The sequence below is a fragment of the Xenopus laevis genome, chromosome 3L, assembly GCF_017654675.1.
Source record: "Xenopus laevis strain J_2021 chromosome 3L, Xenopus_laevis_v10.1, whole genome shotgun sequence".
Taxonomy (NCBI): Eukaryota; Metazoa; Chordata; class Amphibia; order Anura; family Pipidae; genus Xenopus; species Xenopus laevis.
Window position 1 is genome coordinate 156,418,539 of NC_054375.1, and position 60,948 is coordinate 156,479,486.

General features: G+C 41.3%; 40 non-coding genes across 40 annotated transcripts; all 40 read right to left on the bottom strand.

Moving 5' to 3' along the window:
• Nucleotides 1-22,462: 22,462 nt before the first annotated feature.
• On the bottom strand, nt 22,463-22,535 carry trnat-ugu. Its single transcript has one exon. It is a non-coding gene; the product is annotated as a tRNA-Thr (tRNA).
• A 212-nt stretch (nt 22,536-22,747) lies between these two features.
• Nucleotides 22,748-22,821, bottom strand: trnat-agu. Its single transcript has one exon. It is a non-coding gene; the product is annotated as a tRNA-Thr (tRNA).
• A 742-nt stretch (nt 22,822-23,563) lies between these two features.
• Nucleotides 23,564-23,637, bottom strand: trnat-ugu. The gene has a single exon. It is a non-coding gene; the product is annotated as a tRNA-Thr (tRNA).
• A 228-nt stretch (nt 23,638-23,865) lies between these two features.
• trnat-agu lies at nt 23,866-23,939 on the bottom strand. Its single transcript has one exon. It is a non-coding gene; the product is annotated as a tRNA-Thr (tRNA).
• A 739-nt stretch (nt 23,940-24,678) lies between these two features.
• trnat-ugu lies at nt 24,679-24,752 on the bottom strand. The gene has a single exon. It is a non-coding gene; the product is annotated as a tRNA-Thr (tRNA).
• Nucleotides 24,753-24,980: 228 nt separating this feature from the next.
• Nucleotides 24,981-25,054, bottom strand: trnat-agu. Its single transcript has one exon. It is a non-coding gene; the product is annotated as a tRNA-Thr (tRNA).
• Nucleotides 25,055-25,796: 742 nt separating this feature from the next.
• Nucleotides 25,797-25,870, bottom strand: trnat-ugu. Its single transcript has one exon. It is a non-coding gene; the product is annotated as a tRNA-Thr (tRNA).
• Nucleotides 25,871-26,098: 228 nt separating this feature from the next.
• On the bottom strand, nt 26,099-26,172 carry trnat-agu. Its single transcript has one exon. It is a non-coding gene; the product is annotated as a tRNA-Thr (tRNA).
• A 740-nt stretch (nt 26,173-26,912) lies between these two features.
• trnat-ugu lies at nt 26,913-26,986 on the bottom strand. The gene has a single exon. It is a non-coding gene; the product is annotated as a tRNA-Thr (tRNA).
• Nucleotides 26,987-27,214: 228 nt separating this feature from the next.
• Nucleotides 27,215-27,288, bottom strand: trnat-agu. The gene has a single exon. It is a non-coding gene; the product is annotated as a tRNA-Thr (tRNA).
• A 742-nt stretch (nt 27,289-28,030) lies between these two features.
• On the bottom strand, nt 28,031-28,104 carry trnat-ugu. Its single transcript has one exon. It is a non-coding gene; the product is annotated as a tRNA-Thr (tRNA).
• Nucleotides 28,105-28,374: 270 nt separating this feature from the next.
• trnat-agu lies at nt 28,375-28,448 on the bottom strand. Its single transcript has one exon. It is a non-coding gene; the product is annotated as a tRNA-Thr (tRNA).
• A 734-nt stretch (nt 28,449-29,182) lies between these two features.
• On the bottom strand, nt 29,183-29,256 carry trnat-ugu. The gene has a single exon. It is a non-coding gene; the product is annotated as a tRNA-Thr (tRNA).
• A 228-nt stretch (nt 29,257-29,484) lies between these two features.
• trnat-agu lies at nt 29,485-29,558 on the bottom strand. Its single transcript has one exon. It is a non-coding gene; the product is annotated as a tRNA-Thr (tRNA).
• A 739-nt stretch (nt 29,559-30,297) lies between these two features.
• Nucleotides 30,298-30,371, bottom strand: trnat-ugu. The gene has a single exon. It is a non-coding gene; the product is annotated as a tRNA-Thr (tRNA).
• Nucleotides 30,372-30,599: 228 nt separating this feature from the next.
• Nucleotides 30,600-30,673, bottom strand: trnat-agu. The gene has a single exon. It is a non-coding gene; the product is annotated as a tRNA-Thr (tRNA).
• A 733-nt stretch (nt 30,674-31,406) lies between these two features.
• Nucleotides 31,407-31,480, bottom strand: trnat-ugu. Its single transcript has one exon. It is a non-coding gene; the product is annotated as a tRNA-Thr (tRNA).
• A 228-nt stretch (nt 31,481-31,708) lies between these two features.
• Nucleotides 31,709-31,782, bottom strand: trnat-agu. Its single transcript has one exon. It is a non-coding gene; the product is annotated as a tRNA-Thr (tRNA).
• A 742-nt stretch (nt 31,783-32,524) lies between these two features.
• On the bottom strand, nt 32,525-32,598 carry trnat-ugu. Its single transcript has one exon. It is a non-coding gene; the product is annotated as a tRNA-Thr (tRNA).
• A 228-nt stretch (nt 32,599-32,826) lies between these two features.
• On the bottom strand, nt 32,827-32,900 carry trnat-agu. Its single transcript has one exon. It is a non-coding gene; the product is annotated as a tRNA-Thr (tRNA).
• Nucleotides 32,901-33,642: 742 nt separating this feature from the next.
• trnat-ugu lies at nt 33,643-33,716 on the bottom strand. Its single transcript has one exon. It is a non-coding gene; the product is annotated as a tRNA-Thr (tRNA).
• A 228-nt stretch (nt 33,717-33,944) lies between these two features.
• Nucleotides 33,945-34,018, bottom strand: trnat-agu. Its single transcript has one exon. It is a non-coding gene; the product is annotated as a tRNA-Thr (tRNA).
• Nucleotides 34,019-34,751: 733 nt separating this feature from the next.
• trnat-ugu lies at nt 34,752-34,825 on the bottom strand. Its single transcript has one exon. It is a non-coding gene; the product is annotated as a tRNA-Thr (tRNA).
• A 228-nt stretch (nt 34,826-35,053) lies between these two features.
• Nucleotides 35,054-35,127, bottom strand: trnat-agu. Its single transcript has one exon. It is a non-coding gene; the product is annotated as a tRNA-Thr (tRNA).
• Nucleotides 35,128-35,869: 742 nt separating this feature from the next.
• Nucleotides 35,870-35,943, bottom strand: trnat-ugu. The gene has a single exon. It is a non-coding gene; the product is annotated as a tRNA-Thr (tRNA).
• Nucleotides 35,944-36,171: 228 nt separating this feature from the next.
• Nucleotides 36,172-36,245, bottom strand: trnat-agu. The gene has a single exon. It is a non-coding gene; the product is annotated as a tRNA-Thr (tRNA).
• A 742-nt stretch (nt 36,246-36,987) lies between these two features.
• trnat-ugu lies at nt 36,988-37,061 on the bottom strand. Its single transcript has one exon. It is a non-coding gene; the product is annotated as a tRNA-Thr (tRNA).
• A 228-nt stretch (nt 37,062-37,289) lies between these two features.
• trnat-agu lies at nt 37,290-37,363 on the bottom strand. Its single transcript has one exon. It is a non-coding gene; the product is annotated as a tRNA-Thr (tRNA).
• A 733-nt stretch (nt 37,364-38,096) lies between these two features.
• trnat-ugu lies at nt 38,097-38,170 on the bottom strand. Its single transcript has one exon. It is a non-coding gene; the product is annotated as a tRNA-Thr (tRNA).
• Nucleotides 38,171-38,398: 228 nt separating this feature from the next.
• Nucleotides 38,399-38,472, bottom strand: trnat-agu. The gene has a single exon. It is a non-coding gene; the product is annotated as a tRNA-Thr (tRNA).
• A 741-nt stretch (nt 38,473-39,213) lies between these two features.
• trnat-ugu lies at nt 39,214-39,287 on the bottom strand. Its single transcript has one exon. It is a non-coding gene; the product is annotated as a tRNA-Thr (tRNA).
• A 228-nt stretch (nt 39,288-39,515) lies between these two features.
• Nucleotides 39,516-39,589, bottom strand: trnat-agu. The gene has a single exon. It is a non-coding gene; the product is annotated as a tRNA-Thr (tRNA).
• Nucleotides 39,590-40,331: 742 nt separating this feature from the next.
• trnat-ugu lies at nt 40,332-40,405 on the bottom strand. The gene has a single exon. It is a non-coding gene; the product is annotated as a tRNA-Thr (tRNA).
• A 342-nt stretch (nt 40,406-40,747) lies between these two features.
• trnat-ugu lies at nt 40,748-40,821 on the bottom strand. Its single transcript has one exon. It is a non-coding gene; the product is annotated as a tRNA-Thr (tRNA).
• Nucleotides 40,822-41,155: 334 nt separating this feature from the next.
• trnat-ugu lies at nt 41,156-41,229 on the bottom strand. Its single transcript has one exon. It is a non-coding gene; the product is annotated as a tRNA-Thr (tRNA).
• A 228-nt stretch (nt 41,230-41,457) lies between these two features.
• Nucleotides 41,458-41,531, bottom strand: trnat-agu. Its single transcript has one exon. It is a non-coding gene; the product is annotated as a tRNA-Thr (tRNA).
• Nucleotides 41,532-42,273: 742 nt separating this feature from the next.
• Nucleotides 42,274-42,347, bottom strand: trnat-ugu. Its single transcript has one exon. It is a non-coding gene; the product is annotated as a tRNA-Thr (tRNA).
• Nucleotides 42,348-42,549: 202 nt separating this feature from the next.
• trnat-agu lies at nt 42,550-42,623 on the bottom strand. The gene has a single exon. It is a non-coding gene; the product is annotated as a tRNA-Thr (tRNA).
• A 736-nt stretch (nt 42,624-43,359) lies between these two features.
• On the bottom strand, nt 43,360-43,433 carry trnat-cgu. The gene has a single exon. It is a non-coding gene; the product is annotated as a tRNA-Thr (tRNA).
• Nucleotides 43,434-44,068: 635 nt separating this feature from the next.
• trnat-ugu lies at nt 44,069-44,142 on the bottom strand. Its single transcript has one exon. It is a non-coding gene; the product is annotated as a tRNA-Thr (tRNA).
• Nucleotides 44,143-60,948: the final 16,806 nt, after the last annotated feature.

The window sequence follows — 60,948 nt, forward strand, 5'->3', positions numbered from 1 at the left end:
CTTGGAGTCCTTGTAGATAATTAACTTGTCTGTAGCAAGCAACGCCAGTCAGCAGCATCAAGGGCAAATAAGGTCTTGAGTTGTATTAAAAGAGGCAGAGATTTGAGAGAGGAGGGGGTTATTCTTACACTGTACAGAGTTCTGGTAATGCCCATTGCACCGTGAATGGAAAGAGGATGGAAATGCAGTAATCAGTTATGGTTTTGTTCACGCTGGAGAAGAGGCGCTTGAGGGCCTCAGGGCACGCTCGGCAGCTTACGCGACACTGATTACGGCTGGAAAATTGCTTAAGGAGGGGTGGGTAGGCCTGGCTGCACATCCCACACCAGGGCCTGCCCCCTCTAGTTATGTTACTGTGCTTCTCCAACTCCTCTTTCCAGTTCTGTTCCTTATTCCCAGTCTAACCCCTTGTCTGGTTCTTTGTTGCACCCAAACAGCTCCTTGTCTGAAGGCTCACCATTAAGTCGTTGTATTTCAATATTCACATATAAAACCCATATAAATGGGATAACACTGGCCTTACAAATGACTGGATTTAAGTACAATATTTGTTATTTTACAGGCAATGGTGATTAAGCACATTCCTCCAGACAAAAGAGAGGGGTATCATGAACAGTTGGTATTACAGATGGAGTGGTACATTGCACACTATGGCCCCTATGAGAGTGAACACTTCTTATACATTGTCATGTTTATGGACAGGCAAAAGTAAAGGTTAATAACAGGGTTGATGGGGTTGGAGTAGGGGAAGGTCTTTGTAGATTTATATGTTTGTGTATTTAAAGGGACAAATTTATTAAGGGTAGAATTGAAAATTCAAATTTGAATTTTTCACATTTTTGTATGGTCAAAACTCTCAAATTCGAATTGTGAATAATCCAAACTACATTAAAATTTGAATTCAAATTTGAATTCAAATTTCGAGATTTATCAAACCATGCCCCTTTAAAAATTCAAATTTGACTATTCCCCATCTAAAACCTGACGAGTTTATATGTAAGTCAATGGGAGAGGTCCAGTGACCAATTTGAAGTTGTAACTAGCCTTCCTGACATTTGAGTTTTTTTCTGAAGAAAAAACTCAATTTGAGTTTAGTCAAATATGATTCAAGTTTTCAGGCTGGTAATATTCGTTTGCGTTTTAGATATTTAGTTTTTTATTAAATAACCCCCGGATCAAACTTTGAGTATATTCAAATGCATTAGAGTTAAAAAAAAGTTCACAAGAATTTGAAATTCGACCTTTGATAAATGTACTTCAAAATGTAAGGATTTGGGTAATTTGTACCCGGACAAGAGAATGCAGGGTACATGCAGCTTTATGCTTGATGAGCTTATGACTATTTTAACAAAAGAAAATATCTGCATACCTGGGACGTATAAATGAAATGTCATTATTAAATATGGAGAGAACACAGTTTAGCAACTCAAAATCTAGAATTGGTTTCACATTTATTAACCAAACTAATCCATATTGTCCATGGATGAGATTTAAGTTCTTGATAAAAATACTTTTCTTATTATTCACATGTACATAGAATGGGTACAGTATTAGATTATGTGCTAACATCAATCAATCTCAATAAAATTATATATAAAGTCACTGAGGAAACTTTTCATATTCAGACCACAGACGCTGATTTTACATATGGGCCCAGAACTTTCAATGTATGGTTTTGATTGAATATATTCTTCTTGTTTTTGGCCATTATTTTCCTCCTTGCCCTTCTTCCAATCAGAGTATAATTTCCTTTTCCTGTCAACTGGATTTTATTATAATGTCACCAAATTAAGAGAAGGCTGATGTAAGCCTTTGTGCATCAAGTGGAAGGTCAGACCTGGTCAATGATGTTTTTGTTAATTTCCTTTTCATCCACAGTATTCTCAAAGGTCTTCATCAACACCAAACCTGAAATGCTTCAATACTCCTCAAAAGTATCAAAAAAAGGGAAAATTTGGAAAAAGGAGTGATAGTGTCTCATTATCCCTTTGCCCGAGTTGCCGGACAACTAGTGACCCTGCATTAAATATACAGGAGAACAGAAATAAACAATTAATGACCTTGAAACTTTATCCTGAGTAACAATGTCATAGATGCTATGATCTGTGACATATACAGTATACAGTTAAGGGTTGTGAAATGAACAAACATAGAAATCCTACAGTCAGATGCTCTATGTTATTTATTTTACCTTCATTTACACTGTATTTTACTTTATTATTATTATAACTTTTCTATTTTATTTTTATTCTAATTGGCCAATAAGGGAGTTTCTGGAACTCCACAAGGAATTCCACAAGGAACCATCTCAGTGCTATAAAGCTACTGTATAAATGCTATAAAACTCAGATATCAGATGTGTTGCATTATACAGGGCAGCAACTTTGTCAGCAGTGAGACCTTTCATAGCTATCACTCATGCTCTTTATGGACTGTAGAACTGACACCAACCTGCTGATGGTTCGATGATGTTCCTGAGTGTGACAGCAGTAGAACAAACTGTGAAGGTCATCAGTGCAAAACAATAATTTGGCCTCCACCTCTGCAGTTCTTCAGGAGACACAATAAACTTCCCCAGTCAAAGATAATGCAGCACTAGATGCTATGTGAATACTTACATTTTCCTGCTAGAGAGTACAGAAATCCCAGGGAAACTATTAAAGATGGGGTGAGATGATTCCTTCTTAGAATTTTTGGAATGCAAAAAGATGAAACCACCAACACAAAAGGAAGTACATACACAACACCCAAACTACCCTTGGAAGTTTGTGCTTCTATTCCATCCTGAATTTACAGATAATCAAAAAAGTTAAGCAACCTCAAGTGTAGGGTAGTAGTACCACACAGTGTAAGACCAGCTCATTTCCAGACCTTAAAGGGATACTGTCATGGGAAAAAACATTTTTTTCAAAATGAATCAGTTAATAGTGCTGCTCCAGCAGAATTCTGCACTGAAATCCATTTCTCAAAAGAGCAAACAGATTTTTTTATATTCAATTTTGAAATCTGACATGGGGCTAGACATTTTGTCAATTTCCCAGCTGCCCCCAGTCATGTGACTTGTGCTCTGATAAACTTCAATCACTCTTTACTGCTGTACTGCAAGTTGGAGTGATATCACCCCCCTCCCTTCCCCCCCAGCAGCTAAACAAAAGAACAATGGGAAGGTAACCAGATAACAGCTCCCTAACACAAGATAACAGCTGCCTGGTAGATCTGAGAACAGCACTTAATAGTAAAAACCCATGTCCCACTGAGACACATTCAGTTACATTGAGAAGGAAAAACAGCAGCCTGCCAGAAAGCATTTCTCTCCTAAAGTGCAGGCACATGTCACATGACCAGGGGCAGCTGGGAAATTGACAAAATGTCTAGCCCCATGTCAGATTTCAAAATTGAATATAAAAAAATCTGTTTGCTCTTTTGAGAAATGGATTTCAGTGCAGAATTCTGCTGGAGCAGCACTATTAACTGATTTACTTTGAAAAAAATGTTTTTTCCCATGACAGTATCCCTTTAAGACAGTGTCAAACACTGAAAAACAACACTGTTAGGCAGACCTTTCTAGTTCCAGTGTTGTGCTACTGGAACATCAGCCTAAGGCAAAGGTGTAGTCAGGAATGTGAGGCTGTTGTGAGCAGTGTTACAGTGGGTAGCAATATCAGCAATGTCAGGGTTGAGAAGTAAAAATGCGTGCACCAAAGATTCAAACTTTTTCTTGAACATTTGCTTATTAACAAAAAATGTGACAAAATCCCAAGCTCTTTTTTTCATCATTGAAATCATTGTCCCATTCATTTTTTAAGGGGGCTGAAAATCGCGAATGTTTTAATAAATTGGGGAAATTAATAGATGTCAAAAAATATTCCCATTGACTTCGATTCAACCTCATAAACATTAACCTGAAAAGTTTTTTTTTAAAAAAAATTGTTAATAAATTCTGACTTTTCCGCGTCTTTTTCACCTTATTTTACTCAAATCGAGAAAAAAGTAAACTCAGACCTTTGTTGTATAGGGTTGGCCAGCCTATTAGGGTATGAATGTTGTTACCTTGAAATGCTACAATAAACCTCCTCATATTCATCCAGACTGCCGCCTGCATTGCTCATTTGGATCCATATTACAGCCGGAACGCTGGTGGCTGAGCACACGGAGCTGACTGAATGGACATGCCGTGGTCGGGGCAGTCATATTTCCAGAGCCTTTTAAAGTAGCTCTTTTTTACATACTTTAGGGAGGGTTTCTTATATATTTTATATTTTCAGGCCTATAGTGGTGTTTTTATTTTAATTTGCATGACCAGCTCTCTTAACAGGTGCTCTGCTAGATCTACTCACCATAAGTTTTCAATGAATACCATAAGGACTTGCAACCAAAGCAAAATAACAGAATTCCTTCTGGTGGGATTTTCTACTACTCATCCCCTCAAGGTGCTGCTCTTCTCTATATGTCTTGTGATATACATTATGATACTGAGCGTAAACTTCATATTTATTGCTTTGTATTTGAGAAGTCTCCACCTTAGGTCTCCCATGTATTTCTTCCTGAGTAATCTCTCTGCAACTGATATCTTACTCTCTACAAGTGTTGGGCCTAATTTACTTTGTACCTTATTAAAAGATGGGAACCCCATGTCTGTCTCTGCCTGTGTAACTCAGCATTTTGTATCTGGTTTCTTCACTGGAGTTGAATGTCTTCTACTCACAATAATGGCTTATGATCGATACCTGGCCATCTGTAAACCATTGCACTATGTCATCATAATGACCAATAAGCATTGTCTTCATCTGGTTATTTGGTGTTGCTTGGAAATTGTATTATGTATGCTTCCTGTCACTATTACAATCTCAAAGTCAGGGTTCTGTGGATGCAATACCCTGGACTACATTTACTGTGATATTGCTCCTCTTCTTAAAATGTTATGCTCAGATGTGTTTGTTTTGGAAAGACTAATAACATTCATCACTATACCTGTTGCTTTGATACCTTTTTTGTTCATTGTTACAACATACATCATCATCTCACTCTCCATCTTCAGGATCTCCTCCAACACTGGGAGAAAGAAAGCCTTCTCCACCTGTAGCTCACACCTCACAGTGGTCTCCATGTATTATGGAATAATCATCACTAAATATATAGTTCCATCCAAGGGACCTTCATTAAATATGAACAAAGTAATCTCTCTTATATACACTTCAGTTACACCATTATTCAACCCCATCATATACAGTTTTAGGAATGAAGAAATCTGGAAAGCTCTTAATAAATGGGTTTCTATTAGGGTTATCAAATAAATCCTTAGCAAATGTGTTCTTTTTTGACTGACGGCACATTTACAGGTTGTGTGCAAACTGGCTTTGAACACGAATAGCTAAAACTGTACAGATCCTGTTGTGGCTCATGAATTACAATAATTGTGTCTGACCTAAGGTGGTACAACCAGCGCCGTTTCTGGGGAAGGAGCCGCCTGAGGCGGCTCCTGCAATTCCGCCCCCGCACGACTTACCTGTCGGGAGGGGAGGCAGGAACACGATTGCGGAGAGCGCAATTGCGCTCTCTCGCAATAGCGCAGCCGAATTTCCGGTTTAAAAAACGGAAATTCGGCTCTTAAAGGTGCAGGAGCGGCTTTTTGCCGCCCCTGGAATCCTCTCTGGCGCTGCCGCCTGAAGCGAGCGGCTCAGCTCGCCTCATTGGCGGAGCGCCCCTGGGTACAACAGAATCTGTGCACATTTAGCTATTCGTGTACACCGCAAGTTTTACACACAATACCACTTACACTTGACTGGATATTCTATTATGAATTAACGGAGGAGTTTTTTTTATTTTTTATTATAATTGCTTCAGATGGTAAAACAGAAACCAAAGGTCATAATAGAAGACTTATTCTACAACCACATTGTTGTCATCTGATTGGAGTTTCAGGAATATTTAGGACAGGAAATAAACTATAAAGGAGAAGGGCAAGTAAAATTACTGGATGTGTCAAATTGTAAGGCGCTTCCATGTGCTCTTAGTTGCAACTATTACATTTAGATAATTCTTATGTGATATATTGTGGTTTAATATAAATGCCAATAAAATTATTTTATTATTTAAAATTGTAAGGCACTTCCATGTGTTCTTAGTTGCAACTATTACATTTTAGATAATTCTTTTGTGATATATTGTGGTTTAATATAAATGCCAATAAAATTATTTAAAAGAATACCCTGGTTAAGTGGCAAGGTGGCAGGAATCACTAGACAGCCCTTCGAGCATCTCAATAAACAGACTGCTCCATCTCTGTTTAGTACACTGAGCATACTACACTAGGAGTAAACCTAATGGGATGTTTCCTGCACTATCACCTCTATGTCTTAGGTTCCCCAAGGCCCCTGGCACCCTGCTTCATACCCTGTGGTCATGCCCTAGCATGCAACCATACTGACAAGGCATCCTGAGCCATCTGTCTTCAGAAGCAGACAGTAAATCCCAAGCCAATTCTCTCGCTCACCTGCCAGGAGTGGGAACTCACCATGTAGTGCCAAAAACACTAGTCCCTCTCGCCACTAAGGTACTACTTCATGCTAGATGGCTTATCACTATCCAATGGAAAGACCCCAATCCGCCTCTTCTCCTGAAAAAAAGTGGTCACAAGATGGGCACCATGGAGTAACTAGCCCTCAGTAGAAAAGGTCATAAACCTACACAATGGGAATCCTTGAAATGTAAAATGAGAACTGAACATTGAGATGGTTGTGTATTTTCCCCAAAGGACATTTGATGTTGTATAGTATTCATATAAACACTATATAAACCCCATTGTATATGTAAATTGCTTTTGTGTTTCTTAAACATACCATTGTGTATCTGTGTATTGTTGCTTGCTTAATGTAACTTACCTGAGAAAAAACCCATAAATATGTCAAATAAACATGCAAAGCCTCATTTACAAAAAAACCCACAATACCACCATCCATAAATGTGTATGAGGGGTAGTATGTACCTCCGAAACATTGTGTGGAGATCTCAAATAAACCACTTAAGTTTTAGCACAATTGCTGAAGTGTGTGCATTCTGATTTTTTGTTTTTTCTTGCCTGTGTGACGTTGCTTGAACTTTGCCTGTACCAACCCAGCCTGTCTGACCACGCTATTCTGTTTGTTTCCTCCTGAGTTGTGTGACCTTCCATCCTACTAAATCCTTGGTAAACAATTGTGCCCCTTTGCTCATCCAGAACTCTTGCTTGGCTCCTCTCTTATTAAGACCTCTTGGCATCCGATTAATGGAGGGCTCATCTCGAAGTGAAAGGCGGCTGCTACAGGTGGAAGCAGAGCTGAGACCAGGGAGCCTAGCTTCCTTGCTTCCAAACAACTCCTGCCTAGGCTTGGGCGAATTTGACCCTTTTAGTTTCGCCAAAATTTCACCCATTAAAGTCTATTAATTTTTATTTTTTATGCAGGGTGAAAACAAGGCAAAAAAATTCGCCCATCCCTACTTCTGCCTTTACACAGAGTCGCAATAACTCCAGCATACTTGCTCCTAAAAAATCATACACTGCACAGTTCCAAGCAGACACCAAAAGGGACAGTTTTGGGCCTGGTCCTTTTTGTATATCTGACATTAGAGATATGATGTGCCTACATGCATAAATGGCACTAAACACTGTAATATTGTGGAATCAAAGCTTAACAGGCATTCACTACAGAATGTGCTGGACAATATGGCAGTTGACGTTTAGATAAAGTTAAAGTCTTGTCATTTTGCTACTCACAGTTGGGATGGTGTCACAACTTGAAATTGTGAGATTCTGACCAGATAAAGACGTTAAAAATTATGATCTTTCCTGGAAAAGATGTTTCCAAGAAACAATATTTGAGGCCTTTAAAAATCTGTATCTAGGATTTTGTTTCACTGAAAAAAATTGTGGTTTGTGTGCTGGAAAAATACCAGGAAAACCAGCCACTGACACCAATGCATTAGTAAATGTTTCATTAAGGGGGCTATCTACTAAAATCTGAATTTATCTCATATTTTATTTTAAAAAAACACAACTAGCTTATTTATTTTTAAAAAAACTTGATTTAATTGGATAAACTCGATAAAAAATGTTCAGGCTTTTTCCGGAATTGCTCAAATTTTTAGGGCTTTTTTCCCAAAAGTTTTTGAGTTTTTGCCCAAAAACCCAGAAAAAGTCTGATTTTCAGGCTAAACCCAGTGCAGACCATGAAAACTTTAAATTGATATAGGTGTCTCTACCATTGACCTCTAGGGAAAAATTCCTTTTCTTCGAGATTTTTTTTCTCGAGATTTTAACATTCCGATTTTAATAAATGACCCCTAAATGTCACCATTTTGCGAAATTTTATATGGTGGCATATTTTTTGGTGAAGTGAAACGGGACAGTTCAGGATCAATTCTGAGACAGGTGCTGTTAAGGACTAGAATGTTCTTCTTCCCCCCTGAAGTGCATTCCATTAACTACCAGTAAACTTTGCAGCCTTGTTTTTATTGTATTAATGTGGGCAGGGCCGCCATTAGAAATCACGGGGCCCCGTACAACAAAATTTTTGGGGCCCCCTGGGCCCCGCCCACACTGACGACCAAGCTCCGCCCCATATCCCGCCCACATCGCAGTTAAAAGACCACACAGACATCAGCGCTAAAAAAGTAACCCCCCCCCACACAAGTTGTAAAAAGCTATTGATGGTCAGGGCCCCCTTATAAAAAAAAATTGGGGCCCCAAAAAAAAAAAATTAAAAATTTTTTTTTTTAAAAACATTGGTGGCAGGGGCCCCCTGTTAAAAAAAACTTGGGGCCCCAACAAAAAAAAATGTAAAAAAACCTAAAAAATAAACAAACATTGGTGGCAGGGGCCCCCTTCTAAGTTAAAAACAAATTGGGGCCCCAAAAAAAAATTTGAAAAAAAATTAATTTTTTTTTGAAAAAAAAAAAAACATTGGCGGCAGGGGCCCCCTTATAAGTTAAAAACAAATTGGGGCCCCAAAAAAAATTTGAAAAAAAATTAATTTTTTTTTGAAAAAAAAAAAAAAACATTGGCGGCAGGGGCCCCCTTATAAGTTAAAAACAAATTGGGGCCCCAAAAAAAAAATTTGGAGAAAAAAAAATTTTTTTGAAAAAAAAAAAAATGGTGGCAGGGGCCCCCTTACAAGTTAAAAACAAATTGGGGCCCCAAAAAAAATTTAAAATAAAAAAATTTTTTTTTGAAAAAAAAAAAAAAACTGGTGGCAGGGGCCCCCTTACAAGTTAAAAAAATTTGGGGCCACCAAAAAGAAAATTAATTTTTTTTTTAAAAAAAAAAACCCAAAAAAAAACAATGGTGGCAAGGGGCCCCTTACGAGTTAAAAAAAAAATTGGGGCCCCAAAAACAAAAGTTTTAAAAAAAAGATTGGTGGCAGGGGCCTATAGAATATTAAAATAATACATTGGTGGCCAGGGGATTAAAAAAAAAAAAACACAAACTGGTGTTCAGTAGAATTGAACTCATGGCTTCAGTACTTCAACTTCGCCTCCTTTCGTGACTTCGGGTCTTTTCACCGCTTCAGGACTTCGGCTGTTTTCGTGACTTCGGGTCTTTTCGGCGCTTCGTGACTTCGGCTTTTTCCGTGACTTCGGGTCTTTTCGTCGCATCGGCTTCGGCTTTTCGGCACTTCCGCATTCGGCACTGAAGAGGCAAGACGTACGGCTCGGGCGCTCGTAAGGGGGGCGCGGATCTTCAAAAAAATGCAGCGCTGCCGGGCCCCCCTTCATGCCCGGGCCCGGTACGCTTGTCCCCCCTGTCCCCCCCTGATGGCGGCCCTGAATGTGGGTGTGAATTGCATCAGCTCTGGAATGATACTGCATGTGTTATGGGAAGGGGCTAGTGCCTGATACATGTAAGTCAGTAACCATCATTTTGAGGAAAAGTTCATTCACAGAGGATTCCCAATTGACAAAAGCATTTAAGTTAATAGCATTGACTTGCATAAGCACAACAATGCAGCTGTTGCTCATCCCAGCATCCACATCTATCAATGGTAGTGATGAGCAAATCCGGAAACATTGAAAAATTTGTGAAACATTGAAGTCAATAGGCGTCAAACTTTTTTTTACATGGGACAATTTTTTATGAGAGCGACAATTTTTCTTGCTCCAAATGCATTAAAGGGATACTGTCATGGGAAAAAAATTTTTTTTCAAAATGAATCAGTTAATAGTGCTGCTCCAGCAGAATTCTGCACTGAAATCCATTTCTCAAAAGAGCAAGCAGATTTTTTTATATTCATTTTTGAAATCTGACATGGGGCTAGACATATTGTCAATTTCCCAGCTGCCCCAAGTCATGTGACTTGTGCTCTGATAAACTTCAATCACTCTTTACTGCTGTACTGCAAGTTGGAGGGATATCACCCCCTCCCTTTTCCCCCCAGCAGCCAAACAAAAGAACAATGGGAAGGTAACCAGATTACAGCTCCCTAACACAAGATAACAGCTGCCTGGTAGATCTAAGAACAACACTCAATAGTAAAAACCCATGTCCCACTGAGACACATTCAGTTACATTGAGAAGGAAAAACAGCAGCCTGCCAGAAAGCATTTCTCTCCTAAAGTGCAGGCACAAGTCACATGACCAGGGGCAGCTGGGAAATTGACAAAATGTCTAGCCCCATGTCAGATTTCAAAATTGAATATAAAAAAATCTGTTTGCTCTTTTGAGAAATGGATTTCAGTGCAGAATTCTGCTGGAGCAGCACTATTAACTGATTCATTTTGAAAAAAAAATTTTTTCCCATGACAGTATCCCTTTAACATCAATGGGAATGTTTTCTTGTGGCAACTTTGTCCTTGCGACTCCCACATCTGTCTGTCCTGTTTCTGTGCCCACTAGTCCATCTCCAGACACACTTTCCCGTCCTTTTCCCGATTTCCAGTCTACCCAATTGTCTAGTTCCTTATTGCACCCAAACAGCTCCTTGTCTGAAGGCTCACCACCAAGTAGTTCAGTATCCAGCACAAATTCAAAAACTGGTTTTAAAAACCAAATCACTAAGCCATGCATTGATTTCAGCAACTTAAAAAGACATCAATGTAATACCAGTGTTGCTAAGATCACTCCTTGCTATTAGTGGATTCTGTTGTAATGGTTGGAAAATGGCCAAAAAGTTCATTTGATATCAACTGATTTTTATCATTTTATCCTAGAAACAAAGCAACTCTGCACCTGGATTACTATTCCATTGTCCCATTCAATTCACTGCTGCTATATTAAATGGTATTAGTGGAAATAAGTGCTGTTCCACAAATGAGGCCATCTAGGAATACGGTAACACCTGTTTCTATAAAATTTTAGGTGATAGATGAAGGACCCATATATTTCATACTTTGATTCAAGAAAATTATCTTTTAGGAATTCAGATACTGGTTCATGTCTGAAGTACAAGAGCAAGATTGATTGGACCTCATTGAGAGGCTGATAAAATTGAATGAAACCCCTTCTTTCCATAGAGTTCTTGCATTTATTTACAGGTATTCCTGATTTCTCATGATGGTTGTTAAATTGGATAATATTTTTAGATTATTTAAGGCATTTTTATGTTGAATTCAGAACAGATTTAGGCAAGAAGTTGCACACGCACACCTGTCCTCTCCAATTAATTAAATTTCCTGTGCAAGGAAAAACTCAATAAACATGAAACAATTCGAATTGTATGAATTTTTTTTGGATTTGATGCCCGAAATCTCCAAAAATCTTCAGATTATTGCACGAAACCCAGGGCAGATCAGGATATCTTCGAGACATCTGCCATTGACTTCTACATGAACTCAGCAGGTCTGAGTTGGAGTACTTTTTTATTCAGACTATAACACCCCTGACCTTTTTAAATCTGCCTGAATTTTCATGTATTTCCACCTCTGCAAAAAGATTTATAGCGCTAAATACCAAAAAAATTTAAAATTCCTATTTTTCATTATATATGAATTTATACCAAAAAAACCATATTTGATTTTATGCATGAAAATTCAACTGATTTGGAAAGCCTCGTGTCTCTCAAACATGCCAATATCAGATATGTATAGTTTTAGGGAGATTTAGGACTTCTGTACAGCAAAAACAACCGGCCATACATTAAGAATTTTGAAAGCACTAAGGCAGAAAACAGCATAATTTAGATATACCAATGAAAAGCACCCTAAATATGATTGCCAGGAGTCCTCCAAACAGTTTGATGCCCATTGTGCCCAAAGTATCTGGCATTTAGAGGCTCCAAAATGAAGTTAGTGCATACAAACAGTCCTGTGGGCAACTTCAGCTAATGAAGAATCAACACATTGACTGCATTGTATACATATAGTGAATAAAGTACCCCCTCTTGTAAAATATAAGGATATTATTAGTTACCGAGGAGTTTCATGACCATATAAAAACACGAGGCCGAAGGCCGAGTGTTTTTATACAGGTCATGGAACTCCGAGATAACTTCTAATATCCACATATTTTACAACTGGGGGTACTTTATTTATTATAATACACAAATTTTAGTGAGTCATGTGACAGAAATGACATCACTACTCACCGTTTATAACTGATGACATCACTACTCACCGTTTATAAGGATATAATTTACAGGATATTCATGGCTTTTGTGTATTATATATATATATGCCTTTCGGCTCCAAACTTGTCGCAAGGTTTTCCCAAAATTGGCGGTTTTGGTGAATTACCCGAACATTGCCTCAAAGCTTCAACTTTCCAGCATTGTATCATCCATGAATCATTACCAGCATAAAGCATCCTAAATATGAATTTGGGGGCTCTACTAAACAGTTTGATGCCCAATATGCATAGATTTACCAAACTACATATGTGGCATACAGAGAGCCCCAAATCCAAATAATACATATGAATTCTCATGTATGACTATGACAATATAAGCACCCAATATGTGCCATGAGACCACCTAACAGTATGGCGACCCTAGAAAACAATATATATTGCGAAAGTAAATATTTCAACGAATCTGAAACGGGTAAATATGTCTTTCTACTGCAAACTACCAAACTGCAAATGTTATGCTAAACATAACGGTTTTTATGAAATTTCTGAAAATCATCACAAAGCTTGCATTTTACCCCATTATATAGCCCACATTTCGTAGCCTACCAGCATAAAGCATCCGAAATATGAACACATGGGGTCTAATAAACAGTTTGATGTCCAATATGCATAGATTTAGTATAAGCACCCGGTATGTGTATTATGTGCCATGAGACCCCCTAACAGTATGGAGACCATAGAAAACCATATAATTTACAAAAGTACACATTCTGATGAATCTTAAGCAGGTAATTACATCATTCTACTGCAAACTACTACCAAAGCACAAAGCTAAGCTGAACATACCTATTTTATTGAAATTTCTGAAAATAGTCACAAAGCTTGCATTTTACCCCATTATATACCCCACGTAGCAGCAAAAGGCATCCTAAATATGAATGTAGGGAATCCGTGCAAAATCATTGCGCTTATCCCTGTAAGGGCAGAGAGCCTGTGTCTGTGTTCTGTTACCTAGCAACCAGCTATTCAGTGCAACAGGAAGTGACACAGCAGCTAAGGAGTGGCTGGCAGGAAATGGAAGTCACAGAGACTGGCAAAAGAAGAAAGCCTGGCATAGAGAGCCACATGGTGGACAGAGAAGGAAGCAAGAGAGTAGGGATGTTGCGGACTGTTCTGCGGTGAACTTGTTTGCGCGAACATCGGCTGTTCGCGTCCGCCGCAAGTTCACGAACGTCGCGCGACGTTCGCCAATAGGCGTTCGCGTCAAAATCGTTCGACCATTCGGTCGCTAAAATCGAACGATTTTCGTTCGATTCGAACGAAAATCGTTCGATCGAACGATTAAAATCCTTCGATCGTTCGAATCGAACGATTTTCGGATGTTCGAAGTTCGCGAACTGTTCGCGAACTGTTCGCATTTTTTGCCGGTGTTCGCGAACGGCGTTCGCGAACACATTATCGGCGGTTCGCTACATCCCTACAAGAGAGCTGCTGGTGGGACCTGAGAGCTGAGAGGCTGCAGCACAAGTATTCATTTGGATCAGGCTGCACAGGGAAGCCACATACTGTGCCTGGAGAGACAGAGAGTGTGAGAGGAATCCAGACTGGAGGAACAACCAGCAGGAGATTCCTATCTGAGCATCCAAAGGGGCTGCTAGTCTCACTGTATGTCTGACTGTGCTGGATTCACCTGAAGAGACCTCTGAAGTATCCAAAGAGGATTTGTGAGTATCCTGGTTAAAGGGACAGTACCCTAAAGAGCACTGAAGATAAACAGGATATTAAAGGACTTTACCTTTTTTCTTAGTTAGCTAGACAGATTGCGCTAGCAAGTTAGTTAGTGAGGCCCTATTGCCACCGGCTAGGAGTGCTGCATGTATTAGGTGCCCATTTATTTTATATAAACTGTTATTTAGTTTAACCAAAAGTGTGGGTTATTACTGTATTCCTAGTGAGGCCAACCGTAGGTCATTCCCGGATCCCACTAGGTGGAGACACTGCGCTAGTAAGTACCAGGTACCCAGTCTCTCCCAATACCACTGCGGAGTGGCTCAGGTTGGTCCCGTGTCATCAGGTAAGCGCCACACGTGGAGTATAACACAGACAAAGGGGTGTCGAAAGGGTTACATGAACAATATGGGTCTACTGAACAGTTTGATGCTCAATATGTGTAGATTTACCATACTATGTCGCACACAGAGACCCCCAAATGGATATATAGCAGACACAATTTCCATGGGCAAAATGAAGTAACAAAGAACAGAGCGAAATTGTATAAAATCACTAAAATCCAACAAAACCACAAAAATCAATGCTTTTTTTCCCGCTTAGCGTAATCAGCAGTCAGAATCAAAATTTGTATATTTTAGCATGGCCAAATAGGTTTTATGGACAGAAATAAGTGAACAATGCCTACGCAAAGTTGAAAATGCAATAAAATAGCTAAACACAATAAGATGGTAAAAATGATTCGAAATCACCAAAATTGCAATATAATGACCGAAATAACATACAAAAAGTATTGTGCAGTGCAATTAGCAAATACACTATTCGCAATGGCATTAAAACTAGGGATGTAGCGAACCGCCGAGTATGTGTTCGCGAACGCCGTTCGCGAACACCGGCAAAAAATGCGAACAGTTCGCGAACTGTTTGCGAACTTCGAACATCCGAAAATCGTTCGATTCAAACGATCGTAGGATTTTTAATCGTTCGATCGAACGATTTTCGTTCGAATTGAACGAAAATCGTTCGATTTTAGCGATCGAATGGTCGAATGGTCGAACGATTTTGACGCGAACGCCTATTGGCCGATGTTCGCGCAAACAAGTTCGCCGCAGAACAGTTCGCTACATCCCTAATTAAAACATGTTTTTTCAGGTAATAGAATGCATGATACAGTAACAATGACAGTAAAAATAAAACAAGCTATAAAATTGTGTAAGTGTGTATATATGTGTGTAGACTAGGCAAATTGTGTGTTGTGTGTGCAAGTATGTGTGTGTGTGTTGTGAATGTGTGAAATCTCCATGATCCCCCAAAAATGTATGTGAGTGTGTGTGAGTGTAAATGTGTGTGTGTACTTGTGTGTGTTACACTAACCTGGGTGAAGGATGGTTGAAGTCGGTTGCAGAAGAGGCTGGAGGGCCCCACGATCTTGAAGGTGTTCATCTTCTGCAGGATCTTGTGAGTAGCGAGTCTTAGGGGTCCGGGAAGGTGTAGCAGCAGCAGGCATGTGTTCCACATGCACCTGTTGATGCCTATGGGGTCTCTGGGCAATCGTGCCCAAGGGCCCGCTTATCTCCCCCTCTTGTTTATTGTCTAGGGGCAGGGGAATGAGCAGGAAGTTAGTGCATAGCTTTACTAACCGCTCTTGTGCTTCCCCAGACAGAATGCTGCAGAATGTAGAATCTATGGGGTGCCGTTTGTCCCAAATACATTCTGTATACAAAACTATCCCTAATACACAGAATTAATGTCTCTCATGATACATAAGTATTTGTGACCATACACAGATAAAAAAATATACAAAAGACTTAAGCTCCCCATAGACGCGACGATTCTTTTTGCCGAACGACCGATTTTAGGGAAGTCCGACCAATCCTTCGAAATTATCGTGCGGTTAGTGGGATTCGAACGATCGTACATCTTAAGATTTTTCGTCCGACATCTGTCAGGAAATTGATGGGCCAGGTCAAAAAATCTTGGTCGGTCCCAGTGCAATCTATCTATGTTTGCAGGGCCAAGCAGCTCCCCTTTGTTTTCCTGCCAAATTGGTCTTTTTAGTTGATGGACAATTCGTACGATCGTTCTGAGAAGATCGTGGTCTCACGATGAGGATCTGATCTTTTAAAAATCTCAAAATCTATGGTCTCACAAATGTATAACCTCCATGTAACAGACTCACTTATGTGCAAAGTTACTTACAGAATGAATTATGTAAAATAAACTTGGACACAATATATAATAGTGTAAGTAACTAGTGCATGTCACGCTAGATTTGAATGACAAAATAGATATTTGTGACAGAAAGCAAGATTTTATAGTACAGGATTCATTCTTTCCACAAAATGAAAGTTTTGTTTCACAAAACAGATAAAATAACCATTCTGTGAAGCAACACTGTCAGTCACATTCCTGAACCAATAAGAACAAAGCTTATTGCCATATAACAAACAAGATGAGAAGTTCCAGCTCTGCTCCACATGCTGCATCATCCCTAAGGATTCATTCTTTCCACAAAATGAAAGTTTTGTTTCACAAAACAGATAAAATAACTATTCTGTGAAGCAACACTGTCAGTCACATTCCTGAACCAATAAGAACAAAGCTTATTGCCATATAACAAACAAGATGAGAAGTTCCAGCTCTGCTCCACATGCTGCATCATCCCTAAGGCATAGTATGTGGCCTGATATAGAGGTGCCTCTAATGTCCCCTGTGCTGCATAGTAATAAACATGAACAAACATTTCCTAAAAGAGCTGCTGTTAAACACTACAGGTTCATAAATGGAAGTTTTTACAAAAGGCTGAGAAATATAATGCTGCACTTATAATGATTGTAGAGAAAGAAAAGTATGCAAAACTTATATAAATATAATCATTTTAGGTGATATGGCTATTCTTATTGTAGTAATCGGCTTGTGTGGCCATTTTGGTTAAGGGCATTCCTGCTGTTTTGCCATTGTCTTATGATTCAAACCTGTTCCTGTTTCCTCTTCCTGTCTAAGCTGAGAGCAATAATGGGACAGGCCACACCTACCTGCCATGTTGTAATAAATGTAGCAGAAGTTCCTGTGCTTGTCTGGTTGCTTTGCCTGAACTAACACAGCAGAATCATTTAATCCACTACCAGCCAGTTTATCACCATTATATCTTGCAGCCTAATATCCCTTCAATAACATCTGACAAACTCTCAGGGGCATATTTATCAAAGGTTAAATTTCAAATTTGAAAAACTTCGAAATTCAAATTCAAAAAGACCAACCGAAATTAAGTTGAAGTTTTTTTTTGGCCGAATAGGTCCGTTTTCGATCAAACGGCCGAATTCGACTCATACGAATAGAATTAATAGCGCAATTGAATTCTATTCAAAGTTTTTCCAAAAAAAACTTTTCACCAATTGACTCCAAATAGGTTCTCGGAGGTCCCCCATAGGCTAAAACAGCCATTAGGCAGGTTTTACATGGCGAATGCTCGAAGTCAATTTTTTAAAGAGACAGTACATGATGAATTTCGATATTCTAATTTTCACATTTTTTTCAAATTCGAATCAAATTTGGACCATTCCCTAGCCAAAGTACACAAAAATAGCTTGAAAGTCAAATTTTTTTCTTTTGAATATTCACCTAGACCCTTGATAAATCTGCCCCTCAGAGTCAGTAATAAGCTTTGTATATGATTGTTAGACTCCAATGTCTCTTCCTAGCTGTAATCTTGCCCAAATTAGCTTTTAGCAGTCTCTTTATAATGTGCTTAGCTATACATAATAGGTTTAGCCAGAGACTGATCTAGGGTTGCCTACTGTCCAGATTTCACTCGGACATCCTGGTTTTTGGAAGGGCTGCCCGAGTGAAAATCTGGATTTCCAAATTATGAAATCCAAATGAGACACTGAAGTAAATGACAATCGCTGATTGCTACATAATCAGTCCCGCCCCTGATGTCTCCTGCACTGCCCCCTACATCACTGGCCCACCAAAAGGTGGCAACTGTAGACTGGAAATATGCCACATATTCTGTATAGTATAATGAGTCTTATGAGACGTCTCTAGTTAGCTGTAGTTCAACTACTACATAATAGTTTTAGCCACAGATGTGGGACTGATCATGTGCACACATATTCTGTATAGTATGATGTTTAGGTCTTATAAGCAGCCACTCATATTACATATATAGTATTTTCCCTAGTGTGAGTTCAGAATTTTTCAACAAGACTGTGCTGCTGAACTCCATCCGCCAGTGGGTCACTCAGCTGCTTTACTGAGCCACATATACCAGATTAATCCAATGGGAAACATTCACACATGGGTAGTCTCTGCTCACTCACAAACTGTTAGCTTTTGTTAAAGCTGCCATATTGATGAAGTGGAAGTTATGTAGTAGTTAAACTACAGCTAACTATGTGACTAAGAAACTGCTTATAAGGCCCATACATTATACTATACAGACTATGTGTCCCCAGTGTCTGGAGTGACTGACTAGGTGGACATACACGGGCTGATAAAAGCTGCTAAAAGTCCAAGTGGTCCCTAGAGCCCACGATCAGATCAGCCGAACATCACCCATATGGATTAATCTGGTAAAACAGCTGAATGACCGACTGGCGGATGGAGTTCAGCAGCACAGTCTTGTTGAAAAATTCTGAACTCACTCTAAGGAAAATACTATTTTTCTAATTGTATTATTGTATGACCTGCACCTGGATTGCTGCTGGGCAAGGAACTGCGCAGTTCATATTTGACAGTATTAATTATTCAATGTCCCTAATTAGTGATGGTCAATCCTGTTCCTTGAAATTCGCGAAACAGCAAAAATTCAGGAAATGCAATGGGGGTTTTGACGCGAGCTACTACGTGCAACTATTTGGTCCAAATGCATTAAAGTCAATGGGCGTCTGAATAATTTAAAAGCATCTGTCAATTTTGACTATTTTTTTTTGACACAGCGGATTTTGTTTCCCAATTCGCTTGCGGTAATTCTCAGCGAATTCGTATCTGCTGAATTTATTGGCCCATCACCAACCCTAATCACCAAGGCTACACATTGTACTACATCGACTTTAGGGGTCATTTATGAATACAGTGGTCATGTTTTTTACCACAATGCAGATGAGATGTCTGACACAGACAGAGATGTCTTTCAGGCCCCTAAAATGTCTAGTGGGTGACTTGTTTCACCAATATTTATTGAAATTGTATATGAATTAGGGCCTCATGGGGCCCCTATTCCTCTTGGGCCCCCTGTAGCTGCAGGGTCTACTTCCTCTGTAGTTACCCCCCTGCTTCTGCTACATTTATTACAAAATGGCAGGTAGGTGTGGCCTATCCCATTATTGCTCTCAGCTTAGACAGGAAGAGGAAACAGGAACAGGAATGAATCATAAGACAATGGCAAAACAGCAGGAATGCCCTTAACCAAAATGGCCACACAAGCAGGTTACTACAATAAGAATAGCCATATCACCTAAAATGATTATATTTATGTTTTGCATACTTTTCTTTCTCTATAATCATTATAAGTGCAGCATTATATTTCTCAGCCTTTTGTAAAAACTTCCAATTAGGAACCTGTAGTGTTTAACAGCAGCTCTTTTAGGAAATGAGGGGACATTAGAGGGCACCTTTATATCAGGCCACATACTATGCCTTAGGGATGATGCAGCATGTGGAGCAGAGCTGGAACTTCTCATCTTGTTTGTTATGTGGCAATAAGCTTTGTTCATATTGGTTCAGGAATGTTCAAATCTAGCGTGACATGTACTAGTTACTTACACTATTATATATTGTGTCCAAGTTTATTTTACATAATTCATTCTGTAAGTAACTTTGCACATAAGTGAGTCTGTTACATGGAGGTTATACATCTGTCAGACAGATTGCTTGTTAAATGTACAGAATGGAGTTTGTGATATAATGACATCCTTTTGTGCACTAACCAGATTTTGTTCTCATTCTTTAATAGAAATAAGTCTTTTGTATATTTTTTATCTGTGTATGGTCACAAATACTTATATACCATGAGAGACATTAATTCTGTGTATAAGGGATTGTTTTGTATACAGAATGTATTTGGGATAAACGGCACCCCATAGATTCTACATTCTGTGGCATTTCAAGTTACTTTGCCATGTTCTGTGGCATTTAAAAGGTTAATTCTGAAACAAAGCAATTGTGTGACATTCACTCTGCAAGATCCATCATGTGGGACTCAACATCTCCTCCTAGCCTGGACTCTGCTCAACCTGGAAGTCAATTGTTAAAGTGATATGGGTGATTTTTCAGCTTCCTTATTTCTGTGTCAGATTTAGTGATTAACGAATTTGTTCCGTTTTGATTTCCCATGAATTTCGCAAATTTCCTGCAAAATTCCCGAAACTGGCAAAAAATTTGCCGGTGACAAAAATGGGCACCACCATCAAATTTGAAGCGGGCACCCATTAAAGTCAATGGGCGTAATTTGTTAATTTATTCGCCAGTAGTGAAACGCAAAAATTTGCTGCATTTCATGCCTGGCGAATAAATTCGTCCATTACTAGTCTGATTTAAGAATTTTGCTTGTAGAATTTATCATATGAAAAAAATTGCATGTAAGGAGTCTATACAAACATTTAAAAACGTGGTTACATTTAAGGGACAAAGCTATCCAAACATATAATAAATCTAAAAAAAATTCTTTGGAAAAAAATATTTAATAAACTCTTGCCCAGTCCTATTAAATCCATATGGAAAGGGAATGTTTCAACAATCTCCCTATATAAGCTAAAGTATATGAGAAATAAAGGATTGGAGTCCCACATCAGATACAAAAATAGAAAATACTCAAAAAAATTATAAAATACTCAAAAAATATATGTAATGTAAGTTGAACTAACAATTCACGCTGTAATTAGAGGGTAACAAGGATCCTCCAAATTCAAAAAAGGCATATTTTAGGAAAACCTGAAAAATAAATCAATAAGGCTAATTAATGAACGAATAAACGACTATTAAAATGGAAAGAATTAAAAAAAATCTTCCTTTAGTGACACATTCTATTATTACAAATATGATACAAATTCAAAGTAGAATCTCCATAACTACAGTAACTTCAACAAAGAATCGGATTTTAAAATCACTGGAATGATCAGGTGTCAGCAATTCCAAAATTAAAATTTAAGTTCTTACACTAACACTGGGTATTTAGGGTGGTATAGTTTTCCTTTAATGTTCAGCATTATTATTACATTTTACATCAGTCTTACATCAGAAATTCCATCCCTCAATAAACATTGTTTCATCCTATTTGGCTGTTTAGGCCTATTTTCTATTTACCATATTCCCTTCTCATTACTTAATTAGACCTTTCCATTGTGTTAGAAGACTTCAATCTACTGACCATAAGTCTGTGTGCCATTCTGTGGCTAGATTGATTTGTTAAGGTTTGATGCCCTTTCATGGAACTTCTTGTACTGTTGGTTATTCCAGTTGGACACTTTTTTTTTGCCCACCATACCAACATCATGATCTAGAAAGCTGTGAGTCAGATTATTATTATTAACATGTATTTATATAGTGCCGACATATTGCATAGCACTGTAAAGTAAATGTGATTATACAACTAAACCACATGAATTATATACATACATGCAAACAAAAGAACACCTTTCCAAGGCTGCACTGGACATGAAGGCAGATGCTAGGCACTGCTGAGATTTCAAATCAGGTTCTCCAGTTTACTAGACAGGCGATTTAACCAACTAAGCCGCAGCACCCAAGAGTAGTAGTTGCAAAGTTCAACTAATGAGAAATGCGAATATAGAGAAAATATCCCGAACATTAGGGTTTTTGCCCAGGTCTTTCTTGCAGTTAAACTCCAGAGATGCTTGACAGACAAGACAAGAAATATGATGTTGATTGAAGCACATTTGTGAGCTATGCATTCCAATTCCTGGCAAAGTCTTGGTTTAGGTGTGAGCCTTGCACCTTGGCAAGTGCGATGTTTGTCTCCAGCGGTCATAAAGGGACCCCAAAGTAAGCAAGGCCACAGTCCCACACTTTGATAAAAAGTGGCATTGCCTTGTAAGTGAGCTGACATCTGTTTGCAAAACAGCCTGGATTTTTGAGCGGAAGTACGCTTCGAAAGGTATGCATGCACAAAGAAAGGGCATTTCTGCACCATCAAATGCATGCACTAGATGAACTGGCTGTGGTTTAAGCAAAGAAAGCAGGCACTGCTGAGAGTTGAACTCAGGATCTCCTGTTTACAAGACGGCGCTTTAACCAACTAAGCCACAGCGCCTCATGGACAACTGTCAACTTGGCAACTGGGCATCTGCCATTAGATAGAGAACAAAGCATGCTGATGCCCTGCTCTGGAACTTCTTGTTCTCTTGGTCATTCTAGTTGGACACTTTTTTTTGCCCACCATCCCAAGCTAGAAAGCTGCGAGTCAGATAAATTGCAAACAAAAGAAGAAAGGTCAAGTTTCCAGTGGAAATGAAGGCAGATGCAAGGCACTGCTGAGATTTGAACTCAGGATCTCCTGTTTACTAGACAGGCGCTTTAACCAACTAAGCCACAGCGCCTCATGGACAACAGACAACTGGGCAGCTTCCATTAGAAAGAGAAAGAAGCACGCTGATGCCCTGCCATGGAACTTATTGTACTGTTGGTCATTCTGGTTGGACACTATTTTTTTGCCCATTATCCCAACATCTGGTGCTTGAAAGCTGTGTGTCAGATAAATTGCAACCAAAAGAACACCTTTCCAAGGCTGCACTGGACATGAAGGCAGATGCTAGGCACTGCTGAGATTTCAAATCAGGTTCTCCAGTTTACTAGACAGGCGATTTAATCAACTAAGCCACAGCACCCGAGAGTAGTAGTTGCAAAGTTCAACTAAAGAGAAATGCGAACATAGAGAAAATATCCCGAACATTAGGGTTTTTGCCCAGGTCTTTCTTGCAGTTAAACTCCAGAGATGCTTGACAGACAAGACAAGAAATATGATGTTGATTGAAGCACATTTGTGAGCTATGCATTCCAATTCCTGGCAAAGTCTTGGTTTAGGTGTGAGCCTTGCACCTTGGCAAGTGCGATGTTTGTCTCCAGCGGTCATAAAGGGACCCCAAAGTAAGCAAGGCCACAGTCCCACACTTTGATAAAAAGTGGCATTGCCTTGTAAGTGAGCTGACATCTGTTTGCAAAACTGCCTTGATTTTTGAGCAGAAGTACGCTTCGAAGGGTATGCAAGCACAAAGAAAGGGCATTTCTGCACCATCAAATGCATGCACTAGATGAACTGGCTGTGGTTTAAGCAAAGAAAGCAGGCACTGCTGAGAGTCGAACTCAGGATCTCCTGTTTACAAGACAGGCGCTTTAACCAACTAAGCCACAGCGCCTCATGGGCAACTGTCAACTTGGCAACTTGGCCACTGGGCATCTGCCATTAGATAGAGAACAAAGCATGCTGATGCCCTGCTCTGGAACTTCTTGTTCTCTTGGTCATTCTAGTTGGACACTTTTTTTTGCCCACCATCCCAAGCTAGAAAGCTGCGAGTCAGATAAATTGCAACCAAAAGAAGAAAGGTCAAGTTTCCAAGGTTGCAGTGGAAATGAAGGCAGATGCAAGGCACTGCTGAGATTTGAACTCAGGATCTCCTGTTTACTAGACAGGCGCTTTAACCAACTAAGCCACAGCGCCTCATGGACAACAGACAACTGGGCAGCTTCCATTAGAAAGAGAAAGAAGCACGCTGATGCCCTGCCATGGAACTTATTGTACTGTTGGTCATTCTGGTTGGACACTATTTTTTTGCCCATTATCCCAACATCTGGTGCTTGAAAGCTGTGTGTCAGATAAATTGCAACCAAAAGAACACCTTTCCAAGGCTGCACTGGACATGAAGGCAGATGCTAGGCACTGCTGAGATTTCAAATCAGGTTCTCCAGTTTACTAGACAGGCGATTTAATCAACTAAGCCGCAGCACCCAAGAGTAGTAGTTGCAAAGTTCAACTAATGAGAATGCGAACATAGAAAATATCCCGAACATTAGGGTTTTTGCCCAGGTCTTTCTTGCAGTTAAACTCCAGAGATGCTTGACAGACAAGACAAGAAATATGATGTTGATTGAAGCACATTTGTGAGCTATGCATTCCAATTCCTGGCAAAGTCTTGGTTTAGGTGTGAGCCTTGCACCTTGGCAAGTGCGATGTTTGTCTCCAGCGGTCATAAAGGGACCCCAAAGTAAGCAAGGCCACAGTCCCACACTTTGATAAAAAGTGGCATTGCCTTGTAAGTGAGCTGACATCTGTTTGCAAAACTGCCTTGATTTTTGAGCAGAAGTACGCTTCGAAGGGTATGCAAGCACAAAGAAAGGGCATTTCTGCACCATCAAATGCATGCACTAGATGAACTGGCTGTGGTTTAAGCAAAGAAAGCAGGCACTGCTGAGAGTCGAACTCAGGATCTCCTGTTTACAAGACAGGCGCTTTAACCAACTAAGCCACAGCGCCTCATGGGCAACTGTCAACTTGGCAACTTGGCCACTGGGCATCTGCCATTAGATAGAGAACAAAGCATGCTGATGCCCTGCTCTGGAACTTCTTGTTCTCTTGGTCATTCTAGTTGGACACTTTTTTTTGCCCACCATCCCAAGCTAGAAAGCTGCGAGTCAGATAAATTGCAACCAAAAGAAGAAAGGTCAAGTTTCCAAGGTTGCAGTGGAAATGAAGGCAGATGCAAGGCACTGCTGAGATTTGAACTCAGGATCTCCTGTTTACTAGACAGGCGCTTTAACCAACTAAGCCACAGCGCCTCATGGACAACAGACAACTGGGCAGCTTCCATTAGAAAGAGAAAGAAGCACGCTGATGCCCTGCCATGGAACTTATTGTACTGTTGGTCATTCTGGTTGGACACTATTTTTTTGCCCATTATCCCAACATCTGGTGCTTGAAAGCTGTGTGTCAGATAAATTGCAACCAAAAGAACACCTTTCCAAGGCTGCACTGGACATGAAGGCAGATGCTAGGCACTGCTGAGATTTCAAATCAGGTTCTCCAGTTTACTAGACAGGCGATTTAATCAACTAAGCCGCAGCACCCAAGAGTAGTAGTTGCAAAGTTCAACTAATGAGAAATGCGAACATAGAGAAAATATCCCGAACATTAGGGTTTTTGCCCAGGTCTTTCTTGCAGTTAAACTCCAGAGATGCTTGACAGACAAGACAAGAAATATGATGTTGATTGAAGCACATTTGTGAGCTATGCATTCCAATTCCTGGCAAAGTCTTGGTTTAGGTGTGAGCCTTGCACCTTGGCAAGTGCGATGTTTGTCTCCAGCGGTCATAAAGGGACCCCAAAGTAAGCAAGGCCACAGTCCCACACTTTGATAAAAAGTGGCATTGCCTTGTAAGTGAGCTGACATCTGTTTGCAAAACTGCCTTGATTTTTGAGCAGAAGTACGCTTCGAAGGGTATGCAAGCACAAAGAAAGGGCATTTCTGCACCATCAAATGCATGCACTAGATGAACTGGCTGTGGTTTAAGCAAAGAAAGCAGGCACTGCTGAGAGTCGAACTCAGGATCTCCTGTTTACAAGACAGGCGCTTTAACCAACTAAGCCACAGCGCCTCATGGGCAACTGTCAACTTGGCAACTTGGCCACTGGGCATCTGCCATTAGATAGAGAACAAAGCATGCTGATGCCCTGCTCTGGAACTTCTTGTTCTCTTGGTCATTCTAGTTGGACACTTTTTTTTGCCCACCATCCCAAGCTAGAAAGCTGCGAGTCAGATAAATTGCAACCAAAAGAAGAAAGGTCAAGTTTCCAAGGTTGCAGTGGAAATGAAGGCAGATGCAAGGCACTGCTGAGATTTGAACTCAGGATCTCCTGTTTACTAGACAGGCGCTTTAACCAACTAAGCCACAGCGCCTCATGGACAACAGACAACTGGGCAGCTTCCATTAGAAAGAGAAAGAAGCACGCTGATGCCCTGCCATGGAACTTATTGTACTGTTGGTCATTCTGGTTGGACACTATTTTTTTGCCCATTATCCCAACATCTGGTGCTTGAAAGCTGTGTGTCAGATAAATTGCAACCAAAAGAACACCTTTCCAAGGCTGCACTGGACATGAAGGCAGATGCTAGGCACTGCTGAGATTTCAAATCAGGTTCTCCAGTTTACTAGACAGGCGATTTAATCAACTAAGCCGCAGCACCCAAGAGTAGTAGTTGCAAAGTTCAACTAATGAGAATGCGAACATAGAGAAATATCCCGAACATTAGGGTTTTTGCCCAGGTCTTTCTTGCAGTTAAACTCCAGAGATGCTTGACAGACAAGACAAGAAATATGATGTTGATTGAAGCACATTTGTGAGCTATGCATTCCAATTCCTGGCAAAGTCTTGGTTTAGGTGTGAGCCTTGCACCTTGGCAAGTGCGATGTTTGTCTCCAGCGGTCATAAAGGGACCCCAAAGTAAGCAAGGCCACAGTCCCACACTTTGATAAAAAGTGGCATTGCCTTGTAAGTGAGCTGACATCTGTTTGCAAAACTGCCTTGATTTTTGAGCAGAAGTACGCTTCGAAGGGTATGCAAGCACAAAGAAAGGGCATTTCTGCACCATCAAATGCATGCACTAGATGAACTGGCTGTGGTTTAAGCAAAGAAAGCAGGCACTGCTGAGAGTCGAACTCAGGATCTCCTGTTTACAAGACAGGCGCTTTAACCAACTAAGCCACAGCGCCTCATGGGCAACTGTCAACTTGGCAACTTGGCCACTGGGCATCTGCCATTAGATAGAGAACAAAGCATGCTGATGCCCTGCTCTGGAACTTCTTGTTCTCTTGGTCATTCTAGTTGGACACTTTTTTTTGCCCACCATCCCAAGCTAGAAAGCTGCGAGTCAGATAAATTGCAACCAAAAGAAGAAAGGTCAAGTTTCCAAGGTTGCAGTGGAAATGAAGGCAGATGCAAGGCACTGCTGAGATTTGAACTCAGGATCTCCTGTTTACTAGACAGGCGCTTTAACCAACTAAGCCACAGCGCCTCATGGACAACAGACAACTGGGCAGCTTCCATTAGAAAGAGAAAGAAGCACGCTGATGCCCTGCCATGGAACTTATTGTACTGTTGGTCATTCTGGTTGGACACTATTTTTTTGCCCATTATCCCAACATCTGGTGCTTGAAAGCTGTGTGTCAGATAAATTGCAACCAAAAGAACACCTTTCCAAGGCTGCACTGGACATGAAGGCAGATGCTAGGCACTGCTGAGATTTCAAATCAGGTTCTCCAGTTTACTAGACAGGCGATTTAATCAACTAAGCCACAGCACCCAAGAGTAGTAGTTGCAAAGTTCAACTAATGAGAAATGCGAACATAGAGAAAATATCCCGAACATTAGGGTTTTTGCCCAGGTCTTTCTTGCAGTTAAACTCCAGAGATGCTTGACAGACAAGACAAGAAATATGATGTTGATTGAAGCACATTTGTGAGCTATGCATTCCAATTCCTGGCAAAGTCTTGGTTTAGGTGTGAGCCTTGCACCTTGGCAAGTGCGATGTTTGTCTCCAGCGGTCATAAAGGGACCCCAAAGTAAGCAAGGCCACAGTCCCACACTTTGATAAAAAGTGGCATTGCCTTGTAAGTGAGCTGACATCTGTTTGCAAAACTGCCTTGATTTTTGAGCAGAAGTACGCTTCGAAGGGTATGCAAGCACAAAGAAAGGGCATTTCTGCACCATCAAATGCATGCACTAGATGAACTGGCTGTGGTTTAAGCAAAGAAAGCAGGCACTGCTGAGAGTCGAACTCAGGATCTCCTGTTTACAAGACAGGCGCTTTAACCAACTAAGCCACAGCGCCTCATGGGCAACTGTCAACTTGGCAACTTGGCCACTGGGCATCTGCCATTAGATAGAGAACAAAGCATGCTGATGCCCTGCTCTGGAACTTCTTGTTCTCTTGGTCATTCTAGTTGGACACTTTTTTTTGCCCACCATCCCAAGCTAGAAAGCTGCGAGTCAGATAAATTGCAACCAAAAGAAGACATCCCAAGCTAGAAAGCTGCGAGTCAGATAAATTGCAACCAAAAGAAGAAAGGTCAAGTTTTCAGTGGAAATGAAGGCAGATGCAAGGCACTGCTGAGATTTGAACTCAGGATCTCCTGTTTACTAGACAGGCGCTTTAACCAACTACGCCACAGCGCCTCATGGACATCAGACAACTGGGCAGCTTCCATTAGAAAGAGAAAGAAGCACGCTGATGCCCTGCCATGGAACTTATTGTACTGTTGGTCATTCTGGTTGGACACTAATTTTTTTGCCCATTATCCCAACATCTGGTGCTTGAAAGCTGTGTGTCAGATAAATTGCAACCAAAAGAACACCTTTCCAAGGCTGCACTGGACATGAAGGCAGATGCTAGGCACTGCTGAGATTTCAAATCAGGTTCTCCAGTTTACTAGACAGGCGATTTAATCAACTAAGCCGCAGCACCCAAGAGTAGTAGTTGCAAAGTTCAACTAATGAGTATCCCGAAAATATCCCGAACATTAGGGTTTTTGCCCAGGTCTTTCTTGCAGTTAAACTCCAGAGATGCTTGACAGACAAGACAAGAAATATGATGTTGATTGAAGCACATTTGTGAGCTATGCATTCCAATTCCTGGCAAAGTCTTGGTTTAGGTGTGAGCCTTGCACCTTGGCAAGTGCGATGTTTGTCTCCAGCGGTCATAAAGGGACCCCAAAGTAAGCAAGGCCACAGTCCCACACTTTGATAAAAAGTGGCATTGCCTTGTAAGTGAGCTGACATCTGTTTGCAAAACTGCCTTGATTTTTGAGCAGAAGTACGCTTCGAAGGGTATGCAAGCACAAAGGAAGGGCATTTCTGCACCATCAAATGCATGCACTAGATGAACTGGCTGTGGTTTAAGCAAAGAAAACAGGCACTGCTGAGAGTCGAACTCAGGATCTCCTGTTTACAAGACAGGCGCTTTAACCAACTAAGCCACAGCGCCTGATGGGCAACTGTCAACTTGGCAACTTGGCAACTGGGCATCTGCCATTAGATAGAGAACAAAGCATGCTGATGCCCTGCTCTGGAACTTCTTGTTCTCTTGGTCATTCTAGTTGGACACTTTTTTTTGCCCACCATCCCAAGCTAGAAAGCTGCGAGTCAGATAAATTGCAACCAAAAGAAGAAAGGTCAAGTTTCCAAGGTTGCAGTGGAAATGAAGGCAGATGCAAGGCACTGCTGAGATTTGAACTCAGGATCTCCTGTTTACTAGACAGGCGCTTTAACCAACTAAGCCACAGCGCCTCATGGACAACAGACAACTGGGCAGCTTCCATTAGAAAGAGAAAGAAGCACGCTGATGCCCTGCCATGGAACTTATTGTACTGTTGGTCATTCTGGTTGGACACTATTTTTTTGCCCATTATCCCAACATCTGGTGCTTGAAAGCTGTGTGTCAGATAAATTGCAACCAAAAGAACACCTTTCCAAGGCTGCACTGGACATGAAGGCAGATGCTAGGCACTGCTGAGATTTCAAATCAGGTTCTCCAGTTTACTAGACAGGCGATTTAATCAACTAAGCCACAGCACCCAAGAGTAGTAGTTGCAAAGTTCAACTAATGAGAATGCGAACATAGAAAATATCCCGAACATTAGGGTTTTTGCCCAGGTCTTTCTTGCAGTTAAACTCCAGAGATGCTTGACAGACAAGACAAGAAATATGATGTTGATTGAAGCACATTTGTGAGCTATGCATTCCAATTCCTGGCAAAGTCTTGGTTTAGGTGTGAGCCTTGCACCTTGGCAAGTGCGATGTTTGTCTCCAGCGGTCATAAAGGGACCCCAAAGTAAGCAAGGCCACAGTCCCACACTTTGATAAAAAGTGGCATTGCCTTGTAAGTGAGCTGACATCTGTTTGCAAAACTGCCTTGATTTTTGAGCAGAAGTACGCTTCGAAGGGTATGCAAGCACAAAGAAAGGGCATTTCTGCACCATCAAATGCATGCACTAGATGAACTGGCTGTGGTTTAAGCAAAGAAAGCAGGCACTGCTGAGAGTCGAACTCAGGATCTCCTGTTTACAAGACAGGCGCTTTAACCAACTAAGCCACAGCGCCTCATGGGCAACTGTCAACTTGGCAACTTGGCCACTGGGCATCTGCCATTAGATAGAGAACAAAGCATGCTGATGCCCTGCTCTGGAACTTCTTGTTCTCTTGGTCATTCTAGTTGGACACTTTTTTTTGCCCACCATCCCAAGCTAGAAAGCTGCTAGTCAGATAAATTGCAACCAAAAGAAGAAAGGTCAAGTTTCCAAGGTTGCAGTGGAAATGAAGGCAGATGCAAGGCACTGCTGAGATTTGAACTCAGGATCTCCTGTTTACTAGACAGGCGCTTTAACCAACTAAGCCACAGCGCCTCATGGACAACAGACAACTGGGCAGCTTCCATTAGAAAGAGAAAGAAGCACGCTGATGCCCTGCCATGGAACTTATTGTACTGTTGGTCATTCTGGTTGGACACTATTTTTTTGCCCATTATCCCAACATCTGGTGCTTGAAAGCTGTGTGTCAGATAAATTGCAACCAAAAGAACACCTTTCCAAGGCTGCACTGGACATGAAGGCAGATGCTAGGCACTGCTGAGATTTCAAATCAGGTTCTCCAGTTTACTAGACAGGCGATTTAATCAACTAAGCCGCAGCACCCAAGAGTAGTAGTTGCAAAGTTCAACTAATGAGTATCCCGAAAATATCCCGAACATTAGGGTTTTTGCCCAGGTCTTTCTTGCAGTTAAACTCCAGAGATGCTTGACAGACAAGACAAGAAATATGATGTTGATTGAAGCACATTTGTGAGCTATGCATTCCAATTCCTGGCAAAGTCTTGGTTTAGGTGTGAGCCTTGCACCTTGGCAAGTGCGATGTTTGTCTCCAGCGGTCATAAAGGGACCCCAAAGTAAGCAAGGCCACAGTCCCACACTTTGATAAAAAGTGGCATTGCCTTGTAAGTGAGCTGACATCTGTTTGCAAAACTGCCTTGATTTTTGAGCAGAAGTACGCTTCGAAGGGTATGCAAGCACAAAGAAAGGGCATTTCTGCACCATCAAATGCATGCACTAGATGAACTGGCTGTGGTTTAAGCAAAGAAAGCAGGCACTGCTGAGAGTCGAACTCAGGATCTCCTGTTTACAAGACAGGCGCTTTAACCAACTAAGCCACAGCGCCTCATGGGCAACTGTCAACTTGGCAACTTGGCCACTGGGCATCTGCCATTAGATAGAGAACAAAGCATGCTGATGCCCTGCTCTGGAACTTCTTGTTCTCTTGGTCATTCTAGTTGGACACTTTTTTTTGCCCACCATCCCAAGCTAGAAAGCTGCGAGTCAGATAAATTGCAACCAAAAGAAGAAAGGTCAAGTTTCCAAGGTTGCAGTGGAAATGAAGGCAGATGCAAGGCACTGCTGAGATTTGAACTCAGGATCTCCTGTTTACTAGACAGGCGCTTTAACCAACTAAGCCACAGCGCCTCATGGACAACAGACAACTGGGCAGCTTCCATTAGAAAGAGAAAGAAGCACGCTGATGCCCTGCCATGGAACTTATTGTACTGTTGGTCATTCTGGTTGGACACTATTTTTTTGCCCATTATCCCAACATCTGGTGCTTGAAAGCTGTGTGTCAGATAAATTGCAACCAAAAGAACACCTTTCCAAGGCTGCACTGGACATGAAGGCAGATGCTAGGCACTGCTGAGATTTCAAATCAGGTTCTCCAGTTTACTAGACAGGCGATTTAATCAACTAAGCCACAGCACCCAAGAGTAGTAGTTGCAAAGTTCAACTAATGAGAAATGCGAACATAGAGAAAATATCCCGAACATTAGGGTTTTTGCCCAGGTCTTTCTTGCAGTTAAACTCCAGAGATGCTTGACAGACAAGACAAGAAATATGATGTTGATTGAAGCACATTTGTGAGCTATGCATTCCAATTCCTGGCAAAGTCTTGGTTTAGGTGTGAGCCTTGCACCTTGGCAAGTGCGATGTTTGTCTCCAGCGGTCATAAAGGGACCCCAAAGTAAGCAAGGCCACAGTCCCACACTTTGATAAAAAGTGGCATTGCCTTGTAAGTGAGCTGACATCTGTTTGCAAAACTGCCTTGATTTTTGAGCAGAAGTACGCTTCGAAGGGTATGCAAGCACAAAGAAAGGGCATTTCTGCACCATCAAATGCATGCACTAGATGAACTGGCTGTGGTTTAAGCAAAGAAAGCAGGCACTGCTGAGAGTCGAACTCAGGATCTCCTGTTTACAAGACAGGCGCTTTAACCAACTAAGCCACAGCGCCTCATGGGCAACTGTCAACTTGGCAACTTGGCCACTGGGCATCTGCCATTAGATAGAGAACAAAGCATGCTGATGCCCTGCTCTGGAACTTCTTGTTCTCTTGGTCATTCTAGTTGGACACTTTTTTTTGCCCACCATCCCAAGCTAGAAAGCTGCGAGTCAGATAAATTGCAACCAAAAGAAGAAAGGTCAAGTTTCCAAGGTTGCAGTGGAAATGAAGGCAGATGCAAGGCACTGCTGAGATTTGAACTCAGGATCTCCTGTTTACTAGACAGGCGCTTTAACCAACTAAGCCACAGCGCCTCATGGACAACAGACAACTGGGCAGCTTCCATTAGAAAGAGAAAGAAGCACGCTGATGCCCTGCCATGGAACTTATTGTACTGTTGGTCATTCTGGTTGGACACTATTTTTTTGCCCATTATCCCAACATCTGGTGCTTGAAAGCTGTGTGTCAGATAAATTGCAACCAAAAGAACACCTTTCCAAGGCTGCACTGGACATGAAGGCAGATGCTAGGCACTGCTGAGATTTCAAATCAGGTTCTCCAGTTTACTAGACAGGCGATTTAATCAACTAAGCCACAGCACCCAAGAGTAGTAGTTGCAAAGTTCAACTAATGAGAAATGCGAACATAGAGAAAATATCCCGAACATTAGGGTTTTTGCCCAGGTCTTTCTTGCAGTTAAACTCCAGAGATGCTTGACAGACAAGACAAGAAATATGATGTTGATTGAAGCACATTTGTGAGCTATGCATTCCAATTCCTGGCAAAGTCTTGGTTTAGGTGTGAGCCTTGCACCTTGGCAAGTGCGATGTTTGTCTCCAGCGGTCATAAAGGGACCCCAAAGTAAGCAAGGCCACAGTCCCACACTTTGATAAAAAGTGGCATTGCCTTGTAAGTGAGCTGACATCTGTTTGCAAAACTGCCTTGATTTTTGAGCAGAAGTACGCTTCGAAGGGTATGCAAGCACAAAGAAAGGGCATTTCTGCACCATCAAATGCATGCACTAGATGAACTGGCTGTGGTTTAAGCAAAGAAAGCAGGCACTGCTGAGAGTCGAACTCAGGATCTCCTGTTTACAAGACAGGCGCTTTAACCAACTAAGCCACAGCGCCTCATGGGCAACTGTCAACTTGGCAACTTGGCCACTGGGCATCTGCCATTAGATAGAGAACAAAGCATGCTGATGCCCTGCTCTGGAACTTCTTGTTCTCTTGGTCATTCTAGTTGGACACTTTTTTTTGCCCACCATCCCAAGCTAGAAAGCTGCTAGTCAGATAAATTGCAACCAAAAGAAGAAAGGTCAAGTTTCCAAGGTTGCAGTGGAAATGAAGGCAGATGCAAGGCACTGCTGAGATTTGAACTCAGGATCTCCTGTTTACTAGACAGGCGCTTTAACCAACTAAGCCACAGCGCCTCATGGACAACAGACAACTGGGCAGCTTCCATTAGAAAGAGAAAGAAGCACGCTGATGCCCTGCCATGGAACTTATTGTACTGTTGGTCATTCTGGTTGGACACAATTTTTTTGCCCATTATCCCAACATCTGGTGCTTGAAAGCTGTGTGTCAGATAAATTGCAACCAAAAGAACACCTTTCCAAGGCTGCACTGGACATGAAGGCAGATGCTAGGCACTGCTGAGATTTCAAATCAGGTTCTCCAGTTTACTAGACAGGCGATTTAATCAACTAAGCCGCAGCACCCAAGAGTAGTAGTTGCAAAGTTCAACTAATGAGTATCCCGAAAATATCCCGAACATTAGGGTTTTTGCCCAGGTCTTTCTTGCAGTTAAACTCCAGAGATGCTTGACAGACAAGACAAGAAATATGATGTTGATTGAAGCACATTTGTGAGCTATGCATTCCAATTCCTGGCAAAGTCTTGGTTTAGGTGTGAGCCTTGCACCTTGGCAAGTGCGATGTTTGTCTCCAGCGGTCATAAAGGGACCCCAAAGTAAGCAAGGCCACAGTCCCACACTTTGATAAAAAGTGGCATTGCCTTGTAAGTGAGCTGACATCTGTTTGCAAAACTGCCTTGATTTTTGAGCAGAAGTACGCTTCGAAGGGTATGCAAGCACAAAGAAAGGGCATTTCTGCACCATCAAATGCATGCACTAGATGAACTGGCTGTGGTTTAAGCAAAGAAAGCAGGCACTGCTGAGAGTCGAACTCAGGATCTCCTGTTTACAAGACAGGCGCTTTAACCAACTAAGCCACAGCGCCTCATGGGCAACTGTCAACTTGGCAACTTGGCCACTGGGCATCTGCCATTAGATAGAGAACAAAGCATGCTGATGCCCTGCTCTGGAACTTCTTGTTCTCTTGGTCATTCTAGTTGGACACTTTTTTTTGCCCACCATCCCAAGCTAGAAAGCTGCGAGTCAGATAAATTGCAACCAAAAGAAGAAAGGTCAAGTTTCCAAGGTTGCAGTGGAAATGAAGGCAGATGCAAGGCACTGCTGAGATTTGAACTCAGGATCTCCTGTTTACTAGACAGGCGCTTTAACCAACTAAGCCACAGCGCCTCATGGACAACAGACAACTGGGCAGCTTCCATTAGAAAGAGAAAGAAGCACGCTGATGCCCTGCCATGGAACTTATTGTACTGTTGGTCATTCTGGTTGGACACTATTTTTTTGCCCATTATCCCAACATCTGGTGCTTGAAAGCTGTGTGTCAGATAAATTGCAACCAAAAGAACACCTTTCCAAGGCTGCACTGGACATGAAGGCAGATGCTAGGCACTGCTGAGATTTCAAATCAGGTTCTCCAGTTTACTAGACAGGCGATTTAATCAACTAAGCCACAGCACCCAAGAGTAGTAGTTGCAAAGTTCAACTAATGAGAAATGCGAACATAGAGAAAATATCCCGAACATTAGGGTTTTTGCCCAGGTCTTTCTTGCAGTTAAACTCCAGAGATGCTTGACAGACAAGACAAGAAATATGATGTTGATTGAAGCACATTTGTGAGCTATGCATTCCAATTCCTGGCAAAGTCTTGGTTTAGGTGTGAGCCTTGCACCTTGGCAAGTGCGATGTTTGTCTCCAGCGGTCATAAAGGGACCCCAAAGTAAGCAAGGCCACAGTCCCACACTTTGATAAAAAGTGGCATTGCCTTGTAAGTGAGCTGACATCTGTTTGCAAAACTGCCTTGATTTTTGAGCAGAAGTACGCTTCGAAGGGTATGCAAGCACAAAGAAAGGGCATTTCTGCACCATCAAATGCATGCACTAGATGAACTGGCTGTGGTTTAAGCAAAGAAAGCAGGCACTGCTGAGAGTCGAACTCAGGATCTCCTGTTTACAAGACAGGCGCTTTAACCAACTAAGCCACAGCGCCTCATGGGCAACTGTCAACTTGGCAACTTGGCCACTGGGCATCTGCCATTAGATAGAGAACAAAGCATGCTGATGCCCTGCTCTGGAACTTCTTGTTCTCTTGGTCATTCTAGTTGGACACTTTTTTTTGCCCACCATCCCAAGCTAGAAAGCTGCGAGTCAGATAAATTGCAACCAAAAGAAGAAAGGTCAAGTTTCCAAGGTTGCAGTGGAAATGAAGGCAGATGCAAGGCACTGCTGAGATTTGAACTCAGGATCTCCTGTTTACTAGACAGGCGCTTTAACCAACTAAGCCACAGCGCCTCATGGACAACAGACAACTGGGCAGCTTCCATTAGAAAGAGAAAGAAGCACGCTGATGCCCTGCCATGGAACTTATTGTACTGTTGGTCATTCTGGTTGGACACTATTTTTTTGCCCATTATCCCAACATCTGGTGCTTGAAAGCTGTGTGTCAGATAAATTGCAACCAAAAGAACACCTTTCCAAGGCTGCACTGGACATGAAGGCAGATGCTAGGCACTGCTGAGATTTCAAATCAGGTTCTCCAGTTTACTAGACAGGCGATTTAATCAACTAAGCCACAGCACCCAAGAGTAGTAGTTGCAAAGTTCAACTAATGAGAAATGCGAACATAGAGAAAATATCCCGAACATTAGGGTTTTTGCCCAGGTCTTTCTTGCAGTTAAACTCCAGAGATGCTTGACAGACAAGACAAGAAATATGATGTTGATTGAAGCACATTTGTGAGCTATGCATTCCAATTCCTGGCAAAGTCTTGGTTTAGGTGTGAGCCTTGCACCTTGGCAAGTGCGATGTTTGTCTCCAGCGGTCATAAAGGGACCCCAAAGTAAGCAAGGCCACAGTCCCACACTTTGATAAAAAGTGGCATTGCCTTGTAAGTGAGCTGACATCTGTTTGCAAAACTGCCTTGATTTTTGAGCAGAAGTACGCTTCGAAGGGTATGCAAGCACAAAGAAAGGGCATTTCTGCACCATCAAATGCATGCACTAGATGAACTGGCTGTGGTTTAAGCAAAGAAAGCAGGCACTGCTGAGAGTCGAACTCAGGATCTCCTGTTTACAAGACAGGCGCTTTAACCAACTAAGCCACAGCGCCTCATGGGCAACTGTCAACTTGGCAACTTGGCCACTGGGCATCTGCCATTAGATAGAGAACAAAGCATGCTGATGCCCTGCTCTGGAACTTCTTGTTCTCTTGGTCATTCTAGTTGGACACTTTTTTTTGCCCACCATCCCAAGCTAGAAAGCTGCTAGTCAGATAAATTGCAACCAAAAGAAGAAAGGTCAAGTTTCCAAGGTTGCAGTGGAAATGAAGGCAGATGCAAGGCACTGCTGAGATTTGAACTCAGGATCTCCTGTTTACTAGACAGGCGCTTTAACCAACTAAGCCACAGCGCCTCATGGACAACAGACAACTGGGCAGCTTCCATTAGAAAGAGAAAGAAGCACGCTGATGCCCTGCCATGGAACTTATTGTACTGTTGGTCATTCTGGTTGGACACTATTTTTTTGCCCATTATCCCAACATCTGGTGCTTGAAAGCTGTGTGTCAGATAAATTGCAACCAAAAGAACACCTTTCCAAGGCTGCACTGGACATGAAGGCAGATGCTAGGCACTGCTGAGATTTCAAATCAGGTTCTCCAGTTTACTAGACAGGCGATTTAATCAACTAAGCCGCAGCACCCAAGAGTAGTAGTTGCAAAGTTCAACTAATGAGTATCCCGAAAATATCCCGAACATTAGGGTTTTTGCCCAGGTCTTTCTTGCAGTTAAACTCCAGAGATGCTTGACAGACAAGACAAGAAATATGATGTTGATTGAAGCACATTTGTGAGCTATGCATTCCAATTCCTGGCAAAGTCTTGGTTTAGGTGTGAGCCTTGCACCTTGGCAAGTGCGATGTTTGTCTCCAGCGGTCATAAAGGGACCCCAAAGTAAGCAAGGCCACAGTCCCACACTTTGATAAAAAGTGGCATTGCCTTGTAAGTGAGCTGACATCTGTTTGCAAAACTGCCTTGATTTTTGAGCAGAAGTACGCTTCGAAGGGTATGCAAGCACAAAGAAAGGGCATTTCTGCACCATCAAATGCATGCACTAGATGAACTGGCTGTGGTTTAAGCAAAGAAAGCAGGCACTGCTGAGAGTCGAACTCAGGATCTCCTGTTTACAAGACAGGCGCTTTAACCAACTAAGCCACAGCGCCTCATGGGCAACTGTCAACTTGGCAACTTGGCCACTGGGCATCTGCCATTAGATAGAGAACAAAGCATGCTGATGCCCTGCTCTGGAACTTCTTGTTCTCTTGGTCATTCTAGTTGGACACTTTTTTTTGCCCACCATCCCAAGCTAGAAAGCTGCGAGTCAGATAAATTGCAACCAAAAGAAGAAAGGTCAAGTTTCCAAGGTTGCAGTGGAAATGAAGGCAGATGCAAGGCACTGCTGAGATTTGAACTCAGGATCTCCTGTTTACTAGACAGGCGCTTTAACCAACTAAGCCACAGCGCCTCATGGACAACAGACAACTGGGCAGCTTCCATTAGAAAGAGAAAGAAGCACGCTGATGCCCTGCCATGGAACTTATTGTACTGTTGGTCATTCTGGTTGGACACTATTTTTTTGCCCATTATCCCAACATCTGGTGCTTGAAAGCTGTGTGTCAGATAAATTGCAACCAAAAGAACACCTTTCCAAGGCTGCACTGGACATGAAGGCAGATGCTAGGCACTGCTGAGATTTCAAATCAGGTTCTCCAGTTTACTAGACAGGCGATTTAATCAACTAAGCCACAGCACCCAAGAGTAGTAGTTGCAAAGTTCAACTAATGAGAAATGCGAACATAGAGAAATATCCCGAACATTAGGGTTTTTGCCCAGGTCTTTCTTGCAGTTAAACTCCAGAGATGCTTGACAGACAAGACAAGAAATATGATGTTGATTGAAGCACATTTGTGAGCTATGCATTCCAATTCCTGGCAAAGTCTTGGTTTAGGTGTGAGCCTTGCACCTTGGCAAGTGCGATGTTTGTCTCCAGCGGTCATAAAGGGACCCCAAAGTAAGCAAGGCCACAGTCCCACACTTTGATAAAAAGTGGCATTGCCTTGTAAGTGAGCTGACATCTGTTTGCAAAACTGCCTTGATTTTTGAGCAGAAGTACGCTTCGAAGGGTATGCAAGCACAAAGAAAGGGCATTTCTGCACCATCAAATGCATGCACTAGATGAACTGGCTGTGGTTTAAGCAAAGAAAGCAGGCACTGCTGAGAGTCGAACTCAGGATCTCCTGTTTACAAGACAGGCGCTTTAACCAACTAAGCCACAGCGCCTCATGGGCAACTGTCAACTTGGCAACTTGGCCACTGGGCATCTGCCATTAGATAGAGAACAAAGCATGCTGATGCCCTGCTCTGGAACTTCTTGTTCTCTTGGTCATTCTAGTTGGACACTTTTTTTTGCCCACCATCCCAAGCTAGAAAGCTGCGAGTCAGATAAATTGCAACCAAAAGAAGAAAGGTCAAGTTTCCAAGGTTGCAGTGGAAATGAAGGCAGATGCAAGGCACTGCTGAGATTTGAACTCAGGATCTCCTGTTTACTAGACAGGCGCTTTAACCAACTAAGCCACAGCGCCTCATGGACAACAGACAACTGGGCAGCTTCCATTAGAAAGAGAAAGAAGCACGCTGATGCCCTGCCATGGAACTTATTGTACTGTTGGTCATTCTGGTTGGACACTATTTTTTTGCCCATTATCCCAACATCTGGTGCTTGAAAGCTGTGTGTCAGATAAATTGCAACCAAAAGAACACCTTTCCAAGGCTGCACTGGACATGAAGGCAGATGCTAGGCACTGCTGAGATTTCAAATCAGGTTCTCCAGTTTACTAGACAGGCGATTTAATCAACTAAGCCACAGCACCCAAGAGTAGTAGTTGCAAAGTTCAACTAATGAGAAATGCGAACATAGAGAAAATATCCCGAACATTAGGGTTTTTGCCCAGGTCTTTCTTGCAGTTAAACTCCAGAGATGCTTGACAGACAAGACAAGAAATATGATGTTGATTGAAGCACATTTGTGAGCTATGCATTCCAATTCCTGGCAAAGTCTTGGTTTAGGTGTGAGCCTTGCACCTTGGCAAGTGCGATGTTTGTCTCCAGCGGTCATAAAGGGACCCCAAAGTAAGCAAGGCCACAGTCCCACACTTTGATAAAAAGTGGCATTGCCTTGTAAGTGAGCTGACATCTGTTTGCAAAACTGCCTTGATTTTTGAGCAGAAGTACGCTTCGAAGGGTATGCAAGCACAAAGAAAGGGCATTTCTGCACCATCAAATGCATGCACTAGATGAACTGGCTGTGGTTTAAGCAAAGAAAGCAGGCACTGCTGAGAGTCGAACTCAGGATCTCCTGTTTACAAGACAGGCGCTTTAACCAACTAAGCCACAGCGCCTCATGGGCAACTGGCAACTTGGCAACTTGGCAACTTGGCCACTGGGCATCTGCCATTAGATAGAGAACAAAGCATGCTGATGCCCTGCTCTGGAACTTCTTGTTCTCTTGGTCATTCTAGTTGGACACTTTTTTTTGCCCACCATCCCAAGCTAGAAAGCTGCGAGTCAGATAAATTGCAACCAAAAGAAGAAAGGTCAAGTTTCCAAGGTTGCAGTGGAAATGAAGGCAGATGCAAGGCACTGCTGAGATTTGAACTCAGGATCTCCTGTTTACTAGACAGGCGCTTTAACCATCAAATGCATGCACTAGATGAACTGGCTGGGGTTTAAGCAAAGAAAGCAGGCACTGCTGAGAGTCGAACTCAGGATCTCCTGTTTACAAGACAGGCGCTTTAACCAACTAAGCCACAGCGCCTAATGGACAACTGTCAACTTGGCAACTGGGCATCTGCCATTAGATAGAGAACAAAGCATGCTGATGCCCTGCTCTGGAACTTTTTGTTCTCTTGGTCATTCTAGTTGGACACTTTTTTTTGCCCACCATCCCAACATCATGAGCTAGAAAGCTGCGAGTCAGATAAATTGCAACCAAAAGAAGAAAGATCAAGTTTCAAAGGTTGCAGTGGAAATGAAGGCAGATGCAAGGCACTGCTGAGATTTGCACTCAGGATCTCCTGTTTACGAGACAGGTGCTTTAACCATCAAATGCATGCACTAGATGAACTGGCTGTGGTTTAAGCAAAGAAAGCAGGCACTGCTGAGAGTCGAACTCAGGATCTCCTGTTTACAAGACAGGCGCTTTAACCAACTAAGCCACAGCGCCTCATGGGCAACTGTCAACTTGGCAACTTGGCCACTGGGCATCTGCCATTAGATAGAGAACAAAGCATGCTGATGCCCTGCTCTGGAACTTCTTGTTCTCTTGGTCATTCTAGTTGGACACTTTTTTTTGCCCACCATCCCAAGCTAGAAAGCTGCGAGTCAGATAAATTGCAACCAAAAGAAGAAAGGTCAAGTTTCCAAGGTTGCAGTGGAAATGAAGGCAGATGCAAGGCACTGCTGAGATTTGAACTCAGGATCTCCTGTTTACTAGACAGGCGCTTTAACCAACTAAGCCACAGCGCCTCATGGACAACAGACAACTGGGCAGCTTCCATTAGAAAGAGAAAGAAGCACGCTGATGCCCTGCCATGGAACTTATTGTACTGTTGGTCATTCTGGTTGGACACTATTTTTTTGCCCATTATCCCAACATCTGGTGCTTGAAAGCTGTGTGTCAGATAAATTGCAACCAAAAGAACACCTTTCCAAGGCTGCACTGGACATGAAGGCAGATGCTAGGCACTGCTGAGATTTCAAATCAGGTTCTCCAGTTTACTAGACAGGCGATTTAATCAACTAAGCCACAGCACCCAAGAGTAGTAGTTGCAAAGTTCAACTAATGAGAAATGCGAACATAGAGAAAATATCCCGAACATTAGGGTTTTTGCCCAGGTCTTTCTTGCAGTTAAACTCCAGAGATGCTTGACAGACAAGACAAGAAATATGATGTTGATTGAAGCACATTTGTGAGCTATGCATTCCAATTCCTGGCAAAGTCTTGGTTTAGGTGTGAGCCTTGCACCTTGGCAAGTGCGATGTTTGTCTCCAGCGGTCATAAAGGGACCCCAAAGTAAGCAAGGCCACAGTCCCACACTTTGATAAAAAGTGGCATTGCCTTGTAAGTGAGCTGACATCTGTTTGCAAAACTGCCTTGATTTTTGAGCAGAAGTACGCTTCGAAGGGTATGCAAGCACAAAGAAAGGGCATTTCTGCACCATCAAATGCATGCACTAGATGAACTGGCTGTGGTTTAAGCAAAGAAAGCAGGCACTGCTGAGAGTCGAACTCAGGATCTCCTGTTTACAAGACAGGCGCTTTAACCAACTAAGCCACAGCGCCTCATGGACAACTGTCAACTTGGCATCTGCCATTAGATAGAGAACAAAGCATGCTGATGCCCTGCTCTGGAACTTCTTGTTCTCTTGGTCATTCTAGTTGGACACTTTTTTTGCCCACCATCCCGAGCTAGAAAGCTGCGAGTCAGATAAATTGCAACCAAAGTCAAGTTTCCAAGGTTGCAGTGGAAATGAAGGCAGATGCAAGGCACTGCTGAGATTTGAACTCAGGATCTCCTGTTTACTAGACAGGCGCTTTAACCAACTAAGCCACAGCGCCTCATGGGCTGCAGACAACTGGGCAGCTTCCATTAGAAAGAGAAAGAAGCACGCTGATGCCCTGCCATGGAACTTATTGTACTGTTGGTCATTCTGGTTGGACACTATTTTTTTGCCCATTATCCCAACATCTGGTGCTTGAAAGCTGTGTGTCAGATAAATTGCAACCAAAAGAACACCTTTCCAAGGCTGCACTGGACATGAAGGCAGATGCTAGGCACTGCTGAGATTTCAAATCAGGTTCTCCAGTTTACTAGACAGGCGATTTAATCAACTAAGCCACAGCACCCAAGAGTAGTAGTTGCAAAGTTCAACTAATGAGAAATGCGAACATAGAGAAAATATCCCGAACATTAGGGTTTTTGCCCAGGTCTTTCTTGCAGTTAAACTCCAGAGATGCTTGACAGACAAGACAAGAAATATGATGTTGATTGAAGCACATTTGTGAGCTATGCATTCCAATTCCTGGCAAAGTCTTGGTTTAGGTGTGAGCCTTGCACCTTGGCAAGTGCGATGTTTGTCTCCAGCGGTCATAAAGGGACCCCAAAGTAAGCAAGGCCACAGTCCCACACTTTGATAAAAAAGGGCATTGCCTTGTAAGTGAGCTGACATCTGTTTGCAAAACAGCCTGGATTTTTGAGCAGAAGTACGCTTCGAAGGGTATGCAAAGAAAGGGCATTTCTGCACCATCAAATGCATGCACTAGATGAACTGGCTGTGGTTTAAGCAAAGAAAGCAGGCACTGCTGAGAGTCGAACTCAGGATCTCCTGTTTACGAGACAGGCGCTTTAACCAACTAAGCCACAGCGCCTCATGGACAACTGTCAACTTGGCAACTGGGCATCTGCCATTAGATAGAGAACAAAGCATGCTGATGCCCTGCTCTGGAACTTTTGTTCTCTTGGTCATTCTAGTTGGACACTTTTTTTTGCCCACCATCCCAACATCATGAGCTGGAAAGCTGCGAGTCAGATAAATTGCAACCAAAAGAAGAAAGATCAAGTTTCAAAGGTTGCAGTGGAAATGAAGGCAGATGCAAGGCACTGCTGAGATTTGAACTCTGGATCTCCTGTTTACGAGACATGAGCTTTAATCATCAAATGCATGCACTAGATGAACTGGCTGTGGTTTAAGCAAAGAAAGCAGGCACTGCTGAGAGAGGAACTCAGGATCTCCTGTTTACTAGACAGGCGCTTTAACCAACTAAGCCACAGCGCCTCATGGACAAATGTCAACTTGGCAACTGGGTATCTGCCATTAGATAGAGAACAAAGCATGCTGATGCCCTGCTCTGGAACTTCTTGTTCTCTTGGTCATTCTAGTTGGACACTTTTTTTTGCCTACCATCCCAACATCATGAGCTAGAAAGCTGCGAGTCAGATAAATTGCAACCAAAAGAAGAAAGGTCAAGTTTCCAAGGTTGCAGTGGAAATGAAGGCAGATGCAAGGCACTGCTGAGATTTGAACTCAGGATCTCCTGTTTACAAGACAGGCGCTTTAACCAACTAAGCCACAGCGCCTCATGGACAACAAGCAACTGGGCAGCTTCCATTAGAAAGAGAAAGAAGTACGCTGATGCCCTGACATGGAATTTATTCTACTGTTGGTCATTCTGGTTGGAAACTATTTTTTTACCCATTATCCCAACATCTGGTGCTTGAAAGCTGTGTGTCAGATAAATTGCAACCAAAAGAACACCTTTCCAAGGCTGCACTGGACATGAAGGCAGATGCTAGGCACTGCTGAGATTTCAAATCAGGTTCTCCAGTTTACTAGACAGGCGATTTAATCAACTAAGCCACAGCACCCAAGAGTAGTAGTTGCAAAGTTCAACTAATGAGAAATGCGAACATAGAGAAAATATCCCGAACATTAATATGCATTAAAAAATTTTTGACACGTGTCAAGTTTGACACCCGCGACAAGTTTTTATACGCGTGCCTATTTTGGCCGAATGCATTAAAGTCAGAGGGCAGCCCAGATTTTTTCAGCACAGTGGATTTATTTGACGATGGCGTAACACGGAAACACAGAAACGATTATTTGTAAATAAGATCACGTGACGACACCCTTAATACCCGTCCTTTGCTGCACATTCGGCCTCTTGACAAAGCTGCGGGTGGCGGCGAAACGGTCGTCGAGGTTGGTGCGGCGCTGTTGGGAGAAGGGGCCCCTCTCCAATATCTGTTGCTTACAGGCATTTCAAGCATGGCGGTGGAATTTGTTTACGCCTCCTAAATCGGCAGATATGGAACCCGGATGCTAATCTCATCACACTTGCTCACTGTGAACCCGCACAGCGGTGAAAACTACAAGAGCACAGTCTGTATACTTATCTGTGTTTTGTTGGAGCGGACAGGATATTTTTGCGATTATTCAATCGCTAAGGAAGTCATTGGACTGTAATACCTGGACTCCAAAACATCACTTATCATCACTTATCATTATCTACAATATACAGACCCTACTGCGGATCTATAATAACACATTCCATCTATCCACATTGTTGAACTTTGTTGTTGAGCCCATGGCTCTGGGATAACCCTGCAATATTTCAATAATTTGGGCAGCGCCCATGTTCCACGCCCTGCTATATTTAAGATCACTTACTGTTTAGCACGTTTTCTATTCAGCTGTGTGACAATTAATTATTGGACTGAACCAGTGGCATAGAGGTGTGCCCAATTATTTACAAATAATCATTTTACAGACCTAGGCGTCTGTTCCACAGCTATCACCACCATACATATCATTGGTTCTTCCAACCCGCTTTGCATAAAGCGGGTGGTGGGGTCAAATGATTTAAAACAGAGATCCCTCCTCCCATATGCTGCACCTTGTTTTTATATTTGTTTTTAATCAACATTTGGGGCATGGTTGTTAATAAATATTGCCTTTTTAAATCGTTTGGATATGACATTCTTTATTCATTGATACAGTCCTGGAGGTTAAGTCCTCTTCTCAAATTTTTTCATTTAACTTAGTTATTTTGTGGACACTCCTTGTATCTGTATCAATGATTAGTATCATAATTACCTATGGTCTGGCTTGTTTATTCTTTAAGTGAAAGTACAGGTAGAGTAACCCCTGCCCCATTCTGGCACATTCATTCCCCCTAGTGCATGTAAATACATATCTATCGACAGCACTCCAATTTTCATTAAAACCGCCTTTATTATTTGCAAAACTTTGATTTTATTATTGGCAAAAATTCATTCCCCCTAGTGCATGTGCAAAGCTGAGACAATATGACAATAAATTGACCATCCCATGGGGTAATAGTCCCAAAATCTGAAATTTAGATCATATTTGACAAATGATAGAACGTACGTGATTTGGTGTTCCATTTGGTTAACAATGTGATCTGTACCATAGCCGTGCTGTTTATTTGGGAATACTTATTTTTCCTACCGAGGAACCTTCAACTAACCTCTGGGGCCATCAGGAAACCTAGTTTCACGGTAGTCTGTTTAAGGTTTAGCTGTTGGTGTGAGAGGAGGGGTAGATTCTGGAGTTTATTTTGGGTTATTAGTTCCAGTTTATTTGAGATTTTTCTTAGGACTTCCAATTTTATGTAACCACTAGAGAGCATCCTTTGTCTCTTGTATTTTAGAACTTCACCCCTGGGAAATGTGATTTTTTTTATCAGTGCTTTACCTGTACTCACATATACAGAAACCATGTTCTGCTGTATTAAGAGACTTCAGTCAAAAGAAATATGTGCATCTTTCTGGATATGACCAGGTTTTTTTGATGTAAGATGAGACCATTAGATTACTATCACAGTAGCATTAGGTGTACTATCAGACGTTCCAAAAGATTTTAATAGAATTTTAATAGAATTTCTGAAAGCTAAGTTTTGAAAGCTAATTGGACAACTAATTGGTCTATTAGGGATTGTCTGTGTTCCTGGAACTCTCAAAGGAATAGTTTCAAACCTTTATAAACTGGTTTAAAATATAATTTGGGGAACATCACTACCAACTGCCTCTCTGTACAGACTACAGTGAGTTCTTGAGTTAAGAGTGGATGTTGAAGGTATCAATATACTTGAGATTTATTTCCAAGGGCACAGAAAGTAAGGAATCCACTTCCAAAGGGAATCCAATCAGCTGGATTCTTGTAATGGTATTGAAGGCCACATTGCCATGTACTTTCATACATTGTTTTCCTATATATGTTGTATAAAACTGTTCCTTATTCCCTATAACAGGCACTTCCAGAACATATAAGCATATTCTGAGCTTATGATTACAATTTTTTTCAATTTCACTATGAATGTCATAAAAAACTGCAATCAAACTAAAATCACAGAATTTCTTCTTTTGGGATTTCATGGTCCTCAAACCCTAAGAAGGTCTATCTTTTATATATGCCTTTTTGTATACATCTTGGCATTGGGTGGGAACCTCTTGATAGTTGTTCTGTATCTGGGAAGTCAGCACCTCCACTCCCCCATGTATTTCTTCCTGAGTAATCTCTCCATAACTGATCTGTTACTCTGTACTAGTGTGGTTCCCAACTTGCTCATTTCCTTATTAAGAAATGGAACACCAATGTCTGTCTCTGCTTGTGTAACTCAGTTCTTTTCTAATGGGGTCTTCACTGGAGTTGAATGTCTCCTTCTCACAGTTATGGCTTATGATCGATACTTGGCCATCTGCAAACCATTGCACTATGTCACCATAATGACCAGTAAGCGTTGTATCTATTTTGTGGTTTGGTCTTGGTTAGAAATTGCATTTATTAATGTCCCTGCAACTATTATAATCTCATATTCAGCATTTTGTGGATGCAAAACTCTGGACTACATTTATTGTGCTTTTTTCTCACTTGTTGAAGTTTCATGCTCTGATTTGTTCATCATGGAAAGAGTGATCACGGTGGTATCTATACCTGTGGTTGTGCTGCCTTTTTTCTTCATTGTCACAACATATGTCTCTATCTTCCACTCCATCCTAAGGATCTCCTCCAGTACTGGAAGGCAGAAAACCTTCTCCACCTGCAGTTCCCACCTCACAGTTGTCTGCACATATTATGGGATTCTTTTTGCTATATATACAGTCCCATCCAAGGGACAGTCTTTAAATGTGAATAAAATCATGTCTCTTCTGTATATAATGGTTACACCACTATTCAACCCCATCATATACAGTTTTAGGAATCAAGAAATCTGGAAAGCTTTGAGTAAATGGATGTCTGTAAAGGTTCCCTCAAGCAAGAACATCTCTGGCTGATATAGTCTCCTGGCCTAGTAACAAACTGAAAGGTCACATGCAATCTAACCTTGAGTGAACCAGTTTTACAACAGTTTTAATATAATTTAGACTAAAAAATTTCCACTTTTGTTAACAGCCCCATTTTTTGTTTACTGCATTGTGTTATTAAATGTTATTGCCTTTGAAAATAATGAATTCACTAATTACGCTGAACAATCCCCATTTTTCCTCTTATGATATTACATGGTTGGTGCTTTTGTTGCATTTTTAGCAATTTTATTGTATTTTCAGTTCTGCATAATTGTTGATTACTTGTTTGCCCCCCTAAAACATAATTAGCCCAGTGAAAGTATTCAAACTATGATTCTTACTACAATTTACACTAGGCAGAAAAAAAATCATTGGTTTGAGTTTTATTTGATGTTAGTGATTGTATTGCAGTGTGCATTGTTCATGATTTTTTTATGTGAAAATTTTGTGTGATATATTTAAATGTGGGTGCCTCTGCACACCACAAAGGTTTGGTAAATCTATGCATATTGGGCATCAAACTGTTCAGCAGACCCCTGGGGTTCATGATTAGTATGTTTTATGATGGCATGTTATGAAATCTGGGGCATATGATGCGGTAAAATGCAAGAAAAATATTCTATATTTAAGGAGCGAGATTACTACCACACTGCGTTTAAAAAAGGTTAAATTAGTTAAATTTCAATCATTGATTTTCCCTGTAGAATAATCCCAACAGTTTTCAGTTGAAGATTGAAAACCATTCCACATCAGTCACCTGTTTTTGTTTTTTTTTTCAATGGATCAATAAACCGTGTTTTTTATTTTATTTCATAAGGAAGTGCGACCTGCATTTTTTTGTCTTGACTTCATCAGGCAGTCTATTCTTCTGGCCTATTAAAACCTCACTATTAGTAGTATGACTATGAACCTTTCCATTCATCCAGGTCATGGTATATCTAGTATAAGTAATTCTAAAACAGCTGGACTTACAGAGTAATCATTGAAATAGTTTCACTAGTCATCTGAGCAGCTTCTTCAGTTCAACTGACTGGTTTGGGAAGTCCTCGGCATATAACATTGAGAGCAGTTCCTTTGTATGTTGTCCATTTGCACAAATAGTACAAGCAACAACAAGCTTAGCAACAAGAGTCAGACACTAGTGATGGGTGAATTTGGGGCATTTCACTTTGCCGAAAAACTTGTGAACTACCAGCGAAATTCGCAAAACGGCGAAAAATTCGCAAAACGACGCCGACGTCTCGTCCAAAAAAGCAGAAGCGGCGTCCATTTTTTATGACACCCGCAAATTTTCACTGCGGTTTCACAAATTTATTCACCAGCGGCGAATCGCGGGAATTCGCCGCTAATTCGCACCTGGTGAGTAAATTCGCCCATCACTATCAGCCACCAAAAGTACCTGGCAATAAGTTAACCTGATTTCTTAACACTGGCATGCCTGGCCGTATTGAAAAAATGACCCCATGATAGAACTTTATTATGCAACATTATTTTGAAGCATTAAGGTTTTATCTGGAGGCCTTGATGGGGCACTTCCTCTTTTGGCCTGTAACATCTTAAAGTGGCCATAAACACATCGATAATATTTTACAAATTAATTTTCATACAATATTCGGTGCGTGTATGGTGGGAGACAAATTGACGATATCGGCAGATGACTTGGATATCAGTCAGCTTGTCTATCGGCTGGTCAGAAAATTTTGATTGGGCGCCTTTGAAGGCACCTGAACATCGGCCATTGTTAGTGCTGAATCATCAGATAAAATTCTACTGTTTCTATATATATATCTGACGATTCAACTCTACACCTGTGTATTGAAATGAACAATCTTTCCTGGAAATATCTTTTCCAAGAAAGATCATAATTGTAACATCTATGGCCACCTTAAAAAGCAGAATCAGACTGAATGGCCAGACCCGTGGGGAAGGTGGGTAGCAGATAGCAGTGGTAAGTAAGTTCACTCCAGGAGTGGAAGTTAGAGAGGGTTAGTGAGTTAGACAGCCCATTGTCCCAACAAGGAGTATTAGTTTGGGCTAGAGCCCTGAGGTGATTGTGCATTTGAGTGAGGGAAGTGAGTGTTCAGGTGTAGGTTGTGGAGAGTCTACAGGAGAAGCTTGGGCATTGTATGTGAGGTCACAGCAGAGAATTGGGGGAAAGATTTCCTTAGATGAGGAAGCCCCTGTACCGCTAACAACACTCCTGGGCTCAGGACGGCTTCAGATGGGAGAACGCTGCGGTGTTAGTGAGTAACAGATATTAGGCCAAATTCAATTCAGTGAGAAAAAGGTTTATTACCTGAAAAGATTCAATTTGGGGTGCAATTCAATTCAAAGAAACTTATCTCACTGTTTATTATGTGAAAACTCTATCGAAGTCTATGGGGGGAAAAAAAGGAACTGAATTGGGAGAAAAGTTTTTTCTCCTCGAATTGAAACCTGTCTATCAGTTTTCATGTGATAAACCAGGAGAATTTTTTCTCACTGAATTGAATCTGGCCCATTGTGTGAAAAATATCCTTATGGACGACCCAAGCCCCGGTTTAAGCTGCATGCTGTACCCTTGCAATAAAAGGTGTTTGACTATATTGCATTTATTGCATTATTGTATTAAATTATTTGGGCAATAAAGACCTTATACATAACATCTAGTAACAGGTGAAGCAATCGCCACAAGTGGCCCTGGAGGGCAAAGTCAGAGACACCAGACCAATAGCCTGATCAGAGGAATAATAGGGCAGGGAGGGAAAGCAGAAACTTCTTCAAAAGTGACAAGGCATCTGCACTGGTGACAGTCACAGCACATGATGAAACGTATGGCGTGCGTGACTTCATCTCTGCAGTTAATGTCCTAGTCTTTACTGTTGGCACCTACATTTCTAACTTCTTAGGACACTTGCATAATTTATGGGTCAAATTTACTATGGATTTTGTTGGCAAAGATCTTTATAAATGTGATTCAGATTTTGTCATTGTCGGAATAGTTTAGGAAGAAGCAAAAAAACTAGTATCATAACAACACAGGACAGAAGGAACTCAAATCAAAGATGCTCCGCTAGACAGAAAAGGGTGAGTAAAATATGTTTTGGGGTTCATTTGGGGTAATAGAACCTAGAAGCAGATAGCAGTCTCAAAATTCTGCATTTAGGAGAACATGATTGGTGCCTGTGAATCAGTGAAGGTGTGCTCTCTCAGGAACTATATAGATTGTGGGGGTCATTTTACAGGTGGGGAAAAGACTAAAAAACTGCAAAATGTGCAGCCCCAATATTAATCATTTCCCCTATTTTAGTGTGTTTGTTGGCCCCATCGTTATATGTACCCATATATATGGAGTATTGTTTTATTCAGGGGAAATTGCTGATTGATATTTAGCACATGTTGGAGAGTTTCCGTGGATATATTGGGGAGAAATCTAACTTGTAGCTGTACCTGCATTTTTCCATGATTTCAGACCAAAGTACTGATTTCTATGAAGGACAGCAACCCCAATTCTCTATGTAGGAAAGCAAGTTTGGCATCATTGAATAGCTGAAGGTGTGTGCTTTTAGAAACTATATGGTGTGTGAGATTTAATTCACAGGTAGGGGGTTAACAATAAAAAATTACTACACATAAAGACACCCCCAAATTTTCAACTGTAATTGCCCTTATTCATTGTACCAGTTTTGGGGTGTTTGGTGGCTGCATTTTTATGTGCGTCCATAAATATATGGGGTAATGTTTTATTCAGGGAAACTTGCAGATTTCTATTTAGCAGGTTTTTTGATTGTCATGGAAATAGGGGAAACATCTAACTTTGCATCTGTTTTTTTCATTGATTTCAGACCAAAATTCTACAAGGGACTGTGGCCACAATTTTCCATATAGAAAAGCATGAATGGTGCCTCTGAATAGCTGGATGTGTGCATTTTTATGAGGGGTTAACACTAAAAAAACTGCAATTAGTACATATATAGTGCAGCCCCCAAATTTTCAGCTATAATTACCCTTATTCATTGCCTCAGTTTTGGTGTGTTTGGTGGCTGCATCCTTATAGGCACCCATACATAAGGAGTATTGTTTTATTCAGAGGAACTTGCAGATTGATATTTAAAAGATTTTTGATAGTTGGCATGGATATTATGGGGTAACATCTAACTTTGTGTCTGGTTTTCCCTTGATTTCAAACCAAAGTGCTGACTTCTACAAAGGACTGTGGCCACAATTCTCCATGTAGAAAAGCATAAATGGTGTCTCTGAATAGCCAAAGGTGTTCATTGTTAGGAAATATATGGTGTGTGGGGGTTATTTCATAGATATGGGGGGTTTACACTAAAAAAACTGCAAGAAGTACACAGAGTGCAGTCCCCAAATTTTAAACTTTAATTGCCCTTATGCATTGCCTCACTTTTTAGTTTAGAACTTACTGTGGACACCAGTGCCCATTGCTCTCACTGTAAAATATGTTTGGGATGCCAAAAACTCCCTTATAAACTACAGGTATGGAATCTGTTACCCGGAAACCCTTTTTCCGTGTAATAATAAAACAGTAGCTTGTACTTGATCCCAACTAAGATATAATTAATCCTTATTGGAAGCAAAACCAGCCTATTGGCTTCATGTAATATTTACATATTTACAAAGTATGAAGATCCAAATTATGGAAATATTCATTATCCAGAAAGCCCCAGGTCCCACACAATCTGGATAACAGGTCCCATACCTACTTCTTAATGCATTGATTCCTGTGAATAAAAACCAAATAGAACTTCACATACCACATAGCTGGCTGACAGATTGTGCTAGGTTTTGTAGGCATAGGCATTGATTGGCTAACCCTGAGAGTAGGCTGATTGTGGTGGGCATTGGGTCCCTTTGTGGGGGGTTGTCCTTATGGACACATGCCTTCAGCCTTTAGTATACAACCTTGACCATTTGACATGTTAACCAAATTACTTGTAGTGATATTGATGAAGGAATATTTGTGGATCCCACTTGATGTCAGATGATTATACACCTCCATCCCTCACCAGAAGGATCTAGATGGATGGGAAATGTGTGTCATGGAAGGCATCTACCCTAAATGACATTCTTTCACCCAGTCTGTGTATTACTAATCATCAAAAAGTTAAAAAAAAACCCCAATATGTGGTTGTCTGTAATGGGCACCTTTATTTGTGGGACCAGACAATGTAAACGCTACGGGGTCTTAGATATGTTCTTGCCCTTGTCTTCTGCTAATACAGGTCGTAAATTCAAAATCCAGCGTCACTATACATGTAACATGTACATGTAACTTCAGTAGTGTATTTGATTGAGTGTAAGAAGTGTCACATCCAATATGTAGGGTGCACCACACCAAGACTCAAAGATCAGGTTAGAGAAAGTCTGAGTAAGGAGACCCCAGTGGAAAGTCATGTCTTTAAATCTGTTGGAGGTGACATATCTTAATTTAAGACCTAAATAACCGAGAAGACTTCCCGGCTAGTGATGGGCGAATTTATTCGCCAGGCGCAAATTTGCGGTGAATTCCCGCGATTCACCACTGGTGAATAAATTTGCGAAACCGCAGCGAAAATTCCCCGGCGTCAAAAAAAATGGACGCCGGCACTGTTTCGCAAAATTATTCGCCGTTTAGAGAATTTTGTGGGAAATTCACAAATTTTTCTGCGAAGCAAAATGCCCCAAATCCGCCCATCACTATTCCCAGCCTGTTAGACGTGGAGATTGTGTAATGTTACTGGATCACTGTCCAATAACTAGAACACCTTATGGTCTGGATATAAACTGCTTTCTCTGAATAGTTAAAGGGATACTGTCATGGGAAAAACATTTTTTTTCAAAATGAATCAGTTAATAGTGCTGCTCCAGTAGAATTCTGCACTGAAATCTATTTCTCAAAAGAGCAAACTGATTTTTTTATATTCAATTTTGAAATCTGACATGGGGCTAGACATATTGACATTTTGTACTAAAACAGAGTTTCACTGGAACTGGCAAATCAACTGACTGTCATGTCGTAAAAGGATTTTTAGGTTAAGCCAGAAAGGAGACTTGTAAAGGCCCCAATACACAGACACAGGGCCACCATCAGAAATCACGGGGCCCCATACAGCAAAATACACAGATCCCGCCCCAAGCCCCACCCCAGATCCCGCCCACCCCTCCAAAAAATCATTCATTGTCAGGGCCCCCCCCCTATACAGTAAATTTAAAAAAAAACATTGGCAGCAATGATTTTTAAAAATCATTGGTGGCCAGGGATTCAATAAAATAAAAAAAACAAAAACATTTGTGTTCAGTGGAACTTACCTTTGTTTCTTTGTCTCACAAAATATTTTTGTTTTGTTCCTGTGTCCCGGGACAACTGTCCCCTTTCTTCAACAGGAAAGTCCCCCCCCCCCACAGCTCTCAGGAGCTGCAGAATTGGGTAGGGTGGGCGGAGCTATAGTGCTTGCACATTCCTCCCCAGCTTCTACTATTGGTTCTTTTTTAAGTCCCGGTAGATCTACACAGGGATTGGATAGGCTGGAGGTTGAAATTTGACCTGCCCTCCCAGCTTATCCAATCACCATGGACTACCGGGACTTCATGAAACTACCAATAGTTTCGAAGCTAGGGAGAGGAAAGACGTGTAGAAGAAACTCCACCCTACCCAATCAATTCTACAGCTTCCTGACAGCAGTGGGGTCCAGCTACAGAATGAGTACAGCAGCCGGGCCCCCCTAAGACCCAAAAATCACCGGGCCCGGGACAACTGTCCCTCTAGTCCCCCCCTGATGGTGGCCCTGCACAAACAGATATAAGCTGCTGACAGATTAAAGGAAAACTATACCCCCCAAACAATGTAGGTCTCTATTAAAAGATACTGAGTAAAACAGCTCATGTGTAAAACCCTGCTTCATGTAAATAAACCATTATCATAATAATATACTTTTCTAGTAGTATGTGCCATTGGGTAATCATAAATAGAAAATTGCCATTTTAAAAAATAAGGGCCACCCCCTGAGATCGTAAGATTCACTGTGCACACATACAAACCACATGTAAGGTCACATGAGCCAATTAACAGACAGAGTTCTGCCTTTTGCTTCCTCACTTCTTCCTGTTACAGTTAGTGTTGTAGTATTTCTGGTCAGGTGATCTCTGAGGCAGCACAGATAGAGTCACGAAATGGGGGTTCAAGGCAAGAGATGTAAACAGGCAATATTTATGTAAATATATATTCCAGTTTGGTAAGATTCTTTAATATGTCATTCAATTTGATATAAACTATCTGTTGCTTAAGTATTCATTTTGGGGGTATAGTTTTCCTTTAAGTTGGCAGTTTATTGGGCAGTATTTGTGGGCCCTCTGACGGGCTTCCGCGATTGATATCTGGCCAAAAGTCAGCCAGATGTCGATTGGGCAGGTTTAAAAATACTGTTGATGCCGTCCTTAATGCAACTGCCCATATTCTCCTTGTTAAGATCTGATCGTTGGGACCCAGGACCCACAATTGGATTAGCCCAATATCGACCACCTCAAGGTGGACATATTGGGGAGAGATGTCCATCTTAAGTGGAGGATAGTGAGTGTAAAGATAGAGCTTTGTGGATGTGATCTAAGAGAACAAGAGATGGCTAACAAGCTTGTAGCCATGAGACTGACAAGGAGTATATGTATCAGGGTTATGTGCAGGACACCAGTTGGAAGTGGAGGTGTGTAATACATCTCATTTTATCTCCTGTGTGGGGTGATTCCTCTCATTACACCATCCATTGAGAGGAGCAATCAGGTTGTGCAGTCTTTACTAGGAACACTTCTACCTGACAAAACAAAGATATACCCTACATGGCTGAATAGGCTTACTCTCTCTTCTTCTATGAACTTTTAATTATATCATATTTAGTCATTCTATCCGTTGTAACCTAATCATTACTCTAATATTTTTAGTCGCTCCGTTTTTGTTTCTTACAACTAATTGGTCTCTTATGGATTCTCTGTGTTCCCAAAACTCCAAAAGGAACCTTTATAAAAAATAAATATCATTAGTGGAGCATTGCTGCAAGATGGTGCTCTGTACAGACTAGACCAAGATTTCAAATGGCATTTTACAACCAAGCATTTGTCAGAATCCACAGATTGTGAGTCCAGGCCTGTCGCTAGAAGGTATCGAAGGTCATTTCATATCTCAGTAATTTGCCAAGTGTCTATAATTTACTTACAAATCAGCTCAAGTGATGGAAGTTATAACTCTAACATGTTCGTTCCTTCACAAGCTTTGGTCCAGTATAATTGTATTGGTTGCTTCCTGTATAATTTTATGTGAATGAAGATCTTCCTTATGTCAAAACAACAGGAATGTTCAAGAATTTTACTTTCCAGGACTTTTTTCTTCCATGATATTGCTATGAATTCAATAAACAGCTGCAATCGAACCAAAATCACACAATTTCTTCTTTTGGGATTTCAAGGATCTCAAACCCTAAGGAGCTCAATTTTTTTATACATGTCTATTGATTTACATTATGGCATTGGGTGGAAACCTCTTGATAGTTGCTCTGTGTCACCCCCTCAGCTCTCCCATGTATTTCTTGCTGAGAAATCTCTCAGTTACTGATATCTTGCTCGCTACAAATATTGTTCCCAACTTGCTCAGTGCCTTAATAAATAATGGAAAACTCATGTCTGTCTCTGCTTGTGTCACTCAGTACTTTGCTGCTGGTCTCTTCACTGGAGATGAGTGTCTCCTACTCACAGTTATGGCTTACGACCGATACCTGGCCATCTGCAAACCTTTGCACTATGTCACCATAATGACCAATAAGCATTGTGTCCATCTTGTGATTTGGGCTTGGGTTGAAATTGTAGTTATTAGTGTGTCTGGCGCTACTGCAACCTCACACTCAGGTTTCTGTGGATGCAATACTCTGGACTACATTTATTGCGATTATCTCCCTCTTCTTGAAGTTTCATGTGCTGATGTTTCCATCCTAGAAAGGCTGATCCCAGTTGTGACTATACCTGTGGCTGTACTGCCTTTTTTATTCATCTTTATAACATATATTTGTATCTTCCACTCTATCTTTCGAATCTCCTCCAACAATGGGAAGCAGAAAGCCTTCTCCACCTGTAGCTCCCATCTCACAGTGGTCTGTACATACTATGGGATTCTATTTGCTAAATATATAGTTCCATTCAAAAGGCAGTCTTTAAATGTGAATAAAATTATCTCCCTTCTGTATATGATGGTTACACCACTACTGAACCCCATCATATACAGTTTTAGGAATGAGGAGATCTGGAAAGCATTGAACAAATGGATGTCTGTAAAGGTGCTCATGTAACAGAGTGTATTTATGCACATGATTTGCTAAAGGTTAAATGAATAATAGGAAGAACAATCTTTGGACTGTAAACCAGGGTCACCAGTAGGGATGGGCGAATTTGAGCCGTTTCGTTTCTCCAAAAATTCGCCGCCGGCGAAATGACGCCTTCACCCATTAAAGTCTATGGGCGTCAAAAAAATTTTGTCGCACAACGCCATACAAGTCTATGGGCATCATTTTTTCAGCGAAACAAGGCGAAAAAATTCGCCCATCCCTAGTCACCAGACAACCCCCTATTTGGGCACACTCTCAGGTCTTGTGACCCAACCAGCTGAGCCTGAATTTGAGTCAAGGGATATTTTATTGGAAGGTTGAACCAGGAGTGTATATATGATAATTGGCTAGAAATATAATACATATACATATTAGGCAGATCCAGGCTCCCTCCTCAATTGAAAGCATATGAGAATCATGGTTGTATATGTGCCCAAATAAATTACCTTGAAATGTATCGAACTACCAAACTGGGACGATTTCCAGTGCATTTATTAAAGAATATGTAAACTTAGGTTGGTAAATTATTTTAAACAAATTTACACATCCCCCTACAGACAGTGGACATTTATTTTTGCCTTCCAATGTAGATCCAAATTCATCCCAACATACTTCACCTGGTCTGAAGCCAAATCTATGCCAAGGCTTTTGGTAGCAGTTATTCTTTGCACAGTCAGTGAAGAAAATTGTGCAGTTAAATAGTTGAGACAGATCAGCCCCTCCCAACAACAAGGAACAAAGAACCAAAGCATATCTACTTTTTATATATCTTATTATTTGTACTGTGTGCTTATGATGATATTATTGTTATAATTAGTAGAGATGTCGCGAACTGTTCGCCGGCGAACTTGTTCGCGCGAACATCGGGTGTTCGCGCTCGCCGGAAGTTCGCGAACGTCGCGCGACGTTCGCCATTTTGGGTTCGCCATTGTTGGCGCTTTTTTTTGCCCTCTCACCCCAGACCAGCAGGTACATGGCAGCCAATCAGGAAGCTCTCCCCTGGACCACTCCCCTTCCCTATAAAAACCGAAGCCCTGCAGCGTTTTTTCACTCTGCCTGTGTGTGCTGAAGAGATAGTGTAGGGAGAGAGCTGCTGCCTGTTAGTGATTTCAGGGACAGTTGAAAGTTTGCTGGCTAGTAATCGTTTTGATACTGCTCTGTTATTGGAGGGACAGAAGTCTGCAGGGGTTTGAGGGACATTTAAGCTTAGGTAGCTTTGCTGGCTAGTAATCTACCTTCTACTGCAGTGCTCTGTATGTAGCTGCAGTGGGCAGCTGTCCTGCTTCTGATCTCATCTGCTGACTGCTGCAATAACAGTAGTCCTTGTAAGGACTGCTTTTATTTATTTTTTTGTTGTTTTACTACTACTACTACTACTACTACTATAAGAGCCCAGTGCTATTAGTCTAGCAGTGTTGGGGAGTGGGACTGGTGTGCTAATCTGCTGCTCCTAGTAGTTCAGCAGCACCAACTTTAATTTTTTTTTTTTTAATATTCATTTTTTTTTATTTTACTTTTTTTATTTTACTAACGCTGTAGTAGTGTATAAGTTGACCTTTTAGGCATTATTTGCCCTGTAGGCATTATTTGCACACTGTTTTCTTCAACCCGCCATCTAGCTGTGTGACCTTGTTCACATTCTGTCTAAATAGCCATAATATTACCGTCTCCAGAAAAAACACCGGAGTGACTTTTTTCAAGCAGCCATAATATATTTTACGTAATCCGTATCCACCGCTGTAGTAGTGTATACGTTGACCTTGTAGGCATTATTTGCACACTGTTTTCTTCAACCCGCCATCTAGCTGTGTGAGCTTGTTCACATTTTGTCTAAATATTGATAATATTATCGTCTCTAGAAAAACCACTTGAGTTACTTTTTTTCAAGCAGCATTCATATATTTTACGTAATCCGTATCCACCGCTGTAGTAGTGTATACGTTGACCTTGTAGGCATTATTTGCACAGTGTTTTCTTCAACCCGCCATCTAGCTGTGTGACCTTGTTCACATTCTGTCTAAATATCCATAATATTACCGTCTCCAGAAAAAACACCGGAGTGACTTTTTTCAAGCAGCCATAATATATTTTACGTAATCCGTATCCACCGCTGTAGTAGTGTATACGTTGACCTTGTAGGCATTGTTTGCCCAGTTTTTTTGGCCGCAGCCACTGAAGCACAGAGGCCAGAAAAAATATGCCATATAAATGCTGAAAATAGTCATTTTTTGCCATACGTTGACTCAACGTATATGGCAAAAAATGACTATTTTCAGCATTTATATGGCATATTTTTTCTGGCAACTGTGCTTCAGTGGCTGCGACCAAAAAAACTGGGCAAACAATGCCTACAAGGTCAACGTATGGCAAAAAATGACTATTTTCAGCATTTATATGGCATATTTTTTCTGGCAACTGTGCTTCAGTGGCTGCAACCAAAAAAACTGGGCAAACAATGTCTACAAGGTCAACGTATGGCGAAAAATGACTATTTTCAGCATTTATATGGCATATTTTTTATGGCAACTGTGCTTCAGTGGCTGCGTCCAAAAAAACTGGGCAAACAATGCCTACAAGGTCAACGTATCGCAGTTGTTTAAAGAGAACAGTAGATTACTAGCCAGCAAAGCTACCTAAGCTAAAATGTCCCTCAAATCCCTGCAGACTTCTGTCCCTCCAATACAGAGCAGTATCAAGCAGATTACTAGCCAGCAAACTTACTATCATCTGTCCCTGAAATCACTAACAGCTCTCCCCCTACACTATCTCTTCCAAGCACACACAGGCAGATTTTTCAGATACATTTTTGCCCTTGATCCCCCTCTGGCATGCCACTGTCCAGGTCGTTGCACCCTTTAAACAACTTTAAAATCATTTTTCTGGCCAGAAATGTCTTTTCTAGATGTTAAAGTTCGCCTTCCCATTGAAGTCTATGGGGTTCGCGAACCGTTCGCGAACCGCTCGCGTTTTTGCGCAAGTTCGCGAATATGTTCGCGAACTTTTTTTCCGACGTTCGCTACATCCCTAATAATTAGCGATGGGGGAATCTGACCCGTTTCACAAATTTGCAAAATGGCAAAAAAATTGCCAAATGCAATGGCCATTTTTTCATGTGACACTTTTCAAACTGTGTTACTTGTTTTTAATATACATTAGAGTCTATGTGCATTTTTTTGCAGCAAAACGAGGCAAAATATATCGCTCATCCTTTTTTTAAACATATTTTTTTCTAAAAGCATTTGAATGTGTTCCATTTCACCCCTGCCACATTTATACCCAAGTTCCTAGTGTTAAAGTTTGCCCAATAATTTAGAGTCTACAATGATTAGAGATATTGGTCAATACGAGTCAAATAGGTTTGGGTTCTCTCCTTCCTTGAGAATAAAATTTATAGCTTCATAACTAGATGATGAAAGTCTCTGGTAAACATTGACTAATATTGGAAGGGCTGTACAAGCTACTGTTTTTTACTATTCAACTGGAAGCCCTTCTGGTCCTGGGGTTTTGCCTAACAATAATGAACATACTGTAATGCCTCTGAAACGTCTTCCACTGTAATGACAGTCAAGTAATTAAGGTCTGTCAATTAAAGGAGAAGGAAAGGCTAAAATTAAGTAAGCTTTATCAGAAATGTCTATATAAATACACCAGTAAACCCTCAAAGTAATGCTGCTCGGAGTCCTCTGTCAAAAGAAACACCACATTTCTTTCCTTTTATTGTGTACACATGGGC